This window comes from Polistes dominula, unplaced genomic scaffold, assembly GCF_049000335.1.
Source record: "Polistes dominula isolate Pdom_NZ unplaced genomic scaffold, Pdom_raw_medaka contig_269, whole genome shotgun sequence".
Taxonomy (NCBI): domain Eukaryota; kingdom Metazoa; phylum Arthropoda; class Insecta; order Hymenoptera; family Vespidae; genus Polistes; species Polistes dominula.
The window spans coordinates 494687-566775 of NW_028300869.1; the positions used below are offsets into that span (position 1 = coordinate 494687).

The 72089-nt window shown below is 31.5% G+C and overlaps 3 protein-coding genes and 1 long non-coding RNA gene across 4 annotated transcripts; 3 read left to right on the forward strand and 1 right to left on the reverse strand.

The window, feature by feature from the left end:
- Positions 1-28036: 28036 nt before the first annotated feature.
- On the reverse strand, positions 28037-29406 carry LOC149033718 (uncharacterized). The gene is made up of 2 exons (XR_016176112.1): positions 29276-29406; positions 28037-28106 (listed from the first exon to the last, which is right to left on the reverse strand). It is a non-coding gene; the product is annotated as an uncharacterized LOC149033718 (long non-coding RNA).
- Positions 29407-44926: 15520 nt separating this feature from the next.
- Positions 44927-46087, forward strand: LOC149033719 (uncharacterized). The gene has a single exon (XM_089170975.1). It carries the CDS (start codon positions 44927-44929, stop codon positions 46085-46087), a length of 1161 nt encoding a protein of 386 aa, XP_089027101.1.
- A 6254-nt stretch (positions 46088-52341) lies between these two features.
- Positions 52342-53824, forward strand: LOC149033720 (uncharacterized). Its single transcript, XM_089170753.1, has 3 exons — positions 52342-52474; positions 53147-53318; positions 53418-53824. Exons 1-3 carry the CDS (start codon positions 52406-52408, stop codon positions 53723-53725), a joined length of 549 nt encoding a protein of 182 aa, XP_089026879.1. The 5' UTR covers positions 52342-52405; the 3' UTR covers positions 53726-53824.
- Positions 53825-54170: 346 nt separating this feature from the next.
- Positions 54171-55458, forward strand: LOC149033721 (uncharacterized; the record flags this gene model as incomplete). The annotated part of the gene is given in 2 exon segments (XM_089170979.1): positions 54171-54653; positions 54655-55458. Coding segments are annotated over 2 exon segments (1287 nt in total), but the record flags the coding sequence as incomplete, so codon positions are not given.
- Positions 55459-72089: the final 16631 nt, after the last annotated feature.

The window sequence follows — 72089 nt, forward strand, 5'->3', positions numbered from 1 at the left end:
GACCAAAATGACGACTGTTCACGGACTTTACGAGAGTAATCAACCCTCTAAAAATATTTGCACATCTTGTGTGTTTGCCTGTGTGTGTCTATGTGTGTGTGTTGGAAGATATAATTTTTCTACGAAACGATATAAAACAACTATAAATTTATCAAAAAGAAAAGAAGGATTAGAAATAGGATTCAGGAGATTTGACTAACAAACAAACAAAGTTTTTTTTTTTTGCTATAATTGGAAGAAAAAATTTTACGTGTTCGGTTATAAATATAACTATGACTTTATAATGTCTTATTAGGTTATCTAATATACGTCATATTCGTCATTTGACCAACTAAGATTCATCATACGGATCCATTCTTAAGATTTGAATTTTTTTTTCTTCAACCGATTTAAACCATTACGTGTCAATAGCCTTCTTTGGGACTCATTTTTAAGTTGTTGTTTCTTTTTTAAATAACTGCAACTTCAGAAATAAATTATAAATATTATAACTTATATTATGATATAATATAGTTATATTACATAAATATACCGGCTACTCAAATATTATAAATATATATATATATATTTTACAATAATATTTGAGTGGCCGGCGCTAAGTGCCGTTCCACGTTACGTAAACTCCCCCTAAATATTAAGGGTTCATTCTGGTTTATAATTTTGAAAAAATTAATTTTTTTTTTGCATTTTTCGAAAGTAGACATATGTAGAATTATCATACAAAAATTTTAGAACGATCCGAGCAGTCTAAGTATATTATTTTGCGATCCAAACACAGAGATATTACAGAGAGAGGAGACAAACCAATTACGGTTGTTTAAGTGGAAATGTCTCTGCATATTATTCAGAATGATGTAGGAAAACAAAACTAGTATTCAGTTTTTTTCGCTATATTCTTTTTTTCGGAAAGGTTTTTTGGTATTGATGTGCATGGTATAAATATGTTTTGCAACCTTATGGACCTCGGAAAAGGTTTAAGTATCTCTGCATATTATGGAATCGTTGACTTTATACTAATCGCGGTCAATACTGTTTTTAACGTAGTGTCGCATAAAGCCGTCACCGAAGAGCAACTCGAAAACAAGAAACGAGGAGAACCAGAGGATATTCTGTCTATTTCTGGCGACGGCTCTTGGGCCAAAAGAGGATTCTCTTCGTTGATTGGAATAGTTTCTCTAATTTTAAAATACAGTAGAAAAATTGTCGTCATTTCTATGAGGTCAACTTACTGTAAGCGATGTGAGATGTGGAAAAGAAAAGTGAAGGAAGTAAACTATCTTGCCTGGTACGAACAGCATAAAACGCATTGTACGATAAACCATGAAGGTAGTGCCGGGAAGATGGAGGTTGATGGTATCGTGGAGATGTTTCTTCGATCACTCAAGAAGTTCTCCGTAAAATATGGTTTTTATATCGGCGATGGCGACACGAAAACTTTTCAAATGTTGCTAAATGTTTTTCCCTACGGCGAAGATTTTGTTATCAAAAAATTAGAGTGTGTTTTACATGTTGCCAAACGAGTTTTCAACCGTGCTAATGAAGCACGAAAAGCACTGATTCAAAAGAGAAAAGCTTTGAAACAAGCGGAAGCCAAGAAACCTGCTGCAAAAAAAGGACCGAAGAAAGTTGTAAAAAAGAAAAAAGTTATTAAAAAAAGTGTTACAGTGATTAAAACTCAACGATTGACTATAAAGTTGATGAAGGAATTGTCAACTAACTATGGGTTAGCTGTTCAAAGAAATAAAAATTCAATTGAGAACATGAGAAAGGAAATTTGGGCGGGGTACTATCACAAAATTTCTACTGATGATGACCCGCAATATACATACTGTTCTAGCAACTGGTGTAAGTATCGTAAAGTTGAGGCAGCTAAAACCCTTGATACTTATAAACATCCTCCTCCTCTCGTTAAAGATGTCCAAGAAGTATTAAAGCCAGTGTACGAAGACCTGACAAAACCAGAATTGCTTGAAAGATGTTTAGGTGGCAACACTCAAAATAATAATGAGTGCTTCAACAAATGCGTTTGGGCTATGGTGCCTAAGCATCTATTTAATGGTAAAAAAATTGTGGAAATAGCTTGTCAATTGGCAGCTTGTATATTTAACGAAGGTTTTGATCCAATACTAAAAATAATGCACGTTTTGGAGATAAAACTTGGCCCTATCGCAGTCAATTACGCTAGTCACCGCGACAACACGCGTGTGCGTTCAGCCAATCGTTTGAGCGGAGAATCTTTAAAAAAGGCCAGGATACAACGAAAAAAGGTTAGAGTTGAAGAAAATGAGTATTTTGAAGAAGCAGAAGGCATACTGTATGGTGCAGGCATCGCAGAATAAGGTAGAGTCAGACTTTTTAAGTCTTTCTAACTAAAAGTCAGCCAACTAGTGTGGAAAATATGCCCAAAAACCATAAATACTAGTTTTACTATCGTACAAATTGCTGCATACATAGATACTTGTTTATTCAATGAAGGAACAAATTCATTATTGATCATAATGAATACACTGGGACTTAATTGTGGGCCTAATTCTCATCGCTATGCCAAAAAAACGGATGCTGCACGTGTTAAAGTGGCAGAAAAGCGCGCTAACGATAACACTTGAGAAGTTAGAATGCTACGTAGACAACATCAAATCGATGTTTTGGAAACTTCTACAATGACTGAAGAACTATTACATGGCCCAGGAATAGATGAATCGGAGTAAGTAATTAAATAATTCGTATTACTCTACATAAATCGAGTGTAAAACTTTAAATGCGTTTTTCTCCAAACTATGTTTTTTAAACTGGTGACCTGTTTGGGATTTAATCTGCCCAATCAGAACGCGCAACAGTTGTCGCTCAATGCAGACTCGCCATAACTCATCTCGGCGGTGAAGAAGCGCCGTGACGCCGGCTTCTCAGACAGTCATCTCTTTGTCATCGCATATACCACACGTGTCTTCTCATCATTGTTCTCAACAACTCGTTCCAATCGCACGCGTCTTCTAAACTTTGTTATACGTCTTCTCACAAAGTACAAGTTCGGTGGGATTAATATAATCCTCATCGCCCGGTTCATAACTGATTAATATAATCAGGCCGTCTCTAGTCCACTCATTGTGATATTCTCTGTGTAAAGTTCGGAACGTGGTCCGCTCAACGGCTACTCATTTTGAATCTCAACCGACACGCGGTGTACTCGTACGCATTTTAATAAATCTAACCACTCACAGCAAATGCTCGGCGTTCTTCTCATTTAGACCACTCAATTCCTCAACATGACCACTGTAACTCAGTAGATATCAACAAAATTTATACAGCTTTTGGAAAACATAAAAAACTAATGCCTGATCGAAGGATTTTTTTTTTTAATTTCGATTTTTGAAAAGCAATTAACTGTTGGTTTTTTCCCAAAAATCTGGAAAAAAAATTTCCTGAGGCCACCATTTTGGTAATTTTAAAAACGAAAAAAACTATCAATTTTTATGAAACAAATCAAAATGACGACTATTTTTCGAGAAAAAAAATCGTTGATTTTATTCTTACTTTTTGTACAAAAAATATAGTAAAAATTAATATTTTGACTTGGATATAGCATGCAAGATAGCTATTCATGTTTAGAGTATGTGGTTAAATTTTCAGAAGGATCGGTTGAGTAGTTTCAGAGATATCATGCCTGCCAACCGAAACAACGTTGTTTCGAGAAAAACGCATTTAAAGTTTTTCTAAAAAAATGTTTAAAAAGTCTGATGTTACCTTATTTTGCGATGCCTGCTCCATACAGTGTGCCTTTTGCTTCTCCAAAACACTCATTATCTTCCACTGTAGCCTTTTTTCGTTGTGTCTTGGCCTCTTTTAAAAATTCTCCGCTCAAACAATTGGCTGAGCGCACGCGCGTGTTGCCGCGGTTACTAGCGTAATTGACTGCGATAGGGCCAAGTTTTATCCCCAAAACGTGCATTATTTTCAGTATTGGATCAAAACCTTCGTTGAATATACAAGCTGCCAATTTAAAAGCTATTTCAACAATTTTATTACCATTAAATATGTGTTTAGGCATTATAGCCCAAACGCATTTTTTAAAGCACTCATTATTATTTTGAGTGTGGCCACCTAAGCATCTTTCAAGTAATTCTGTTTTTATCAGGTCAACATCAACCTTTTGTTTTTTGCTGTTATATTCATGCAGAGACATTTCCACTTACACCATCGCAGATGGTTTGTCTCCTTTATCTGTAATATCTTTATGTGTTGGGTCGCAAAATAAAATACTTAGACTGCTCGGATCGTTCTAAAATTGTTGTATGATAATTCTACAAAAGTCTACTTTCGAAAAATGCAAAAAAAAAAATTAATTTTTTCAAAATGATAAACCAGAATGAGCCCTTAATACACGAAGAGTTCTTTTAATGAAACATCTTAATAGTATATTACATACCTAGGGCGGTAAAGTAAGAAATGTCTCAAAGCACATGTAATTGTTGTCCAAGGCAAAAACGAAGTCAACAAACATGTGCTTAGAGGCTTTCTTTTTTCTGCCCATGGTGCGTATACTTTTTTTCTGCTCGACGTAGGCGGAAAGCGACTACTTAGTTTTGTACACCAAGAGAAAATTTGACACTTTCCGACACTTTTTCAAACGAACATCTATCATTTTGTTTATTGCCGTAGTAAAATAAAAAATACACATAGCAAAAAACAAAACAATAATTATTATATAATACGTAAATCAAAATTTATGTGATATATTTTGTGATTCATTTATTTTTTTATCACGAGATTTACTGATTATTTCTTATAATAATTTTATCATTCAAATAAAAAAATTCTAGGTTTATTAGTATGTGTGTGTATTAACTTTTTTATCACATATCGATCGCTAATCATCTTTTAATATATTTTATTGTTTTATTATGTCTTTGATATTTCGTTTATTTACAACTTGTTTTTATCATTTTATTTTCTCCTTTTTCCTATTTTTCTATTTTCAAAGATTATTTATTAAATTTTACATTTTTATATTATTTTTTCTCTTTCAAATTTCCTTTCTCTCTTTCTTACAATAATTTTTTTAGGTAAAAAAAAAACAGTTCATTAAAAATTTTTCACGATAACAATTATGTCAAATGATAACAAAACATATTCTTACTCGTCAATAAAATATTTTAATTCTTTATTTCGATTATTTTTATGTGGTATTTTGTTTTTTCTCTCTTTAATTCATTTTTAATGTCATTTTATTTTTTTTATGTAAATGATATGACATATTATTATAAACACACAATTGTGATTATTTATTCATACTCTTTCTCTTCCTCCTTACTATTTATTTATTTTTTCTTATTTTATTTATTTATTTATATATTTATTTATTTAAACATGCATTGCTACCTGTATATAATAATATTTATGGTTTCTAATTTAAAGCTATTGAATTATATTTAATAAAATTATTAAACGTATGTTACACAAAAACATGTAAGTATATGCTACAAATATAATAATAAACAATAAACTATTATTACAATATTATTCCTTGAGTAATAATATTTCTTTGGCATTACATATTATTTAATCTATTACAATTTCGCTCCGATCAACTTAAAATTTGGACACAGTATTCTTGAAATGTTATAAATTCATTTAAGAAAAAAAAATGCAAAAAAAAATTTAAATACCTTACCCCCCTCCCCCCACCCCCTTTAATAGCAGTTAAACGTGTCAGTCACCGATGTCGGATTGACATGCCGTTAAACGTGTTAAATTATTTCTAGTAATGATATAAATTATGCCTTACTTACAATTAGAGGTTATGTTTTTCGAACGTAGTAGTAATTAACTTTGAGTGCATTGAAGAGTAGAGATAAATCTTATAGCATAATTAACCTACCCTAAAAAAATTGAAAAATTTAAGTAATATATAATAAATTATTTCTATTATATATACAAATATTAAAATCTAATATTAAATAGAAAATATACTAATATAATCTTAATGAAGTAAAATAAAACTGATTAAATAAAGCAAATAAATGATGATATTGTATATTAATAAAATAAAATTTAGGTTAAGAAGAAAATAACACGCTTGTCAAAACAAAATGCCTAATTGTTCTTCAATAGTTTAATTATACATATGTGTAAGATTCGTGAAAAAAAACTGGACTGCTGGACCGACTGGACCGGGACTCGAACCACGGATTTTTTGCTTTCCGGGCGACTGCTCTTTAACCAATTGAGCTATCCAGGGCCCACCGACCAGTTCCGTTCCACGAATGCTTATCAAGTATGGCATGGAGGCGTTCGTCCCACATATATATGTATGTACAGGTAACCCTCCTATAACACGGTAGATTAGTATCAAGAAAATGCCATGTTGTGTTAAACCGTGTTATATGAGACCTAGAAACTAATACAAAAAAGGGTATTCTTTCTTTACAAAATCTGTAATTTTACTTTGCTTGTTGTTTCTTACCAGGTCATTCTGAATTTCTCGGTATGGAGCTAGACAGGTTTGATGCTTTCTTTTGAATTTTCTGCTCCTTTCTGCTTCTTTCTGCATTTAAGATAGATAACTCGAGATTTTCCACTAAACTTAGGCGCTCTTGTAGTTTTATTAATGATAAATTGATAACTGCACAATCTTCATCATTGCTGAAGTCCTCAGGATCGATTTAATTTACAGTTCATAATGCTATTTCCATCTTATCCGCTTCGTCAATTATTTTTTTTAGTATTTAACATTGAACGTTCTCAAGAGCTATATGCAAAAGATCTTCGATTTCGACTGATTCACCAAGTACAGTGTTGAACAAAGGTTTTTGAAAGAAAACCGTTTGATGGGAATCCGTGGTGTAGGAGGGTTCCCGCAATATTTTGAATCGTGTAATAGCGACACCGTGTTGTATTAAGGCTACCTGTACTTACATAGAACAAAGAAATGTAAGTTTTCAATTTAACGATGTTTTTATTCTCATTTTGGCAATTATAAAATTATTGTCAAATAATATAATTTAAATTTTTGGCAATAATAATTGTTTTTCCTTTTTTTTCATTACAAAAGCTGTAATATAATAAACCGTAATTAGAATTGTATTAAATTTATTACATATATATATGTAAACAAAATATATTTTCTTTAACTTATATTTGATAACATAAACATTAAAATCAATATAATCATAATTAGAAGGTTTGAAAATAGAGATTGTTATACCGCGATAACTACATAACATAAATATTATAAGTAGAAGGTTTTGAAAAAAGAGACGGTTATACAGTTATAATTAAAAACAGTTCAGAAAATAAATAGAGAACTGAATGTGATGAATATAAACTTAAATTGTCGTTTCTTTGTTCACAGAAAAATATTCTTTCGTTTATTACTATTACACAAATATAATGAATTTATTATCTTATACATATACGGAACAAATTCCTAAAATTATTTACTATACAAATATATGTTTTTTTTTTATATAATTCTAACCTTTCGATTAGGCCACTTGAACATTTTTTCTTTAAAATTAATCGTTTAATATATATAATAAAGAATTTTCCGTTAAAAAATATTTTTTAATACCTTGGAATTGGCAGGATGCAAAAAATTTACCTTACACTTTATCTATTACCGATGACAGATTCAAAACAGTCGTTAAAGCATAGTCGGTAAATGAAGCTCTCTCCATAGCGACACACGCCTAGCGTACCGGCTTGATACAGTACCTCCTCTTTTCCTTATACGGGAACGAAACCAGTTAAGTTCGAAGTTGAATGTAACGGTCGACAGTATAATGTAACAGTCAAAAGATATAAACATGATACAAAAAAAAGAAGAATTCTGCGAACTGCTGGAAGCGTACCTAGACAACATACTTAGGCCTGACGTGCCTGTGACTCTTAGGGATTTTAACGCAAGGATCGGTAACAAGATTGTTAATGGGATAAAAAATCGTTTTATTGAGGACTTTGAAAATTACAATGGGGACTGGCTGACTAACTTTTTTATTATGAACGAACTACGTATTAACGACACATTTTACCAACATAACCCAAAACATAAATTAACCTACAAAACACAATAATACATAAATCAACAATAGACTACATCATACTAAAAAGAAATATAAATCCCACAAAAATATTAGACGTCAGAATGCTAAGCTCAGCAAATACAGGCTCTAATCACAATCTGGTACAGGCGAAAATAAGAAGAAAACACGCTTATCATACAAAACGAAATAAATGAAAATAATGTGTGCAGATCACACGTGTTAGAAGTGAAACTTTAAAAAATCTAAGTTTTGAGAGAATAACACGAATGCACAGTTTCAAGAGTAAGATAATTGTAGGATTTATTTTTTAAAATATTATTACCATATATAATAAAGGTCACAGGTATGGGCTCTAGGTGGAATAGCTGATAAAAAGTACACTTTTCCAAATTCAAATAATAAAAATGGAATGCTAAACGCGATAGTCATAGATAGCACTGAAATCGTAGAATGTTTATTGAGGGAGATATAATTCGTCGCAAAATAAGTACATATAGAATATCCTTTTTTATGATACTCCGGTATTAAATTTTTTTTTGTTAGTATTTTTTTCTATTTCCCGTTTTCATCTACATTCTTGCGCTATATTACAAACATTTTAGGATAGATGAAATAAAGACATTACGAAAAACATATGGAAAATACTGCTGAACTGAACGAAGGTTCTGGTAAGATGCAATGAAAGATCTAATAAAGATATTCTCTAGAAATGTTTTTTCAACTCTGTAGCCTACCACACTTCGCGAGACCCTTATTATTTATAACATATCTCGTCCTTATTCTTTGAACCACAAACTTATCTTTCTAAATACTTTTGTCTAAATAAAGATCTGAACAACGAAAAATCTAAAAAATGCATTGAATCGTATCGCTCTCTCAGCTTATCGAAATGTGTACATTACAAGTCTCAAATTTCAGCCCCGTTGTAAGCCCCACCGATTCACGCTGGGGTTTCAACATCTTAAAAATGTTTTTATTTTATTGAAACATTAGTATAAGTTTCTTAAATACGCAAATATTACAATTAATAATATAATTTTCTTATATGCGACTTAAAATGTGACAGTACTTGCTTTTGAATGGAATTTGTCAGCTGCTCCATATGTATTCTACAGTGTTCTCTAATTCTTTTTCTCTGATGTATCTGATAATCATTTTTTTTAAATGTTGCAGACAATGCAATTATTATATTCTATATATTAAATAATTGTCAATTATAATATTTGCGACAAAAAATAATTTAATATTAATTTTTCAATACAATAGAAACATTTATAAATAGAAAAGAAATGACACGTTTGGTAAAAAAAAACAGACCTTATTCTTTTGTCGAGTACCTACGTGGTTATCTCTGTTTATTATTCTATCCTTCTATCGCTCCTACCTACAAAACATTTCGAGTATCGAAATAATATGTGCTCACGCTTTGTAGTATGCAGTCGCACACAAACACACACATATACAACCAGGAGCGATAACTTACGAAGCATAGCATAAAGAGGAGACCGATAATAGAAAAACTGTATAGCTATATTTCGTCTCTTTCTCTCGCAGGCTCAATTCGATATGTTTCTCTCTTTTTCTCTCATTATTTAGTATAGCAGCCGTTTCATAGCTGCGTTTCCTGACAAACCGCGTTTATTTATTTTTCAGATCACTCCCATTCTAAAGAAGTTTTCATTTCCGAAAATAAAAATTAAAGCGTCAGAGTAAAGAGTGTAAAGGTGGTTGTGATGTTGGATGGCTAGATAACATTCGGGGGTTGAATGTTGTTAAAAAGGGGGTGGAATGTTAGACGAGCGCCCCTATGCAAAACTTACCCAGGCATTCGTGAGAAGGATTGGTCGGTAAGCCCTGGCTAAGGGAAGTTCAAGTGTCTTTTTTGAAAAATTTCAAAAATGTTTTCTAGAAACCTTTCGCAAAAAATGGTGATAAGATTTTTAAAAATCTTTCAAAAACCTTTTTAGAAATCCTTTGCCAGTTTCTAAACGCGGATTTTTCCACCTTGTAGAAATATTTTTTAGAAATCTTTTTGAAAGACTTAAAGCTTTCCAAGAAATGTTTTAGAAAATTTTTAGAAAGTTTCTATGTTATGTGGGGATGAGTCTCCAAAATTCAAAACAAGCCCGGCTTCAGGTGTTAAGAAAACTGCAAGAAATCAACAACGCATTCAAAGTATGGAACTTTTACAAAATTTTCAAGAAAACCAGAAGGCTAGAGATGAAAAAATGACTAAATATTTCAAAATGAACGAGAAAAAAATAAAGTTAAAAAAAAATCAATCGATGCTCGTGAAACAGAAACGCAAGTTAAAAGAGATGTTGCTAGTGAAAAATTAAAGTTTAATGAAAAGAAGCATAGAGACTGGGTAAATATAGAAAAATTGAAATGTGATCTTCTAAAAAAACTGTTAAAAAATCGTACTGACAGCGAAGAATCTGATTAAACTACAAAAAGTTAATGTTTAAGAGTTCGTTGCACCTAAAAAAATAAAAAATAAAATAAAATTTTTACATGCCAAAACAAATAATTTATATTAAGTTTATGATGGATGATGTTCGCTGTACCTAAAAAGTTTATTTTACATGCCAAAACAAATACTTTATATTAAGTTTATGATTAAGTATATAATTATATTAAGTTTATAATTAATTATCCTCTTCAAAGTTATCAAAATTATCATGTTAATCTCTACAATAATCATGCAAAATACATGCTGCTGTAACAAGCTCCGATACAAATGATACATCTCTGTACTTAGTAAAGAATTTAATTGGTCGAAAACGGCTTTTTTAATAGTCCAAAAGCTTTTTTAAACTAACATTCGTGTAGATGAATGCAAATAATTAAATTCTTTTTGTTGAGGAGTTAAGTGATCATTATCTCGAAATGATGGAACAAGCCATGATAGCGATGGATATGCAGAATCTCAATTAAAAAAGTATTATTTGGAAATACGTTTTCTTTATTATTGTGAGATTCTTCATATAAAGGTGATCTTCGTAAAACTCGAACATCATGTAAAGATCCTGGCTCCCCACAATAAATATTAGTAAACTTCTTACTAGAATCAACTACTGCTTGGAGATTTATAGAGAAATATTTTTTTCGATTACAATAATCTACTGCATCCTCAGAAGGCTTTGCAATCCTTATATGTGTACAATCGATTGCCCCTAAGATATTTAATATATTTTTGTGTCTGTAGAAACCTTCACATGTATTGATTATTACATGATTAGTCTAAAGCCAATTGATAACATCATCTAATTTCGTTAGAATCCAAGTTATGACAAGGCGAATGACTCGGAATATTGATGAAATTGAAACATCAAATTTATTCGATATAGTCCGCAATGGTTCTGTATTTGCCATAAACCTCAAAAATATTAAAAAGCTTATTTTAGCGCATATGGGTATCATCCCGAAGGAATTTTTAGAATAAAAGTCGATGTTTCCAGTTCAACTACAAAAAAAGGTTTCAGTAATATATTTTATAGTATAAATAGTTAAACTCAAAAATATGAATTCTTAAAATACGTACCTATCAGATGATATACAGTGATGATTCGCGATAATCGAAAATTTTCTTTAAACTCAGCATCCGTCCAAGACTTTACTTCATTGAGATAATTTTCTACTCTTTGCTTTCGACAACCTGTTATCAAATATTCTATCAATGGCTTAAATAACTCATCTGTTTCATTATCATAAATATTTTCAATCAATATATCAATTAATAATGAACTAATTGATTGACTTAAACTCGGAGTACTAGATAAATCATCATCATCACTATCATCTGGGTAAGATGACTATATTAAAAAGTATAATATTCTTTTAAAACTCATTTAAAAAAAATACTCAATACATAAAAAAATGTTATTGAAATAATCAAAATCCAAATTACTTAAAATAACCGAAAATTGTTTTCGACCAATTATTATTTTATGCCACTTTATTTATACAATTATGAGGCTGCTAGGTCTATGAATATATTTTTTATTTTTTTTTTACAACAGTAAACTTAGCGCACTCTGCTGGTGCACTTAAAAACTAATTTACGTTCCAATTAAGCATTAGCACAATACGATACTGTGCGTCACTGAGTCGCATTATGCTGTGTAATTGGAAAACTACCATATAATACAATATTTTCAACATAAACTGATAATTGCCAAAACCGGTAATCATATGCATGATCGGCTTCTACGTTAAAGTTAAAATCGCTGTAATTACTTATTCGTTTTTTTGATACTGTTTTGCCTACTGCTAACATGAAAAATGTCGATACCATCGAATAAACAATTTCCATTTTCAAATTCTCTTAATTCGTGTCGTATAAGTAGACGTTTCTATGTACTTCTGAACTGAAAGGCATTCCGATTATTATTGAACCCACCGCAGCTACAAATAACTCTAAAAAATGTCTCTAAGTAATCTTGTGATAGCTTGTAAGTCAATAAATAATCAAAACCTAATTTTTTCAATTGATAAAATAGTGGGAATATATTATTTAGGCATATAATCATACCAATGAAGCCTGTTTTTCGATTAGTTTGTATAATTTTTTTATTATCGACGGTTTGTAAACAATTAATATATTCTTCAAATTTTTTCGCTGCATTTTTTAACTTGTCAATGTTTGCATCATTTAGTGGAACATTCATGGTGTCTTTTTTTACATTCTTTTTTGAATTTATTTTTACAATTTAACATGTCACTCATGTCATTAAATGTTTTATAAAATATAGCAGTTGTCTGAGATTTCGCAAACACTTGTTTTACCTCGTCATTATCGATTTTTTGTAAAAAAAGTAGAGAACAATATACACTGTTACTCAATGTTTGTATCGCCAGTTTTACATTCATTTTGAAATTGTAATAATTGATATATTTATTTGTTAATTTATTGGCCAATCTCAATCCTTCTTTCGTCAGTAATTTCAATAATTTTTTTATATAACGCCAGGCTATTTCTTAACTAACTTGATCATATAGCACAAATCGTAAAATATATAACATGTTTCGTTGGTGAATGGATTAGTAAAATAAGTTTAAAAACTTGGGCCATATATTAAATTAGCACCTAAACAATCACACATATTAATGTTTAAGGCAGCTCCATCGAACGTTATGTAATAAACTGTACAATCAATTTCATGCAATTCTTTCAACGCTAACTTTATTAGATTCGCTCTTTACTTACTATCAAATAAACGAAATAAAAAATACTCTATCGGGACCTTCCAACTATCATTCAATGAAACAGCCATAAAGACTATGCTTTGGTTGAGTAAAAATGCAGAGTCATCGCGAAACTCCGGATCTCAGGAGAAAATTCTCCCTTTAAGTGGTTATACCTAGTGGCGAGGCTCAAAAAAGACGTCTTTTTATGAATTTTTTATAGAAACAGTTTTCAGTTATCTATTACAATTGATGATAATTTAAATAGATCCTTCTTTTAGGAATACAATAGCGCGTCGATCATTAAAAAATATTGATGCGCATCGCTCCTGCAGATGATCTCCCGAACGACCTCCAAAAAAAGGTATTTGACGGTGTGCAGCATTTCAGCGGTTTGGATTACTTGAAATCAAAAAATCTGGTAAATGCTTTTAAAGTATAGATTAATGCAGGTATTAAACGGAAGGAATAATAAAAATTTTGATTTTTGACAAAATGGTGTCTATTTGAAAAAATCTTTCGTCTTTGACTAAAATTTTCGCTCCAAATTGATAAAAAAATAAATAGTAATAAGTTTAAAAAATTTTTTTCTTTCCGCTTATTACCTTAGGAGCTTATCTAAGAAGATTGTGTAAAAATTGGAGACCTATCTGATAAGTCATTTCTGAGAAATCGTGTTCACCGACTTTGAAACAACGTTTTGAAAAAAACGCGTTAAAAGTTTCAGAAGTAGTTTACACATAGTTGAAAATTTTTTTTTTCAATTTACATAGTATCATCTATTGCAGAGCAATAAGAGAGACCTTTCGCCGTATCGGTAGCTTTTAATAAGTCCCGCTGGGGTTGTCATCGAGCAATTTTTCCTTCTCGCGTGCTCCCATGCGCTCTCGCGTCGGAGATCATCACACGCTCTGCGTCCTCTTTTTCGACATAAACATGAGCTGCGGTGACTAATGAAAGTTCTAATGCACTCATAAAGTACAATAATGATTTTGAACCTTTATTAAACATTCCAGCTACAATGTAAGCCGCTATTTCAACAACTTTAGAGTTACATGGGAAAATTTTTGGAGTTATTTTCCATATAAACTGATTATAGCTCTCATTATTGTTTTGTGTAAATCCACCATCACACCTTTCCCATAATTTTACGTTGCTAAGGTCTTCATAAATTGGATATATAGCTTCAGTAACATTAGCTGGTAAAGTTGGATAATCATGGGACAAACAATACATAAAGAGACGTGATATAGAATATCGGAATGTTATTTCTTTTTATGGTATCGTACGTTATTAGATATAAATTAGATTTTTAGTTAGAAAAACTTATCACATTCTGCATTTCAAAAAAAAATTTTTTTTGGTAAATAGACAATATTTTTATATTTTATTATTTTCGGTAAATAAATGATAGGCCCTTTGGAATTTCTTAATATTTAGGGAAACAATACGTTGTGTCTGTTACCTATTGTATTTCATGATATTTTATTTCATTAGCTTATCGTAGGATCTGTTTTAAAGAAATTGAATATTAAAAAAAAAAATAACAAGTTTATTGTCTAAGAAATATTTGGTACTGAACAGAACTGAACGCACGACTTTACACTCTGACGTGGCCTTACAATTTCAGGTATATCACCGAAAATATTTATCGGATTGGCTTCAAATTTTCAGAGAATCAACTTAAATATATGTACATTTCGAAAATGCCACAATATCGATTTTTTATAAATTCTAACTAGGTATAACCCCTTGACTTTAACCGTGGATAAAGCCTCATTGTTACCGGTTATTATAGTCTGTAAAACATAAATATTTCAATTTCAGTTTTATAGTTTTTGTATTGAATATAAGTACAATTACAAAAGTCAAAATAATCTTGCTACCCATAGTTACACTTTAGCATCTCCAGTTCAATTAGTCACCATGTTTTTTCTTTTTAAATGTTCAACGATTTTTTCTAACGAACATATTCGTTTCTGTAACTTGCAATTTTTTTCCCTTAGCGCCTTGATCATTTTTGATTTCTTTTTTATCAGTATTACGAACGAAACTTAAAATTCTTTTAGTTCGTCTCGGTGTTTTAAAGTCAGGTGTTCTGATGTCATAAATATACCGCGGTTCAAAGACTCTTCTCTTCGGCGTAGTTTACCAGCTTACTTTAGCTGCAAAAAGATAATTTTTTTTGAATGAATAAGACATGAAATCAAGAACATTGAATGATCATTACATTGTAATTATTATTACGTCGTTTTTTATTATACTTACATTGTGCAAAGATATAATATATTTTACTGTCTAGTTTAGCATTTGTAATAACCAAACGACGTCGTTTTATAACATCATTAAACAGTTCGGGAGCTAAAAGATTTTATAATATTATAGTCATTTACAAAAAATGCTTTGTGTGCATATGTAGAAATCGTAAGAATATTAATACTCACATTTATTTTCTTCGTTGAATGCATGTAAAGGTAATGATAATTCTTGCACATCTTTTGTTTCAAGTACATCATGAAATGTTCCAACATTAGCAATTGCATCATGAACATTATTCATCACGGTTTCAATTGAATTAACATGAACAATTACATTGCCAGATGTGTTAACATTTACTACTACATTATTTGATTCACTGACATTTTCAATCGCACAGATCATGTTGAATGTATCATTTGGTACTTACGTATTAACACCACCGCAGCAAAAATTCCGCTAATGCGCCAACAAAGAGCAATCTTGTTGTTCGCACACAACAACCTTGTTGTTAGCACACAGTAACCGTTAGGGTTGCGTCAGGGTTTCGTCAGGGTTTCATTTGGGTTATGGCGACAGCATCAGGTAAAAGAAAATAGAGATTGTTTTGAATCTATGTTAAATTTTATATCGGCCCATTTTCCACCGAAACCCGATTGACTATTTTTTATAAATAGAATGTTTTTAATTTTGAAAGTGTTTTGATTTTAAATAGCTTTATATTCTATGATTTGTTTCAACAATATAAGGTGTCTATTGGCGCATTAGCGGAATTTTTCTGCGTACCTATCATTTTTTACAATTTTTTTGCTCTCAATATTTAGAGTATTTTTATTTTGAGCATCCATATTCATATTATTCGTATTTTTCTTATTGTTATACGAAATTGTATTTGGCACACTAATTGATGGGACTGTGTTTGATCTTAAGGTAAATCTTGTTTGAAATTGATTCCCTCTATCTACACCATCAGCATTGAAATGTAATGAGCACATGTAAATATATGTTAGATTATCGGAGGGTGATAAATCACAAGTTGTTATCAACTTATTTCTCAGTATCGGATTTTTTAGAAACCTATTGGAAAATAATACGTAACATTGAATATCTCAATAAGATATATATGTATATATTATTAGTTCATAGGCCAACCATAAGGGCTGTAGTCGAATTAAACTTACTTGTGCAATGAAATTCTATCACCTTTTGATGCTTTACGTCGGCATATATTGCATGTTAAGCCCATTTTTTTAATTTGATGCTGAAGATTACACTCACCGACACTTATTATTCGAATTATATATCAAAGATTTGTATAAACGAATAACGAAATTAGTATGTGGTTAAAAATAAAGTTTTAATAACCTCTTAATAAATACACTTCACGTACACGTGAGCTACATGGGAGTTAAATGATACTCGTAAACACCTAATATTTTCATTCTTACTAATTATTAATGTTTAACGTACAGAATAAAAATTAAATATTTACTTGTAATAAATAAATCAATCAAAATATTGAAAGAAAACTGAAACTTGCAAATAAAACTGACGATATTTCATATGGAAATGACACTATTTTATTTGCAAAGTGACTGCTATTATTTCATCTATGAATTGAAACTCTAACTGGTTGCTTTCCAATTACACAAAAAGCGACACTGTGTAACGCAATGTTCGAAAAAGCGCTTTCCATCAACGACAGTCAAAAACAGATGTACTCTGTTCGACACTCAAAAAAGTCGCGTTTGACAGTGTTTTACCAAGGACTACAAACAAAAAGAGAAGAATTTTTTTCTTTGCCTATGATTTTTAATTATTCAGATTGGTATTAAAAAAACCCAAATAAACTGTTTGAAGAAACAAGTAATAATAACAACATTACTTAACCTCGTAATTTATTTACGGCATATTTTATTAGTATCGTTATTACATAAAAAACATTGGTATTTTACTTATAAAGTGAGTTGAATTGAGATATTCTTATATAATTATTACTTACCAATTTATTATTGGTTCAGTACAGTAAATAAATTAAATTCCTTGGGAGCTTGTGTCTTTAACTGCTAATTATTATTTTATAAATATGTTTAAATGCAAACATTGCAATATTCAAGTGAGCTCGGATAATGCCGCGAAACACGATTGTATTAATAAAGGTGATACAATATTCTCAGATGATAATAACAATTTCTTTTACGACGGTAATAATAAATTTTCTTAATGTAAATGAAGTATTGCAAATTATTTTAAATTCCTATAAAGTTTTTTTTTTTAGTAGATAACGTCTCAAAATATCCAAGAGCTGTTATCGATGAAAGTACAGATTATAAAGATTATGAGATTCTTGAAATAAGTTAGTACAATTAGATCATGTATTTAAAGATAGAAATAATTTCAGCGAAATTAAAGAAAAATTACATATTCACATGAGTCTTAAACAAATAGATGCCTTACAATTAGGAAAAGAAATTTTTTTAGATAATTGTTTATATCTTCACTCGTACACAATTTTTACTTAGTAAGATATAAAAATTGTTTTAATTGTTTATAGGTAATTTAGAAGAAGAATACAAAGAGCGTGATTCTCGTAATTGTACGGAAAGTATAAAAAAATCAAGTACGTATTATAACACTATATAGTATTGAAAAAGGCTATGTTATGTATTTAAAATTCTAAACTTAATATCTATGCATGTGCAGGTGCAGTATGGACCAAACATGCAACTTTATCGCTTTTGACTTTATATGAAGTGAATATTGGCAAACTAGACTGTTATGGCCTAAATTCCTCAATTAAGAGTCCTCTGGCCGTTTCGTATATGCTTTAGGTGGAGAATAAAGGGTTAGGTTTAGGTATAAAATAAAACACGTGATTGAGCTAAACCAAGATGCAATGCTTTATTGGCTCGTCAGGGAAAAGTCTTGCGACATAAAAACCCTGAATGTTTAGATTATAATAATAAGAATCCACCACATGGCGTTACCACGCGGGAAAAATACACGTCAACGTGAATTGAATATAATGGAAAGATCTCACCTTTCGTAACGACTTAAACTCCCTCGTCATAACTACCTCAACTTAGATGTATATTCACAGGTGTCCAGCAAAAGAATAGGAATAATGTCCTTTTTGTACTGGCCCAGCAGGGCGTATGCGCTATGGGTGTGAAAAGTGGGGATGCGAGAGGTGGGGGTAACTATAGGAGCGCTTCGATAGTCGCTGGTAGTTGATCGATACTCGCAATGAGTATCGATCTAGAATCCTAATCGATAGAATCGGACGCTCGCGATTTCTGAATACCGCTAATTACCGTACGATCATTTCGGATCTTACATAGACCATACAAATAAAAAAAAATTAATTATGAAATGCAATTTCTCTTGGTTTAAAATCACTTGATTTACTGGTAACATATTTAATAAAAAACTAAATCTATTCATTACGAATAAATAAAAACATTCATTATTTTTATATTGATTAATTGTTGCAGTATTCTTCAGATCAAGTTAAATGAAAAATGAGCGTTCTTTATTCTAAATATAAATCATGTTTCGACAATAATTCTAGAAGCGGACGTGAATATCAAACCTTTGATTATTATGATGTTATAGATCAGATAATGCAAAAAAAAAAATAAATAAATTAACAGCTACTTCTTCCATTAGATCATCAAATCTGGTAAAATCTATAAAAAATCTCCTAAAACTGATTCTATTAACCTACCTGATGTAGGTAAATCTGTTAAAAAAGAAAGAGTAAATGAAAACGAAGAAAATATATCTGACACACCATGTAGTAACAGTTCAAAAGACAAGGAAAAAGTAATGCCATGAGGAACTAGTTCGAAACTTATCAAGGCAAAAAATAGCTTCAGAAAAAGAATGGCTCAAACATCTTAAAATGAATGAAATGAAAGCAAAAGCAGATGCTGAATTTCGACAAAAATATTTAATTCAGAAAAGTGAAGAAAATCAACCTAAAAAACGATACTTACAGTTACGAACAAAAGAATTGGAACAAAATAGAGAAATAGAGATGAACAAATTAAAAATCAAAACAACGACGTCATGAAGATATTTTAGATATGATTAAATCATTACTTCAGAATAATGCAAAGGGACAAAAAGAAAATGCTTATGATTCTGAATAATAGATTTCTTTCTAATGTAAGCAATACTTTCATATCTTATAGCAAAATTTGAATATTGAATATTTTACAGTTAATTAAGTTATACGTTATAAAATTAATTTCATAAGTCTCTTAATACGAAAAATTTGATTTTTCATAAATCGTTTGCATCCCAAATAATTTAAAAGTTATTTATAACAATAATTATTATTATCATAATAATTATTTAGTAAAACTGTAATATTATCTTATTTAAATAGAAAGTATGTGAGTAATTTTAACAGATTAATCACTGTTCTCTTAATATTAAAGATTTTATGGTAGATTGAGTATGATAAGAACTGTTGACTAATGATATTTTAAAATATTGTTAATTATAAGCATTGAAGTATTTTAAAAATATTTTTTACTTTTTGTATTTATTACAATTTTACAAAAGATGTACAAATTATAATAAAAATATAAGCAAATTACAACAATTGTTATTATGTTTTTATAGCCAAAATTATTGTACATTTTTTAAATTGGTTTTTTATACATTATATTTATTTACAACTGAATAAACCAACATTCTTCCTTTTCTCAAATTGATGAATTTCAGAAAAAATAACTATAAATTATAATAAAATTTTTAACAATTCCACCAAGATTGTATCTTTGTGAATTGTATCATCATACAATTGAATTTTACCATTGTTAATGCCTAACAATTTTTCAGAGAATCCTAACGCTAATGGATCATTTTGATGTTGAACGTGCATATTAAGAGTAATGCATAATTTACTGACACTTAGCCACAGATAAGATTCTTTCATGCATGCGTTTATTTCATCCGCATATGTCGCACGTGGAATGACGGGTAATGTTTGTCTAAAATCACCAGACAGCAGCAGTAAAACACCATCAAAAAGCCCAGTATTATCTTTGATATCTTTCTGAGACCGTTCGAGAGCTTCAAGCCAATGCTTGTCGGCCATTGTACATTCATCCTAGATAATAATTTTGCATTTTCTCAAAACTTTAGCTATGCCTGAATGCTTCTTTATGTTACGCATTGCTTCGGGACTTGTATGAATATTCAAAGATAATTTAAGTGCTGAATGTACAGTCCGTCTACTATTCAGTAAGGTTGCTGCAATGCCGGATGAAGCAATTGCCAATGCAATATGATTTTGTGATCGAATGCACGCAAGTATCAGTGAGATAAGGAATGTTTTACCAGTGCTACCTGGTGCGTCAAAAAAAAGAATCAACCTTGTTGTGCTGCAATTGATACGTTAATTTGATCATATACATTTTGTTGCTCAGCAGTAAGCAATCGTTCATTATTAGCAACACAAGTAGCCAAAGAAGTCATATCGAACTGGTGTTCACGTTGAACATCGCTGTTGATGATATCTGCTGCTAGGCGGTTCGGCGCTGACATGCCGAAATGGATGAGCGGCATTTTCGAAATAAGAATACAAATATCCTCAATCATTATTAATGCCTCGTTATATATTTCTTCGGAGAATTCAATATTGATATTCTGATTAGTAATTCTAATCCGATGCATAATATCCTCACTCATTGAGTCTTTATATTTGTTCCACAGAGCAGAGCGTCCTTCAGACAGAAAACACGATGTCAATATTATTAAAAATAATTGACGAATTTGCTGTGAAGATGAGCTCAGTGCTGCATCTGCAAGTGTGAGGTCTCAATAGTTATCATTCTCCAATAAATGTAACTCACGACACGCATCGAAGAAAGTGGCGTATAAAGTACCATTGATATTTGGCAAATATGGGAAGGATGTCGGTCTAGGAACGTTAACCAATAACAAACGCAGAAAAATTCATTCGCGTTGCTGAGGATGAACTGTATATAATTGGCCTAAAATATTTGTCATAAATATGTCGGCGAATCATGGGTCTGAAATGCCTCGTTTCCGTGGTTCCAAACTTTTTTATTGTTTATTCCATGTAAAAAATTTAAGAACATCAGTATACATTAATGTCTTTGCGAATTGACCAACAACATCTTGTCGATTACAAAGGTGGAAAAATTAGGTAAGTTTTCTTTGGAGCTGTTAAAGATTGTTGTAGTGCAGTATGTTCTGTAAAATAAACACAATGTCAATTTTCAAGATGTACTACCAAATGTACAACTGACGGATCCCTTTCATATAAAGAAAACGTAAAAATGCTCCAAATAGCTTCGTTACTACTTATGTATCGGCCTATTTAGTAATACGTGTTATCTGGTCATTGTCGTTTACATTTTGAACAGCAAATATAGCTTTATCACTGCCCTTATGAACGTACTTACAAATGTACTTGATAGATTTCACCGAACTGCATAACTTACCGTTTATGTGTGCTTTATAGGTCTTGCACAGCAATGGTGAATATAAAACCACCCAGCGATTATCAATGTTTACTCTTACACCGTTTGACAGACGCAATTCATATGATTGACCGCTATTGTCTATGTCTCTACGACGGTAAGCTGGATAACCGTCGATATAGGTGATAGTATCAGTTTGACTTGGTTTTGGAAAATGTTTCGTACATTTTCCATTATCCATGCATAGTGATACCATGTTTAGAAATACCACATGGACCATGGATCATATTAGTAGTAAAAATGTCAAACAATTCTTGATCAACATTCAAATTCACAATTTCCTCTGAAATAATTTTGTCAATTTCTTCTGTGCGTACTTTATCCACTAACCCAATCCAAATATGCGCATGAGGTAAACCTCGTTTTTGCCATTCAACAAAGTAAAGTCAACATCGTGTTTCACCAAATACCGAGTGATGTGTAATCAAATTCATTAAAGATTATAATTTTCGTTTGAACACACGTGCAGTGATATCATGGCGATGCATCGATGTTTGACCTGACAACAGCAAATTTCTAATTTCATCCTAGTTTGGATTAAACGTAAATGTGATAAAAAGATTTAGTCGGCCGTATGCACGTACGTAAGTCATGGCGTCTTGAATATATTCTTGCATATGACGCGGACTACCAATGTATGATGATGGATGAATATATGCGTCACCTGTGTTGTTGATGTCATTCGTTGCATCTAAGTTACCGATTATGGAGTCACGCAAATGAATGTACCCTTCAGAACGAAGTTATGCTTGATTAAATTTTATATATCGTAATCTCTCACTTTTGATTGTCACATACATATCGACAATGTACTGATGAAATAGCCGTCTGCATCGGAGAATGTTATTATCTTCGTTAGCACGATTCATTAACTGGTATGCGTAGAAGTTCATCGCATTAACTTTCTTGATCAGTTCTTTACCTGCAAATAAAAAATATATATAAGATAAACAAAAATTATTGGTTTAAAAAAAAAAAAAAGATTTTTAACATAATCTATAAGTTGTACCTGTAGTTGGATTCCTTTGTTTAATATTTAAATGATATCCATCTTCTCCTTCTCAAAAGGACTAAGGACCCTCATTAGTAAGGTCCTTACATGGTTAAAAAACAAGCAAATTACTAATATGCCCTTAGACACCTTTTAAGAGAGTCTTTATTAGACTACATTACCTCTATATTAGACTATATTATTTCTTTATTAAACTACGTTATCTCTATATTAGAATACATTTTCTCTATAGTCGACAAAATTATCTTTATATAAGACTACATCATCTTTATATAAGACTACATTATCTCTATATTTTACTACAGTATCTCGATATTAGAATACATCATTTCTTTATTAGACTACATTATCTCTATAGTCGACAAAATTATCTTTACATAAGACTACATTTTCACTATCATATAAGACTTATTAACATTATTGATATTAAGACATTATCTTTATATAAGACTACATTATCTCTATATTAGACTACATTATCTCGATATTTGAATACATCATCTCTTCATTAGACTACATTATCTCTATATTAGGCTACAATATCTCTGTAGTCGACAACATTATCTTTGTATAAGACTATGTCATCTCTATATAAGACTACATTTTCTTAATATTAGATTAAATTATCTCTATATTAGACTACATTATTTCTATATTAGACTACGCTGAATTGAATAGACTACATGATTTGAAAAAGAAAGAAAAATATTTAGAAATTTAAGAAGAGTAGAGTCATTATTGTTGGAATATTAGTCAAAAGATAAATTTATGCTTATTGTATCGGGTGTCTGTTGCGTCTATCGGTATTCCGGTGTGCCTTACTCGGATGTACTGGGAATGCTGATGTAATCAGGGTTACTGAGAATGCTGACGGAAATGTGTCAGCGACTTTGTTGTAAGTATGGGATATATAGGCTGCAGGGTGTTAGGCAGCAGCCAGTCGTATGGTATAATGTAACAGAAGTAGATTGCTTATAGTATAGCCGGCGGACAGATAAGAATGTAACCGTAATTATGTAACCATCATAAAGAAAAAGCTCTTTAAAATCATTTTTCCATCTTTTTTTCTCAACAATTATATTTGAGATTCAGATCGTTACTAGTCACATTTTCATAAATTTCTCGGTAAGATATCGGAAATATTTGATTAATGGTTAGCTCATTAACGTGTAGTTTTTATGATTGTATATGATCAAAAAGTACAGTGGTTACTTAGTTGTTCACAACTTTGGAATAATGATTGGTACTTTATAAAAAAATAAAAAATAGTCGATGAGGTGGAAGTAAATCCTCCCTTTCTTTACGATTATTATGCGCATTGACGATAAGAGAATAATTTTCTATGTCTTTGTGAATTGTTACAAAACGTACCATCATTTTATATCAACAAAATATACATACAATATATATATATAGGCCACTATTTGCTGTGGTTTTTTTAAATAAAATGTTGTTTTAATATATTTCTAAATTATTATGTGTAATTAAAATTAAATATATGTCTTAATTATTTTCGATTTTCTATCGATTAAGTATAATTTCGTTCATTTTCTAGAGTTACAGGTCACGATCTTCCCTAGTGAGAATATACATCAGTTTTTTTAGCAGTACTCAATGCCTTTACGAAATCACTGTAGGTAGAATATTCATCATATTGCAAACGTTCCATTAAATCAAACTAAGGCATATATTGTTCAGTATATAATGAATCAACAGATTCTAACAAGTTATAACTGTCAATGTCAAGATCATTGTCTTCGATAGATGGTAGTCTTATGGGATCAATCGGTAATAATGAAAGAAAATATTTTACCATGTACATATCGATTACAATTTGCAGATAGATGCGTTTTATATGCGACAAATTTTATTCAATTCTTTCTCGAGTTAGACGTTTAAACTATAAAACGAAAGTTATTAAATTTTTGTAATAGATATATTAATCGCATAAACAAGTCATATTTTAAATATATTTAACTTACCTCTTGCGTTTACTGTATATATATATATATATGTATATATATATTTGTTTAATGTATCATTTATATATTATATATGTAAATATTGTAAAACGACAAAGTTAAAAAATGATTACTAATTAGTTAATTATGATTAAACTCTTTTTTTAAATAATAAGAAACAACCAATTCTTGTTCCATATTTCAAAAGATTTTCTATCTTAAATAAAACAAGTAATCTACTTAGTTTTATTATTAGTACTAGACTAAAAATTTAAATACATATATAATGTTATATTATATAATAGTAATTTTCGCGCGATGGGTAAATATAAATATCTCTAACGGCTTGATACATACTTATTATTCTAAATTATACTTACACATACATAATATAAACATAATCATTAAATTCTTAAAAGCAGTATAAAAGGAAAATATTGTAATCCGTTATCGTAGTTTGAAATATAATTGTTTATCAACGCGCTTGATTAGTATAATATATTAATTATTGATAAAAATACTATTGTAAATTAAATATATTAAATATTTATTATTATTATATATATGTTGGAGAGTTTTAGGCGTAACAGATGTAGACGAAAAACTAGTATTTAGTCCTTTTCTTTATTTATTATTTTTTGGAAAGGAAAACTCTATTCAGAGACTAAAAGAAAAGATTAGGAAGGCTATAAAACCATAAACAAACCTAAGGATTATCGGGATATATTGGTGCAATAAAAACCCTTTGGGCAGTGTTGGGACCATTTAAGAAATTTCGGATTCTTATATAAACATATGCGATACCATAAAAATAGATAACATTTTGATGTTCCAGATCAAGTTTCTTTATGCATAGTTCCCACTACCGAAAACCATAGGCTGTACCCATCGGTGGACTATGGGGTGGATCCTTATGCTATTAGTCAATAAGATTCGTTAGTTCCTTCTCTCTCCAAAGGGGTATAGGTTGTTTCTGATATAAAATACGTGGAAAAAAATAAGAAGTAAGCAGCAGTAGTCGCGGCAGTAAGTCATCAGTTGTAACAGTCGCAGTTGTATTATAAGTCGTTATCAGTTGTCAGAATACAGTCGCTCAACTAAGTTGTAACCGTAAGATTGTGAAACTAATATTGTACTTTTTCTAATACCTGTTTTAAATAAATCTTATTAGTAGGATTAAACTGGGTGTATGTTCACCTCGCACCTCTCACCCTAAATAATATTCCCTACATATAATACATAATACAGGTTGCTTTCCTACAACACGGAACCTTATAACAGGGTTTCACTATATCACGATTCATAAATTGCGGGAACCCTACCACAACACGGCATCCTAAAACACGGTTTTCTTTCAAAAACATAAAATAAAACACTGTATTTCTACAGCCACGGCGAGGCTTGCCATCTTAAAGATACAGTGTTACGGAAAGAATTTTTTTTACATCTCTGTGGCCTGAAAACAAAAGTCTCATACAACACGGCATTTTCAAGGAATTTATCTACCGTGTTATAGAAGGGTTATCTGTATATACGATTTATATATATATAACAACTCTCTCTACACACATTATATATTATATATAATAAGTAATATATAATAATTACTATATTATAATAAATTTAAGTATAATTGTATAATTAAAAAATAGAAAAAAAAATACACAACAAAATATATTTAAATTTTGTTAATATTTATAATCATGAAAATATTTGCAACATCAAACAAAAAAATTAGTTAGACAAAAAGAAGTGTCAAAAATCGTTAAGTATTACAAACAATATTTGTTGTAGTCAATTTATAATAATTTTGTTTAAGCGTTTCTGAAATTAATTTTTACAAACGTGCCAATATGATTGACGATACAATTATTATTTAAAAACTGTTTATGTTATAAAAAAAGAATAAAAGAAAAATATGCCATCATTACATTCAAGAAGTTGGTTTTTCAATCAATAAATTATACAAAAATTCGGAATAAGTAATAAACAAAATAATTTATATAAAAGTTAGAAAAGTTTGAGTATGGTGATAAAAATTAAAGATATGGAATACAAATATAATAAATTTGTATTGAAAATATTGTATTTTGATCACCAATAATCATACTTTTTATAATTGTTTTCAAAGCATTCGTTTAATATATGCTATAAAAAAGAATCTATTTTTCTACTTGGGACATATGTTAGTTTTAATTTGTTAAGTTTCAAAATAAATTTACTAATTGAAATATACATTTAATTAAATATGATCCGTGTCTAATGAAGGATGAATAAATCTCCATTTTAATTGAAAATATTTTTCAAAAGTTTTTCTCGTAAAAATGCCCCTTTTGTAACGTTTAGATATCGAACAACTATTCATGGCACGAAGTAAAGGCGGTAATTTATTTTTAAATATTTCATAGCAATTACACTTAGTGTTCGTATCATCTTTTTTTTTTTTACAATATAAACAACTGACGATCTTTCTTATCATCGTACCAAAAAAACTGGATGTAAAATTCATATAAAAACCCTCCGCCGGAAATCTTGTGTACTTCGATACAACTTTTGTACATTGAATAGATCGATACATATCCAATGCTCTTTTCCGTGAACATTCCATGTCAAAATCAATATTCAATAGAGTGTTTAAAAAAAGTTGTATATCGTTAAATAAATAATATTCGTCATGAGACAATAATTCCTCGCTAAATGTCCATGGAAAATATCTTCCAAGAGTACAATTATCCATTGATTAATAGGTATGTATATATAATTGTTTAAATATTATAGATATAAATAAAATGAAATAAGATTAAAAAAAGAAGATGACCAAGTACGGAAACTATGAAGAGAGGGAAAGGATTTTCTTAAATGCGATTAATTATTCTTTTTTTTTTTTGTAAAATAGTAAAATAGTAATCTAAGTTCTTGGATTTGTAGATAGACAAAGTTGTGTTGAAAAGATCTTCTGAGAAGTTTGTCCTCACTTTGATTGTCGATTGATCAGATTTCCGTTTTTTTTTCGATGTTCCTTTTTGTTTTTATATTATGTATTATTCTTACGTCTTACGATCTCTGCTAGTTTTATTTGAGTTTTTTTTTCTTCCTTTCCCCTTTCTTTTTCTCGAAGAACTCGCTTTATCTGACATGAAAAAAAAAAACATTTATAATAATAATAAACGATAACTATACAGATACGTGTTCATTTAAAACTTAAAGCTATATCCAATACGAATATCTTCTAATTATTTTTTTTTTTTATCAAATTGCGCAATTTTTCAATAAATCTTTAGAAAATTAATTTCGTAGAAAAGACAGTATTGTCCAAAATAAAATAAATCATTAATTTTCTTATCATTCTTATTTAGATTGAATTTTGAAAATCATAAATAAAACATAACTATACTACTTTATAATATATCGCACAAAATTTTCTTAACCTAACTAACATTACGTTTTTAATTTAGTTGTTATTTATAACGTAAAATATTAAAATAATATTTATATATATAACGTATAATAAATTATAATGTTATATAATTTAAATACTTAGCCCGTTTACTTTATAAGTTGCCTAACTCTATTTGTCCAACATTAATCTCTGATTGCACGTGGTTATTGTAGAACTTTAATTTATGTGTTAATAAAGCATTTGAAGTAGCTTATATTCCAAGTAAGTGTGATAATATTTTATTGTAAATAAAAAAAGATAAGAAGATTTTGTATGAACCAAATTATTAAAAGACGCAATTTTTAAAAGGGCAAAGAATTCTAATGAAGAGTCAATAAACTTGTTAAAAATATGTTGAATTTGTTTTGTTAGAAATGAACGGTATCAAATCTTTTATAAGACATGAATGATTGAGAATGAAAATTTTAATGCCCTAAATTTATTACCACGTTTGGGTAAACCAAGAAAATTCCAAAATATTGTATTGACACCACTATATAAAAATATCAGCAAAATTCAAGGACATAATTGACCACAATTACGATATATATCACCGGAACATCATGATTTCTTCAAATCCATTTTACACATACAAAATTTAGATGAGTAGTAAATTGTTTTGTAGGTTATGTTTGTAATTTTGTACAGCATGTAGTTAAAAATATTTTTATTCGTGTAAATTATGTTTATAAAATGTATTAAATATATGTAAAATATTTGAGTATTGTATTTTTGAATTTGAAGCATCTTAAATTATGTTGAATGGAGTTAGGCCACTTCTAAGTTTTATAACAAATCTGATTGTTAATTTACAAAGTAGCCTTACTCAATTCGTGGTAAAAAAAACACATATTACTTACTTAATAATTGACACTATTTTAAAAGGAACTATAAATTTAACACCTTTAGATACACGTTAGTAATATAACTCGTTAGAATCTTGTATGTATATTTTGAATTACATTTAAACGCAAACCCTTCAATATCTCGATTCGAACATAAATAGACTTATGCCCTTTCTAAATAAATGGCTCATATACTTATATATATATACATGTAAATATTTATTTTGGCGTAAGAAAACATTATTATAAGTAAATGAAAAGAAATTAATAAATATCTACATAGATATAAAATAATATATAGATAAAAAGTTTTAAAAACTTAATAATATAGTATAAAATACATGATGTAGAAGAAGAAGAATTTTCATTCATCGATGACGGATATCTTAGAATTTCGAATATAATCTTCCGATATTTTCTAAATTAGTATCTTCGTGATTGAAAAAAAAATTGTTTACAGAAATGTATTAAACATGGATACAAATAATAATAATCTATAATTATATTGTGATAAATTAATTTCTCTTTATTTTTATCATTATCAATGCTATTATTACCATTAATATTAAGACTTTTATTATTGTTATTATTATTATTATTATTATTATTATTATTATTATTATTATTATTATTATTATTATTATTATTCTTGCTATTATTATTAATGTTTTCACACAAATCATTATCATTTTGGTTTTTCTTTTTCTTTTTAATTTAATATAATTTTATTCAATTTTATATTGTTTTATATATTTTAATTATATATTATTATATATAATTTTTACCATCAAAAAACTAATTAATAATTTAGTGGGCCTTTCAATTTATTATCAGAATGTCAGGAGCCTTAGACCTAAATTACTTGATTTGCAGAAAAATTTGGCTATATGTTCTGTGTGTCCTGATTTAATTGTATTTACAGAAACTTGGTGGTCCGATGATCTTGATGTTATATCATTAAAGCGGGAAGGATACCATGTTTTCAAGACTGATAGGGACTACAGACTATCTAATCGTGCTAGAGGTGGAGGTACCCTTGTAGCTGTTAAACGAGCATTCAACTGTTTCAAACTTCAGGACGTCTGTGAATCAGTAGAACATTTATTTGTAAGAATAATCACTCCGTCATGTTCTCTGAATGTTTCCTCTACGTACATTGCACCTTGGAGCGACCCAAATGTTTATCAAGAGCATGTTGATACATTGGAATCTCTTATAGGTAAATTTCCTTCTGATAAATTTCTTTTATTTGGTGATTATAATTGCCCAAGGATTTCTTGGTCCTCCTTTCCATTGGAGTTTAGTAGCATTGGCTATGTGTCACCTTCAGAGCATCTCAAGGCCTCTATATTGAGAGATGAATTTTCTCATCTTGGTCTCTCACAATTTTTTACGGTCACACGGGCAGACAGTGGATACACCTTAGATCTACTCTTCAGTAATTTTTCTGAGATTGAATATTCTTTGCCGCCAGATAATCTAGTCAAGGTAGATGTTTATCACCCTCCAGGGTTTTTTGCTGTGAATATTTGTGCTGTGAATAGACATCACAGATCACACACTTCCAAGAACTACAAATATGCTGATTATACTGCATTGAAAGATTTTTTAAGTAAGGTTGACTGGAGCATATTGGCAAAACCAATCCTGCTCAAGTGTTGAAGATTGTTTAGACTTTCTCTATTCTAAAATGGATTGTGCGATTGACTTATATGTGTCGACAAGACGTTTTAAAAACAATGATTTCCCACGATGGTTCAGCAAGGATTTGATTGATCAAGTTATTTTGAAAAGGCGTGCTCATCAGCGTTATAAAGAATCTTCTCAACTTCAAGATTATATTGAATTTAAAAGACTGTTTTTTAAAAGACTGCGTTGTATATTAAAGAACGTAACAAATGTTATATGAATCATATTCACTTTGTTGAAAGTTCTTGTGTAAATAATATTAAGTCGATTTGGTCTTTTGTTAAAGATCTAAAATCTAATGAAGGTTTTTCATCTAGCATGTTTCTGGATGACTGTCGTGTTCATGAAAAAGTTGATATTGTGAATTTTTTTGCTAAATACTTTGAGTCATTTTACTGTGCTAAGGATCTTCCTGTTCCTGCCTTGCTAGATCCGGAAAACCTTTGTTTTGATTTTACGGTATCTATTGCTGATGTTATGGAGGCTACTATGGGATTAAATATTCATGCTGGTCCTAGTCCAGACGGAATCCCATCAGAGTTTATTGTTAATTGCTCTTCTATTTTAGCTGAGCCCTTGAGTATTATCTTTTCTAAATCTATATTGGAAGGGTATTTTCCTTCGCGTTTGAAACGGGCTTTCGTGCGTCCTATTTTTTAAGGCGGGGGACTTATCTAATGTACGAAATTATAGACCTATATCAACTAGTAGTGTCTTGTCAAAATTATTTGATAAAATTGTTACATTTAAGTTATATAATAAGCTTTCTACGTATATATCTAGTCTGCAGCACGGATTTGTTAGATGTAGGTCTACTCTGTCTAACTTAGTCGTGTTCACGGATTACATTCACGAGGCTTTTGAAGATAGGTGGCAGGTAGATACTATTTACACTGATTTCTCCAAAGCATTTGACTCAGTCAATCATAGCCTACTCTGTTCCAAGTTGTATAATTTTGGTATCCGTGATCCTTTGCTAAGTTAGATTAAATCCCTTTTAGTCGATAGGTCATTAGTTATTAAAATAGATGGATGTTTCTCTAAACCGTTCTTTGCCAAATCTGGCGTTCCACAGGGTTCGCACCAAGGGCCATTATTGTTCATACTGTTTATCAATGACGTAATAAATAGTATATCTAACTCTAAGATTATCCTGTATGCAGATGATATTAAGATCTTCAAAAAGATTGAGGGACCACGTGACTGTGTTTTGCTTCAAGAGGATCTGATCTCTTTCTATAATTGGTGCTTTTTAAATGGTTTGACCTTGAACGTTGATAAATGTCACATGGTCTCTTTCTCTCGGCTGCTGAATCCTATGCAATTTAATTATCTACTTAACTCAGTTGTACTTTCTAGACTTGATCAGTGTAAAGACTTGGGTGTAATCATTGACTGCAAATTGTGTTTTCAAGCTCACAAGGTCACTTTGATTACATCACCACTAGAGCATTCAAAATGCTTGGCTTTATTGGTAGGGCTACAAGAGACTTTAAAGACTTGAACACCTTAATCTATTTGTATAAATCTCTGGTTCTCTCAATTTTGTGCTACGCATCGGTTTTATAGTCGCCGCATTCTGATAAGTATGTTTATCAGCTTGAAAAGATTCAACATAGGTTTTTAAGACTACTTTGTTTGCGCTCTAAGCGACCTTTAGATCCTTTTGAGCATAATTACTCTCAATCAGCCTTGTCTTTTGGTTTACCTACTCTAGAATCTTCTAGGATTATAGCTGACATTTTATTTGGATTTACAGTATTACGTGGCGAGATTGATTGTAATTATCTCAGGGGTAGAATTGTCGGTAGAGCTTTGCTTTACACTATTCGAAATTCCAGACTTTTTATTGAGCGTACTCATGGCTCCAACTTAGCTTACTTTAGTCTTATTCTTCGGATTATTAGGCTACTTACTTCTTTGCCTGAATCAGTTAATGATGTTAACTCTAAGAATCAGCTGAAAATGCTTCTGCGTGGATACTTCAATAAATATTAATTGTGCTCTAGCTACCTAACCACCTTGCGTCTTCATTTTTGGATTTTTGTATTTTTACATACTCTGTATAGGGATTACTCCCGTATTATTATTTGAAATAAATAAATAAATAAATATAGATATTTATTTGTAAAAATATTTATGTTTGTCCCATAATCTCTTTAAAGAATTCTATTCAAGTCTTATTTTCGCAGTTATCTTCTTTTGGAGCATTTTATTTTATTTTAATTTTAATAATGAGATATACATTGAAAAAAAAAAAAATACTCCGCAACGTTGAATATTAGAATTCATCTTATTAGTATGATGTATATGTGTTTGGGTGTGTGTGTATAAGTGTTTTTTCTTTTCATTTCTTCAAAACGTCGAATTTAAAAGCAATAAAATTTAATCAGGGAAAATCTTTAATTTGTTGTTATAAATTTTCATGACATTGAAAATACATTATCACCAAAACTTTTAATTTTTCCTTCGATAGATCTTTTTTAATGAATTTTCTTTGAAAGATGAAACAAAATATAAAGGTAAAATAAAGTAATAGAAAATAGAAAGAGAGACAGAGAGAGAAAGAGAGTCAGAGAGGGAGAGAAAGATAAAGAGAAAGAAAGTTAAAAAATAAAAAATAAATTTACACGTAGATATTATTATTATTTTTTTGTTAAATTACGAAAAATATATCTATTCTATCTTTTTTTGTAAATGAAATTTTATTCACAAATTTTGTTCTTTTTTTGTCGATGATTCTTTTATCTTATTATAATAATTTAATTTGTAAATAATGTGTAAATATGTGTGTGTGTTTGTGAATTAGTTAGTGAATAAGTGAATAATTATTCGTTAATATAATTGTTAATGTTCATTGAATTAATGAATTAATATATTGATCATATTTGTACGATCTTACCTGTATCAGCATTAATAAGTTATTATGTTCATACTTGAAATGGTCATAGAAGATATGTATAGTAATTTCTTCACGGATGTGAGGATTTTATTTTTTCCAATATGTCTAGATCATCATCATCATCATAAGAATCAAGATAAAAATAGAATTATTTTTGTTGTTTTTATTATTCGTCCTTCGTTTCTTTTCTTTTTTGATTGAATCAACCAATATATTTATTGTTAATAAAAAACATATATTTATGTGCATTATTTATATATTATAATTATTGGATAATATTTATAAAATGTGCAAAGGGTATCCTGAGGTTTACCTAGATCAAACTGCAGATACATATTTCATGAGTAAAAAATAAGAAGAAAAAATGTTATATTAGTAAAATGTTTGGTGTTAATTTATTTAGCTTATCAATAAATAAAAATAAAAATTGAAGTAAAGGATAACACAAATTTAAATAACGTTATTGTTTTGTAACGATAAATCGTTGGACACACTTAGTATAAATAAATATGTTTTGCTTTTTAAATTAGTATTTTGTTTTTTAATTTTATTGTTTTTTATTGTTTTTATTCTTCCCCTTAATAATGTTCATTTGATTTTTTTTTTATTTCATATTGAAACTTCCTCTAGCTGCTTCTCAAATTGTTTGTTTTTCTTTATTTTTCCATTTTCTTTTCTTTCTCTTTTATTCGAATATCTGAAAACAATATTACTAAAAACAATATGAGGGAAAACGTGTTAAATTATTAATTTTAACAAAATTTTGTAAAACCTATTTAAAATATGTAAAAGATGGTAATTACCTTCACGCGTGTAATCATTTCTATTTATACTTCACACTCACACCTGTCGATTATTTTGTCTTATAAACTATTTCGAAAAAAAAGATCACCACAATTAAGTGAGGGAGAATAAATGCTCGGGTAAATAGGATATTTTTCTTTTTTTTATCGTTTTTATCATACTTATAAATTTCGTTTTATATTAAAATTAATTAATGATAAACTTAAATAAAAGTAAGACCCTTTTATACAAATTTAAAATGGAAATATGTTTCGCAAATAATTAAAAAAAAAAAAAAAAAAAAATACTAAAAATAGAAATATTCTCTATTCGACTAAACAATAAAATCCTCAATAATAATATAAGTATAAAGTAATAATAATAATATAATAATAATTTTATCATTAAAACGAATCCATATAAATGTTAGTTTAAATTATTATTGAACGTAATATATTAGTATAATTCAAAAAAAAATAAAAAAAATAAAACAAAATTTTGATTAAATTTTTTTAAAATTTGATTAAATTTTTCGTAAGCTTTCATGTTATTTTTGTAATAAAAACTTTTTTCACAAATTTTTCTTTTCCAAATAAAAACTAACGGGTAAACATTTAAGAATGGTTGAAACCCTACTGCAATTTTTATAGACGTTGCAATAATTCGACATGTGTCGTTTTGAATAATCCGGAAAACGAAAGAATTTTTTATAATACGGTTAAATAAAATTCTTATCGTTTTTACCATAAACTAAACGTTGATGTTTCAATAATAAACATTTCCGTTTGTACTTTTTGCCGCATACGAAGGTGTAAGGAGGCATCGATGATTTCTCATCTGGCCCGTAAATCAAATTTTCATCCACGTTGTTCGATATGATTGGATTTGCAACACGAAAAAAAATTCTAAGAAAAAAAAATGAAAAAAGGAACTCGGAAATAGAAAAGACAAAAGGATCAGTTGGAAATTCTCATTATCAATTTTGATTGGTTTATTTTGCCGGGTTGTGTGTCGGTGTAATAATCTATTTTGTCCCTGTTTTTTTTCTTTCTCAAAGGGAGAAGGATGTAAGTTGTGGAGACACATTGAAAGTTGGTTATACTAATCATTTTGATTAATTATTAGAATATACAGACATGTAATTAGCAAATGATTGATGAAAATTCATTAGTTTACACTTTGACATTATTACGAAATTGTTTCATTACCTTTAACAAAGAGGATGGAGAGATCTTGGATTAACATTGTTCTAAGGGGTTAAACAAAAAAAAATAAACAATAATGAAATTTAATACAATTGTGTTAAACATTCTTGTTTTTCTTTGTTTTATTTTTATTTTTGTTTTTCCTTAATAATAACTCAAATTTCGAATAATTTAGTATTGCAAATGCTCATTAAATATAATTAAATATTTTCATTCACTTTAACTTCATCATCGTCATAGTCATCGCAGGTATATAATTTGATTACTATCTTTGTGTTCCATTTGTTGAAGTTTTTCTTTAATAAACGACGACCATAATGTTCTCACGGACACCAGAAAATTGAAGCAAACGTTCAAGAGTTATATTTATTTCCAAAAGAAAAAGAAAATTTGAAAACAAACAAACAATTGCAACAAGATTCACGTAAAGAAGACGTCGCTCGGCATTATCCTGAAATAAAAAAAAGAAATTAAAAATTAATAGAAACTAATAATTTTATTATCGAAATTAATCAAATCAAATAAATAAATAGTTGTGGTGGAAGAAAATAAAAATAGGATCATTGAAAAAAAAATGATTATCTTAAAAAATGAATATTAAAAAATGATTATATGTTATATTATTATTAATTTTTTTGTGTTTTTTCTTTATATTTTCAAATAGAAGAAAATAATCTTTAACTGTATGAATTTATTTGAATAATCAAATATAATTTTTTATTGATTTATTATATATATATATATATATATATATATATATATTATATCCAGTTATCCTCGTCTAAACACAATTCAATACCCATAGAGAAAGTCAATGGAAAATAATAGCAATCACATAATTTCGAACCCGCATAATAATTACATATTTAAAACGTAAGTTAATATTTTATAATATGCATGTATTGAATATGCTTAATTTAATACGAGGCAGTAGCAAGCGCATGCGTTTTTTATTCCAATTGCAATTATATATCTTCTGTAGGAGATTGGTCATATAGAGGGAAACACTTTTATACACAACAAATAAATTTCATTTATTCAAAAGGTAATATTAGATTATATAATAATTTAGAAAAAGATAGGTGAAACACACACGACGCTTTGTTCGATACCCTTCTTCTCGTCTTCTCGCGATAAAAGTCTCTTATCCGTTTCTCTTACTCTTGTCTATTTTAGATACCTTCAAAGCGTTCGTAAACACGTTAACTCTCATAACGATAACTTGGAAGTATATATTTAGATTTCAAATTCTAAACGTTATCATCTACCGTTTACAAAATGTAAACAGATAACCGTTGAGTGAAAGTATTTCCTAAGAAGGAGAATTTTTAGTTTTATCGTATCGTATTTACAGTTTCTTTTGAAATTTTTTTATGTTATCGCTTCTGCGATGTTGATTTTTATTCGCCATTGCCGCTCCGACCTTTACACTTTTTTTTCTTTCTTTCTTTCTTTTTATAAATATCCTTGTAATTACTATAGGGAAATCAATTATTTTGTATCCGGTCAGGGGTATCTAATTTTTGCTTATATTTCTGTTTATTCTTCTACCCTTATATTGCTCTTAAATGTATACAGATTTAGTATCAAGATGATATGAGCTCACGCCTCGTAGTATGCAGTCGCACACTAAAAAAATACACATATACAACCAGGAGTGGGAACAGCGAAGCAGTGCATAGAGGAGACCGATTATAAGAAAATTTTTTAGCTATATTCTATCTCATTCTCTCGAAGGCTCAATCCTATATGTTTGTCTCTTTTTCTCTTCTTACTTAGTATCGTCGCCGTAACATCGCTCAGCTACATCGCCGCTTTCCTTCGCCCACTACATCTTATCGCTAAATCGCTGCGCTACATGAGTTTCTTTTTTCAAATCACCACTATTCTAAAGAAGTTTTTGCTTCAAAAATACTTTGTACGCTCCCTATCGTAGCATGAATTTTTACCAATATATGTTCTAGTACTTCATACGGGCCATTGCATGAGTGAGATTTGTGTATTGGTAACTAGTAAAAAAAAGGTTATAAAAGTTAATACTTTTAGATAAACAGATAATTATATAATATCATAATGGTAATGTTTTTAGAAGATCCACAAACTCTAGACTATAGTAAAAAGGATCAAGTGGAAAAATTAAAATACGAAAGTATTTTTTGGAAAATTTTGTTGGCTTTTTCCACATATTCAAACACGAAAATAATATTTGGAACGAGATCTGAGGATTTTAATGTTCCGGTTGTACGCGGATTAAGATTTCTTACAATGGTACGGATTATTATGTTACAGACATTGCTTTATTCGAGATATTATTTTGGTAAGTTTATAATGATTATAATTTAATTTAATTTATATTAATATAAAAGATTTTTCATTTAAATTGGATATGATTTCCTTCATCATTTTACTGACAATCTCTAATGTTTATTTAAAGACCATAAACCATTTCTTGTAAGAAGATCAGATGGTTTTTACGAACAAGCGGTAATTTTTTAATGTATTTTGGAATTAATGCATTTTATGTTTTTGTGGTTTACTGGTCACTTACTTGTATTTAAGGGGGTATCCTGATCTAGAAGCATGAATTTTAGGTACCTTTTTATGTGTAATAACAAAAAAACGAATAATATTTTCACTATCTATAATGTTACAAGATATTCATTAATATTTCGAGAATACATGGGGGAAAAAAATAGCAAAAAAATTAAAAATTAAAAAAAATATAGGTTTATGAAGTGGGGAGTCCCAAAAAACGTTTCGTTTAATAAGGGTAGAATATAGGATGCCGCGTCACTAAAACAGCTATATCTCCGAAAAAAATGAATCTTAAAAATTCTCATGAGGACATATTCTTAGAAGGTTTGAAATTATGAAAAAAAAATCGATTTTTTCAGATTTCTAGACCTGCATACCCCCTAAAAGCCAGAAATAGGCATGAGTATACGTCGTAAGCCACGTATAATTATTTAAATATTATTCAATTATATTTTCTCGCTCTCCTGAAGAGATTTATGAGGTAAGAATATTTTTATTTATGATACATTTTTCAAAATATCAGGAATAATTTATGCATAAGTTTTTTAAGTGAAAAAATGATAAAAGAGAAATTTCGTTACATCAATAATAATAATATTTTTGTTAACTTGTATAATAGTTATTCATAAATATGATCTTTTGTTTTGAAGACCCGTATATGAGTGGATAACAACATAAAGAAGTAAAAGAATATTAAAAAAAAAAAAAAAAAGAAATAAAGTATATTTGTTACCGATAATTGCAAAAAATGGCAATTACTGATTATGGTATTAATTTCAATGTTTGACGAGTAGCTTAAAATAGAAGCACGTATTTCCCAGATTATTCTATATCAGTTCTGAAATATTGTAATAAAGATATTAAGATGATATTAGTTCTTGCCTTAATAATATTATTAATCCTGCTATAATAAAATAAAGAGAAAGTTAGAGAGAAAGAGAAAGAAAGAAAAAAGTTTAAATAAAAAAATTTAAGATACAGAATGATAGAACGATAATTTAATAGATAATATTTTAATTGTGCTCCTATAAAAAAACGATATATTAAGCATAGTCTTAAAAAGATATTATTATCTCGCAGTTAAAATTTTTTATTTTTTTTTATAGTAAAATTTATACTGTTATAGAAGGTATCTATGCAATTATATCAATTAACTTGTACAACATAATAATCATTTCATATTTTACCTACTTAAATATCTACGTTTATTAGTTTTATTTTTGTTTATTAAATTATCAAGACTTTCGCTTTTTTATTTTTTCACACAAGAATACGTGATAAACAAATGATATAATATTAATTTCAATAGTAAAATATTCAGTGGAATACAAGTAAAAATGTTTATGATTTAAAAATTAAAATATGCAAATTTTTAAATATTCAGCATTAATCGTGCTATTTGTAATAACAAAAAACTATATAGGTGAAAATACAGTGAAATATATATTTTTTTTTTTGATAGAATATTGTCTAGATAGCACGCTGATAAAATATTATTCCTTCTATGACAGGCGTGTCGAACACGGAAAACGCGGAGACTTTTAAACACTTTTTGAAAATAAATATTTACTTAATTCTTTCAAAGAGAACTTTATATTTATTAATTTTTTTTACAATCAAAAATTAGGAGTTTGTTGATTTCAAATATGAACAATGTATAAAGAACCTTACATATTCATTTTATATGACAAGTCGTCCTTATCAACTTAATCATAAGCTTTAAGATTAAAATCATTTTGTTATGATACTGTTTGATAATACAATGATTGACAACGAATTGGGAGAATTCAGTGACAAAAATTCTGTAAATGTTCTTGAATGAATTTAGGATAGTGGAACAATAGTCCAGTTAGTTATTATCATTTATTGACTCTTACACCATTATGATTAATCATATTTCGAAATAACTCGGTTCGTATCTACATATGATCAAAGTTCGCTTCTTCTAAAACTTCTAAACTATTCCAAAATATCTCTTTATCTAATTCTACCATAATTTTTTTATGGTTCTTGAAATTTTCCACATTGTATTGAAACAGAATAAACTGAAACACATAACTTAATAAATTCATTGAAACTTTCTACGTGTTATAAAGAATTTTGCAAAATACAAATTGCTCGTAACGCATCCAGTAAATTACAATTAATTTATATTTTTTAATTTGCTTTTAGTGTATTAAATCATATTTATATCTAGTTCCAAACATAGCAGGTATATTATTACTCTAAATTTAAAAAATAATAATTTAAAATATATCTCATTTATTTATCGCTACTTCTGATGTTGTAGATTGACACCTACGTTCATGGCATTATTTGGATTACTTCAAATAAATATGACATGGAACAGTAAAACTTTCCTCTTTTCCATAATGTAACGAAACCACGAAAATTGTCGAAAATATTGGTTGAGAAATCTTCTTTATATTCAAATTTTTTTTAGTATAAAAGATATGATATAAAAAATTTCAATTATTTTAGTATAAATTAATTAATTTAGGTATACCATTTCTTATGAATATTTATCTTTGCAGTATTTGAATTGACGATGGTACTTGACAATCGACCTGCAATACTACGTGATTTTAATTTTCCTGTTTTTCTTATCTTTAATGTAAATATCTTTACTTTATATTTAACATACTTGTATATAAAAAAAATTTTTAATTTTAGGCAATCTTCAAAACATCAGTGAACATAGTTTTATTTGAGGTATTTCAGAGTAGCAGCCAGTTTAATGGGTCTGTTGTTTACCTCATCGATAATTGAAACTGGCATTTTAGCATACATTTATTATTATGTTCTAACTTAAATATGTATATTAATGATTATACAGGTAATAACATTGAACACTTTCATTATTAGCGACTTACATATTAGTTGACCACGTAAGAACTCGTATATACAACATGCCGATCAATTAATTATACTATTCAGCAATATTTTTAGTATGTACAAGGCAATTTAATTAGTATCATACTCTTTTCAAAATACTAGAGATCATCTACAGGAGCGATGCACATCAATATTTCCTAATGATCGACGCGCTATTGTATTCCTAAAAGAAGGATCTATTTGAATTACCATCACTTGTAATAGATAACTGAAAACAGTTTCTATAAAAAATTCATAAAAAGACGTCTTTTTTGAGCCTCGCAACTAGGTATAACCACTTAAAGGAGAATTTTCTCCTGAGATCCGGAGTTTCGCGATGACTCTGCATTTTTACTCAACCAAAGCATAGTCTTTATGGCTGTTTTTTTGAATGATAGTTGGAAGGTCCGGATAGAGTATTTTTTATTTCGTTTATTTGATAGTAAGGAAAGAGCAAATCTAATAAAGTTAGCGTTGAAAGAGTTGCATGAAATTGATTATACAGTTTATTCAATAACGTTTGATGAAGCTGCCTTAAACATTAATATGTTTGATTATTTAGGTGCTAATTAATATATGGCCCAAGTTTTCAAACTTATTTTACTAAACCATTCACCAACGAAACATGTTATATGTTTTACGATTTGTGCTATATGATCAAGTTAGTTAAGAAATAGCCTGGCGTTATATAAAAAAATTATTGGAATTAAAGACAAAAGAAGGCTTGAGATTTGCCAATAAATTAACAAATAAATATATCAATTATTACACTTTCAAAATGAATGTAAAACTGGCGATACAAACATTGAGTAACAGTATATATTGTTCTCTACTTTTTTTACAAAAAATCGATAATGACGAGGTACAACAAGTGTTTGCGAAATCTCAGACTACTGCTATATTTTATAAAACATTTAATGACATGAGTGACATGTTAAATTGTAAAAATAAATTCAAAAAAGAATGTAAAAAAAGACACCATGAATGTTCCACTAAATGATGCAAACATTGACAAGTTAAAAAATGCAGCGAAAAAATTTGAAGAATATATTAATTGTTTACAAACCGTCGATAATAAAAAAATTATACAAACTAATCGAAAAACAGGCTTCATTGGTATGATTTTATGCCTAAATAATATATTCCCACTATTTTATTAATTGAAAAAATTAGGTTTTGATTATTTATTGACTTACAAGCTATCACAAGATTACTTAGAGACATTTTTAGAGTTATTCGTAGCTGCGGTGGGTTCAATAATAATCGAAATGCCTTTCAGTTCAGAAGTACATAGAAACGTCTACTTATACGACACGAATTAAGAGAATTTGAAAATGGAAATTGTTTATTCGAGGGTATCGACATTTTTCATGTTAGTAGTAGGCAAAACAGTATCAAAAAAACGAATAAGTAATTACAGCGATTTTAACTTTAACGTAGAAACCGATCATGCATATGATTACCGGTTTTGGCAATTATCAGTTTATGTTGAAAATATTGTATTATATGGTAGTTTTCCAATTACACAGCATAATGCGACTCAGTGACGAACAGTATCGTATTGTGCTAATGCTTAATTGGAACGTAAATTAGTTTTTAAGTGCACCAGCAGAGTGCGCTAAGTTTACTGTTGAATAAAAAATATATTCATAGACCTAGCAGCCTCATAATTCTATAAATAAAGTGGTATAAAATAATAATTGGTCGAAAACAATTTAAGGGTTATTTTAAGTAATTTGGATTTTGATTATTTCAATAACATTTTTTTATGTATTGAGTATTTTTTTTAAATGAGTTTTAAAAGAATATTATACTTTTTAATTGAATCATCTTACCCAGATGATAGTGATGATGATGATTTATCTAGTACTCCGAGTTTAAGTCAATCAATTAGTTCATTATTAATTGATATATTGATTGAAAATATTTATGATAATGAAACAGATGAGTTATTTCGGCCATTGATAGAATATTTGATAACAGGTTGTCGAAAGCAAAGAGTAGAAAATTATCTCAATGAAGTAAAGTCTTGGACGGATGCTGAGTTTAAAGAAAATTTTCGATTATCGCGAATCATCACTGCATATCATCTGATAGGTACGTATTTTAAGAATTCATGTTTTTGAGTTTAATTATTTATACTATAAAATATATTACTGAAACCTTTTTTTGTAGTTGAACTGGAAACATCGACTTTTATTCCCAAAAATTCCTTTGGGATGATACCCATATGCACTGTGTACGATCCGAAAGGATCGTACGGTGATTAGCGGTATTCGAAATTCGCGCGCGTCCACTTCCATCGATTGGGTTTCTAGATCGATACTCATTGCGAGCATCGATCAACTATTAGTAACTATCGAAGCGTTGCTCTAGCTACCCCCACCTCTCGCATCCCCACTTCTCATAGCCCTAATACGTACGTCCTGCTGGGACAGTACAAAGGGGCATTCTTTCTATTCTTCACCGGACGCCTACGACTGCACATCTTGAGGGATTATAGAGGCTTTAAGAATTCACAAAGGACAACGAAGAGAATATCCTAATCTTCAAGACTCGTGAAAGTGAGCCCATTCAACATCACAACCCTTAAGGTTGTGATCGCTATATTTGCGGAGTGCGAGAGGTAAGATCTTTCCAATATATATATATATATTTCACATCGACGGTATTTTTCCTCGTGGTAACACTACGCGGTGCATTCTTATTGTATAATCAAGTAACATCCAGGGTTTTTATGCCGCAAGGCTTTTCCCTGACGAGCCAATAAAAAAGGCATTGTTTCTTTGGTTGGCTCAATCACGTGTTTTGTTTTACACCTTAACCTAACCCTTCATTCTCCACTTCATAGCATAAACAAATTGCCAGAGGACTCTTAGTTGAGGAGTTTCGGCCATAACATTTTGGTGCCTCCTGTGAGGTGCGAATTCCCGACTTAGGATTTACGAAGCAGCGAGTAGACTATCACCATACCGAGCAAACCGATTAGAGAACAACGAAGTCGAGGGAGTCCGCCATCTTGTGAACATCTACACCGTTCAGCGGAGGCAGCATCACGAAAGATCTAGAAGCGAGATAAGTTGTTTTTAAATACCCGTGCGTACGCCTATGCGTACACACCCTCATTTACTAATATATATCTCAAGGGAAATTGCGTCTTCGAACCCCGTAGAAGTTCGCAATTTCTTATATATCTATGTATTACGCTCATTGTTTCTGTAAAATTCACATCTCAATATCGAAAAGACTTATAGAACTTAATTTCTAAATTTAAACGGATACATTATATATAATCGAATGTTATTCTCCATCTCGGAAAACGCTTTATTCTCGTACAAAGAACGATAAGATTTTCGGCGACTTCACCGCCACGCCACCTTCCTTACTTGAACGGTAGACGCCGTGACGTCATCGCCGGACATCCCATCTATCGGCATATAGCTAACGACAACCGTATACCCCCTCCATCGGCCTCTTATACTATACATACGTATACCCCCTCCAACGGCCTCTTATACTATACATAGGTATACCCCCTCCAACGATCTAGCCTCAGGACCGTACCACGCGATCGAGAACCCAACGCGCGGTCATTCATTCATATAAAGGGGATTTTTATATTACCGTAAATTAATTTGAGTGGATTTCGAAAAGTAGAATAATTAATAATGGTTCGTAATGGCATTGCAAAAACAGCTCGAACAGCTCGAACAAAAACGGCTAGTTTTAGAATCGGGTTTAACACACGTCGAAAATCTAATCCAAGAAGGAAATTTAAGTAAACAGGAAGTAAGAAAGCGTTATGAACGACTTACTCAGCTAGTAGAGAAATACGAAACATTGTATGAAAAGTGCGCTACTGCTATCAGCGAAGTAGGAGGAGTCGATAGTTTGAATCCAATCATAGAGAGATATTTCGCGATCGGAGACAAAATTGACTCGGGCGATACGGCCGCGGTTAGTAACGCGAATGGTTCGCATGGAGACGACGGTGCTACAAATACCCGCGATCAGCAAATACGATTACGCCGAATCGAGATCCCGAAATTCGACGGAGACATCGGAAAGTGGATCCAATTCAAGGGAAGTCTCATGACGCTGGTGGACGCGCGTACCGACATGTCGGATTTAGAAAAACATATATACCTCCGCGAGTCTCTTACCGGTAGAGCGCTTCAGACGATCGCGACATATTCATCGACCGGGCAGAATTATAAGAATGCGTGGGAAATGTTGTTGAAAACTTTCGACCTGCAACGCATACTCCTAGCACGGGCCATTGACGCCTTCATAGACACTCCACGGCCGAAAAGCATGTCAATAGAAGAGATGACACGGCTTGCGGGTGACTTGCGGGCCCATTCGGATACTATTACTTCTTTCAATGTACCACACGCACTGATGGTACGCCTTGGCGAACGCATTCTACCTCGCGACCTTAGACAAGAATGGGACAAACAGTTAGATGCGGATAATTATCCGACCATGAATCAGCTTTGCGACTTTGTAAACGAGTACACACTCCGTAGCGTCGCGTCGTCGAATATTCCATCGACATCGGGAAACGAGCCTCACTCAAAACGTAGACATACTGATACGATGACTTTACGGCCACTAAAGCGACAGGAGACACATATAACGCGTACATTTCTTACTCGGACCTTAACTAATTGCATTCTTTGCAAACGAGATAAACATCTTTTATACCAATGCCCCCGGTACCATGACCTGACGAAACGAGACAGACTGGCGATGGTCGAACGTTATGGACTATGTAAAAATTGCTTACGGAAGCATCGAGACCCATGTAAGAGTTCACATTGTCAAATCTGCAGCTGATCCCATCATACGTCGATACATATAGACAATGACGAGCATGAGATCACGAAACAGGAGAGCCACACCCCCGCGAGGACGGAGAACGCGTCGACATCTCAAACGAACTCATCACTACGCGATTAACACCGATCCTTCATGTCAATTCGCAATTAATTCCTTATGAGCGCCAAGTACCGTGTTAGAAAAAACGAAACGGGACCTTCAAACAATTTCGGGTATTCTTAGATACATGCGTCGCCGCACACTTCATTGCCGAAAATGTCACGAGAGAGTTACGCTAACAGATTATACCATATTAGGTTTCCACTCACGCTAGATCAGAACTTGATCGATGATCGTCATCGAGGTAATCATTTAATCGCTAAACAATAAATATAAGCAGAACTTTTCGCTACTCATCGTCTCTAATATAGCGCGATCGAATTCAGTAAACAAATTAGAAGGCGAAATTCATTACGTCTAAAATGCGAGACGATACGAATCGGGAAAATATATGGTGCGCGAGGAAGGACATGATCACAGTCACCTACGTAGTATAGCCTCACGCCGATTCCACAATCTTTCGAAGAAGTTACACGCGAATACCGAACTCCGGAAGGAATATGAACGGATCATACGGTAATATATCGATTTAAGACATATGTCGAATGTTAAAGACGAACTTACGGGAGGTTGTTATCTTCCCCATCACGCGGTCATTAAATCAGTCAGCATGACAACAAAGGTATGGGTCGTATTCGACACTTCCGCGAAAAAATGATCGGATGTATTTCTCAACAACACTTTGTTAGTAGAACCTATCATTCGAGATACTGTAGTAAAACTCTTGTTACGATTCCGAACGTATCAGTACGTATTGAACGCGGATATCGAGAAATGTATCGACATACATGAATTCATCCAGACGATCGCCAATATCAACAGATATTTTAGTGACATAACGAACGGATTCGCGAGTTCGAACTTAACACGGTGACACACGAAATAACCTTAACACCTTTTCTTGCTATACGAACCATAAAAAACTCGCGAAAGATGAAAGCGCGAATTATCCACTCGAAGCCGACATACTAAACCGTGATCTATACGTTGATGACCCGATCGACGGGCAATTACACGGTTTCTGCGACGCGAGTCAATCTGGTTACGGAAGCTGCTTATATGTAAGATCGCGAGATAAATTCGGTAACACACGCGTACGTCTATTTTGCGCTAAAAGTCGCGTGGCCCTTCTTAAGGACACCACCGTACAACGTTTAGAATTATGCAGAGCATTGACACTCGCGCGATTATACAGAGAAGTCCGGACCGCCGACGGATTGAAACCCGACAAGATAATTTTCGGGTCCGATTCAATGATTGTACTTAGGTTAGCTGAAAGGAGACTCCAGTACGTTAAAAATATACACGGCAAATCGCGTGCGCGAAATACAAGAAATCTGGGAAGGTATCACATGGCGGCATGTGCGATCCGAAGACAACCCAGCGGACGCTTTATCGAGGAAAATGCTTCCGCGCGATTTCCTAAAAGAACGATGCATGGAAAGGGAATTTCTCTAATTGCCGGATGTAAAGAGATTATCAGTATTAACGACGTGAATTGAATCAAGAAGCATATTTCAGCGATTCTCTAGTTACACGCGATTATTAAAAATTGTAGCACGATGCCGACGATGGCTTAAAACTAACTCATATCAGGGAGAATTGTCTACCGCAGAAATAACAGAAACGGAACGACGCGTTTTAAAAATCATGCAAGACGAACAATTTCACGCTGAAAGAGAAAGGCTGAAGACAGCGGGGGGAGTCAAGAGCAAAACATTTTAGACGAAACGTGGGCGAACTGCTTTTCGCATACGAAGAAGTAGACCACATTCGTTATCGAAATCGAAGCTTTTTTAAGTTTACGCCCGTTAAGCCTTATTTCGTCAGATTTAAATGACGCAACCATACTAACGCCTGCACATTTCTTTTAGATTAAAGGAACGTTTACGACATTGACGGAGGAAAATTATTACAGTAAGACTCCCACTAATCGATTGTCTTCAAGGAAACATTAAGAATGGATCCCACTCCAGCATAAAATCAAAGGAATACCTCCGTCATGCTCATTGACAAAATTCAACTATACACGAGATGACCGTGAAGACGGTTCACGATGTTGTCAAGCGAAACGCGACAACTATTTGTCCATTGTTAAACCATCATTAATTTTCTTGCGTTGGATCTTTTATAATTAACGTTCGTGCGTTGTATCTCTTATCATTAATTTTCTCGTACGTACAAAACAGATAGATCGACTGGCCAGCGATTCACGGAAAACCTTAAGCAGCTCGTGCTGCGGAGGATAGATCGAAAACGTTAAGCAGCTCGTGCTGCGAAGGATATATCGAAAGGGTTAAACAGCTCGTGCTGCAAGCGATATAATATAGAGATAAAAATTGTGACTCGTGTCAAAAATATTGTAAAATTGATTGTAACAAGCGCACAACACAACACATGTATTATGAATGTCATTGATCGTTACACTCTCAACGGGGGGAGTATGTACGATCCGAAAGGATCGTACGGTGATTAGCGGTATTCGAAATTCGCGCGCGTCCACTTCCATCGATTGGGATTCTAGATCGATACTCATTGCGAGCATCGATCAACTATTAGTAACTATCGAAGCGTTGCTCTAGCTACCCCCACCTCTCGCATCCCCACTTCTCATAGCCCTAATACGTACGTCCTGCTGGGACAGTACAAAGGGGCATTCTTTCTATTCTTCACCGGACGCCTACGACTGCACATCTTGAGGGATTATAGAGGCTTTAAGAATTCACAAAGGACAACGAAGAGAATATCCTAATCTTCAAGACTCGTGAAAGTGAGCCCATTCAACATCACAACCCTTAAGGTTGTGATCGCTATATTTGCGGAGTGCGAGAGGTGAGATCTTTCCAATATATATATATATTTCACATCGACGGTATTTTCCCTCGTGGTAACACCACGCGGTGCATTCTTATTGTATAATCAAGTAACATCCAGGGTTTTTATGCTGCAAGGCTTTTCCCTGACGAGCCAATAAAAAAGGCATTGTTTCTTTGGTTGGCTCAATCACGTGTTTTATTTTACACCTTAACCTAACCCTTCATTCTCCACTTCATAGCATAAACAAATTGCCAGAGGACTCTTAGTTGAGGAATTTCGGCATAACACGTTGAAATAAGCTTTTTAATATTTTTGAGGTTTATGGCAAATACAGAACCATTGCGGACTATATCGAATAAATTTGATGTTTCAATTTCATCAATATTCCGAGTCATTCGCCTTGCCATAACTTGGATTCTAACGAAATTAGATGATGTTATCAATTGGCTTAAGACTAATCATGTAATAATCAATACTTGTGAAGGTTTTTACACACACAAAAATATATTAAATATCTTAGGGGCAATCGATTGTACACATATAAGGATTGCAAAGCCTTCTGAGGATTCAGTAGAATTATTGTAATCGGAAAAAATATTTCTCTATAAATCTCCAAGCAGTAGTTGATTCTAGTATGAAGTTTACTAATATTTATTGTGGTGAGCCAGGATCTTTACATGATGTTCGAGTTTTATGAAGGTCACCTTTATATGAAGAATCTCACAATAATAAAGAAAACGTATTTCCAAATAATACTTTTTTAATTGAGATTCTGCATATCCATCGCTATCATGGCTTGTTCCACCATTTCGAGATAATGATCACTTAACTCCTCAACAAAAAGAATTTAATTATTGGCAATCATCTACACGAATGTTAGTTGAAAATGTTTTTGGACTATTAAAAAGCCGTTTTCGACCAATTAAATTCTATACTAAGTACAGAGATTTATCATTTGTATCGGAGCTTGTTACAGCAGCATGAATTTTGCATAATTATTGCATCGATGAACATGATAATTTTGATAACTTTGAAGAAGATAATATACATGTAGGGATAAATTTAGAGGAACATGGTTAGGAAGAACAATATCAAAATAATAATAATGATAGAGATCGTATAATGGTATTATTCAGAGAATTGTTTCCAGATGCACAAGTTGTATAAGCTCAAAATAAAATATATGTCTACTTTTCTATACTAATTGTAAATTAATTTGTCAAAATGAAATTGTAAATTAAATTGTCAAAATCAATAAAAACGATAAAGAATTGAAATTTATTAAATAAATAATTTACTGTTTATAGCTAAATTTAAAAAATCTTACGTTTATGTAGTTATGATAGTTATTTACAAAATACATAAGTGAAAAGTAAAAAAAATTTAAAAAATGTTATTTTATTTGTATTTGCATGCTATAATAAACTTCTTTACTTTCAACAATAACATTTTAGTCTTTATTATTAAAAATAAGATACGTTAAAACTGTTCACTTAACACTAAGCGTGCAATTTATGGGAAACATAAATAACGGATGAACAAGTAGTAATAGGGCAGCGCCACGATGGTCAAGGGGCGCTCCGGTCGTTTTTTCTAGCTCTCCATTATGGTGGTTCAAGAATCGACAGTAGTGATATTATCTTCGTAATATCGAAGTGCGAGACACGAAGGATAATTGCAAAATTATTCTATCCGATAACATTGAAATCCTAATTTTGATTTTTTAATTTGATTCTTTGTTAGCAGACAATAGAAATAACGATTAGATTTAGATTTTTTGTCTAGTAAAGAATAGGATTACTAATCGTTTCATCGGTTCTTAGAAATGGAGCACAGTCAAAATAAACGAGACTGCTACTTTTTTATGTATTCCACATGCAAAAAGGTAAGTTCACTTTTTCATCTCTTGTAAACTAATAAATATCATATTTTATAGTAATATAGTTAAAAAAATAAGTATTGTCTCGATTGTTTCCCTATATTGCAACCGGCGCCGTATGCATTTCTTTTTATTATGTTGTATAGGTATCTTTGTTTCTAACTTTGTCCATTTAAATTATATGAAGTCTATGCACAGTCTTGATTTTTTATTTTCTTTTTTTTAAATGCTAAATTGACAGGTGCTACAAAAGGGCTGTTTCTTTCACAGTAATTTTGCTATTTGCTGCTCTATCTCTATTTTATCTTCTATTGTACATCTATATGGTCTTTTACTACAATATTTTTCTTCTAATAAATCTATCCTTGCTTTATAATCTTTAACCGTCCCAATGTCATACTTACCTTTTGCGAACATCGTATTATACCTCTGGTATACTTCTTCAATCTTATTTCTTTTTTTTTCTTCAGGTGTTCTAATTTTATATCACATTCTTCTAGTATGACATGTTCGTTAAAATTTACTTTGGCTTCTTTACTATTCTCAGTCTTATATCCTATATCTAGGACTTTATCTATCTTTTTCTTTATTTCTCTTTCTTTTAAATTTGTCTTTTGTGATATTTTTAGTTTTTCATCCAGAGAGAGTCCAAATATTTTTATCATATCTAGTCCTATGATAAAATCGTCAAAATAATCTTTTTCTATTAATACACATCTATTTCTTTTTCCAATTCAAAAATTTGTATCTTAATTGTTATTAAACCTCTTGTTTGTGTCATACCATTGACTGTTTTAAAAAATGTTTTATTCATATCTTTTCCTTTATTTCTAATTTTTATTCATTTTAAATTTATTAAAGAGACTTGTGATCCTAGATCGTAAGTCCCTTCTATTTCTAAAGTATTTTCTATTACCATTTTTTGTTTAATCAAAGGTGTGATTATTAGGTATTTTGTTCTGCGTTTAAATCTACTTCTATTATTGAGTTGTTGTTTTTTGGATACCATTGGATACTTACCCTTTTCTTTTTCACTTTCATTTATCTTGTACCAACATTTGTCTTCGGGATGATATCTGGTGCCATTTTTCATTTTCTCGCATATCTTGCATGGTTTCTTATCCTCATTATTCTTTATCCAATTTCATTTATTTTCCCTATTTCTTGTGTTTGTCCTAATTACCATGCTTTCTAATTTTCGTATTTCTATAAAAAAAAACCAATTCTATCTGTTATTTTCTCTTTCTCTATCCCATCTCTTATATCTTCAAGCAATCCTATTGTTATTAATGTAGTATTTGTTTTCACGTCCATTTCCCTATCTGCATCCAATAATAACAACTTTTCTTTCCGTATATATATATATATATATATATATACGGATTATAAATAAGGGATATACAATATATATTATTATTTAGGAATTATTTAGCTTTTTCATTTATTTCATATTATTTTGTATTTTTCAGGGTGAACTCTGTCCTTTTAGACATGAATCATCTGCTTTGGGTTGCGAAACAATGTGCTCCGATTGGCAGCAGGGAAATTGCCATAACGAACGTTGTAGCTTTAAACATATGGAATTGAATGTAAGCATATATTATTTAAAATTTAAAATTGTTTCATTAACACGTTGACTGCCATGTCAGCCATATATAGCTTATCTCTTCGCTTGAGCATAATTTAAATAATTTGTTCTCGTATTTATGTGCTATATTCGGTATATATTGTATTAATATTGGTCCTCCGCGCCATGAACCATTTAATATGACTTTACATTGATGACAATGTTTTCCCCAGGTGTGCATGTTTCTTGATATTTTTTCTAAAGTTTGTCGACACGTATTGGAAGTATTTTTCTAAATCGATTCTCAGGGACAGTAGACATATTATCATAAAAATTAAAATTATTAAGTAGTAGTTCAAATCTGCTTCATGACATAATATTACGTGCTTAATAAAAATTATACACATTGCTTTTCGACCAATAATTAGATATAGGATTTTCTCTTACAAGTCCCGTACATAAGATAAATCCAAAAAATTTGATAATGCATCCGACGGGAAAATAACTATTGATACAGTATAATTATACACCGGCATTGTTGTGTAGTAGAGTATAGCAACGCGCGTGGGCATGACGAAGATTATCTTGAGAACTATCTAAGCTAAGCAATCAACGTGTTAATCGTACGTAGAAAGTAGTACTTTTATACCCCATATAGAATATTATTAATTTTTTGTTTTTGTTTGATAATTAGAAAAACCGTAAATTAATTCCATGCTATTGGGAGACGCAACCAAGTGGATGCAGGAGAACGCATTGTTCTTTTTTTCACAAGAATGTTCGAACTATACATAATCCGATTAATCCAGTCATAGCAACTGATATTACGACAAAGCACATAAATCAGGATTGTGTAAATCGTCCAGGTGAGTTTAATGTCTTAAAAATATTGATGGTACTTACTATTTTTATAGGTTATTAATGTGGATTAAGTTTATTTTGAAAATATAAATTAACTTTTACAGATGAGACTGAGTCCGTTCGAAACAGAAGAAAAACTGGCAGTACCATAGCTAAACCAGCCATCGCTCCTCTTATCATCAAATTAGGAGAAGGTATGAGTCTTTACATTTATCTTTCAATGTACATTATAATACACCAGCTACCCTCACCCTTCCATCCAGCCTGCAGACTGACAAATTTGAATCTCCTGAATGCATTTAGAAAACGCATCAGCATTTTAAACAATCTACAAATTCTGAACAACGTTTCTAATAGTCTTAGAATTCCTAGTAACATTACTATAAAAAAAAAAAAAAAAAAATTATTCTAAATGTACAAACAAACATCAGTAGAGAACTTGATGCCTTATTTTTGTCATCAAGCGTTAACTTATCGACATCTCATTTTTACATTCTCATTCTTCTGGTAAATCTTTATCCACTTTCTTTTTATAAGGTTATTCTTATTTTTTTTAACTATAATGTTTTTATTATTATAAAGTAATTAATTTAAAAAGTATTTTTTTATTATAAAGTTATTATATATTTATATATTTATTCTTTATTGTATATCTCGTTACGTGACTAACAAACAAATTAGAAACACAAGTTTTTATTTTTATATATTGAAAAAGTAAATAAAATAAATAGAAAAAAAAAGTCATATAAGTCCTACATATTGTAGTGGCTGTTAGGAAAAAAAAGCGAAACAACGCGGTCCATTGTTAACAATTGAATTTGCAAGTACTTTAACATTATTGTTCTTTAATATTCTTTATTTCACACTTGGACAATGAGAGCATACCCTCGCCAGTAAAGACTCAATCAAAGCAAAGGATGAACTACCGCAATACCTACGATATGATCAGGCTGGAGAAGATACAAGCGGAACTTTCGGCTTATTACAATTATGATAAACAAATTCAATATCGATATCGCAAGGTTGCTTATAATAAAACAAAAATAAACAAACGTATTGTACCAACTCGAGATATTGGAAGAAAAACTCGAGCTGATATAACAATCGTCGGAACGGTCAAGATTAAAAATTTACAATATAATAACGTCGAGGAAGACGAATCTATGATGCCACAGAAAAAAAGAATGAAGCCTAATAATAACGATAAAAAGAAAGATAATATAACCGATGAATTGAACTTTGGTATTTTATCATTGGAGGAAATACGTAGACGCAAGAAATTGAAAACAATGAAGAAAGACGTTAAATTGTTAGAAAACGTTAAATCTAATTTGTCCAAATTGTTCGATGAAAAAGACTTCTTCAACTGCTCCAACCAATGATCTCTCGGCAAATTCTACTAAAACAAACAACTTAACTTCGAATATCCTTCGAACATCCAACGTTACGTTAACATCCGTTAACAATCAAGGCGTTAAGGGAGTTTTAGGAACGGATAAAGGAACGACAGAATCTGATGAAAATAAACGTAGGGTTAAAGCTAAATTAAATAACAATAATACCGAAAGTCTGACCAAAGTACCACCTTTAAGATTACGAAGATCAGCAAAGAGAAATCTCAATAATATCGCAACTAACAAATACATCATTTTCAAGGAACAACAGGAAAGTAATATTCCTACAACAATTCCTACGATTATAAACGATAACTATTTGTTGTTAGCGTCTGATCAAACGTCTGTCTTAATTGACAATAAAAAAATGAACGAGATTGGTGCAGACAATGAAAGGATTAAACAAAATTTAACTTCGAGTCTTAACTTTGACTCAAATTTTGACGTCAGACTTAACATGAGAGATGATTCCAATAATAAAACAAAAGAAGTTCAGGTACCTTTATGCGATAGCAGTATGAACGAGAAAAGAATGATAATCGAGGACGAGCTTAAAGCATATAATAATTATGTTAAAAATGAACAAGCAAAATCCATGTTAATAGACACTACTATGAAAGATTCAAAAGATAGCAAATTTTTCTATGATAGTTTGCAAAACATTAACGAAGACGAATTATCCAATATTATTGATATTTCCTCTGATGATATTATCAAGGAAATAGATGCTCTACTCACAGATTATGAATAATTACTTTGATTAATTATTCCGAAGATTATCAGGTGCAATTGGATTAGCTCGGAAGAAAAAATCATTTTTAGTACTTACTACTTATTCTTATTCATCGCGCGTTCATCTTTTTTATCTTCTCATTTTTTATTTTCATCTTCTTTGTTTTATCATTTTTCTCTTACTTTGTATCTTTTTATATTATATATGTACGTAAACTATGTAAATTTTATATTCTTGGATGTATATACATGTAAATATATACGTTAGAGAAAAATTTTCTTTTCTTTTTCTTTTCATTTTGTCAAACTATTTTTTTGGAATATTATCCTTTTAGTAAATCTGAAAGATTTTAAAAAGATTTCACCTGAAGACAAAAAGGTAAGTATCGATTATTTACTAAGGTGATAATAATCGATTAAAAAGAAAGCATGCGTTGATGTTGAACAAAATATATTTCTAGTCTAATAAACACGTAAAAAAAATATACGTATACATATATACATGTAGGAGAGTATTAAGCGGTTTGGCGACGAAAGAATAAAGGAAAAAAAAAACACGGATAGTCGAAATAAAGAAATTCCGATAGTTGAAATAGTGGTCAGTTCTTTGTAAGTTGTGTAACTAAAAATGACAAACTGACAAATAATAACGCAGAGCTATGATAGAAAAATATAATGTAATATTTATTATAAGAAACAGTGAAAAGGAATGTACTGCCCTTCTAGCCCTGAGCTAGATCGGATACAGATAGACCGTAGGCGTACAAGCGCCCTGTACAAAGGGATTTTACAACCCGCAGAAGAAGTAGGGATAAGGAGTAGCGGAAGTTAGAGTGAGAAGGCATAACGTCCTGTATATACGCTATTCTTACGCTATTCTTAACATATATTATATATTATAAAATAATAAATTTAAATCACAGATTCTAGTCATTGAACACAAGCGACACTTTTATAACTGTTTTTTAGCTGCACTGAAAACAAATGGCGCTAATAACAATGCAAAGGGTTAATAATATAATTTAATGAATTCTTATGTTAAAAAAGATATTAAGAAGTATTCAAAAAGTTGAAATATTTTTTGTTCAATTTACAATCAATTAAAAAAAAATTATTTTTATAATCTCATCTTTTTGTTCATAGTAATCGAACATGTATGTTAATAACTGATTAACGGAAAATATCATATTAGTTTCCTAAAAAAGTCAACACGATTAATTTTCATCCTTATGATTCGATTAAATCAAATTTTCTTCTCTAACTAGAATTGTTTCTTTTAATTTCATCGGTGAAAGTATTAAGAGAAAGTGAAAGAGATATACAACAAACTATACAAATATTTATACATTGTATATTACTTTTTGTATTTTTTTTCGTGTATTATGTATTTTATGTATTGTTATGTGTGGTATTATTTTGTGTGTTATTATAATTTCTAAATAACAATTTAGAAATATATTAAAACAACATTTTATAAAAAAAAAAAAAAACCACAGCAAATTTTGGCCTATATATATACTATAATAATATACTTTCTTACATATTATATAATAATTCATATATAATTATATATATATATTATATGTATATTTTTTTTATATAAAATGATGGTACGTTTTGTAATGATTCACAAAGAAATGGAAAATTATTCTCTCATCGTCAATGCGCCTAATAATCGTAAATAAAGGGAGGCTCACTTCCACCTTATCAACTATTTTTTATTTTTTTATTTTTTTATAAAGTACTAATCATTATTCTAATGTTGTGGACAACTAAGTAACCACTGTAGTTTTTGATCATATACAATCATAAAAACTAAACGTTTATGAGCTAACCATTAATCAAATATTTCTTATATCTTACCGAGAAATTTATGAAAGTGTGACTAGTAACGATCTGAATCTTAAATATAATTGTTAAGAAACAAGATGGAATAATGGTTTTAAAGAGCTCTATTCTTTATGATGGTTACATAATTACGGTTACATTCTTATCTGTCCGCCGGCTATACTATAAGCAATCTACTTCTGTTACATTATACCATACGACTGGCTGCTGCCGACACCCTGCAGCCTATATATCCCATACACACAACAAAGTCGCTGACACATTTCCGTCAGGATTCTCAGTAACCCTAATTACATCAGCATTCCCAGTACCGCCGAGTAAGGCACACCGGAATACCGATAGACGCTACAGAAACCCGATACAATAAGCATAAGATTATCTTTTGACTAATATTCCAACACACCTCCTTAAATTTTTGCTTAACAATCACCTAAATAATTCCAAGTTCTTTTCTGAATTTTTCAAACTTATTTCGTGCTAACGCTTTAGTTAAAATATCGGCAATATTTTCTTCCTATTCTTCCTTTACAATTTCTATTATTCCCTGTTCATAACATTCATTTACAAAGTGATAGTTAACCTCTATATATTTCGAATTTTTGGTAAGATTTCTAAATTTTTCTATCGCGATCGTTCCAGAGTTATTCTCGTAAATATTTATCGGGTTTTTAGTATCAACTCTGAAATCTTTTAATAAATTTTTAATAACTTTAATTTAGCTTACAGATTCTAATAATGCTACATATTCAGCAGCTGTTGATGATTTAGTTACACTTCCCTGCTTCTTAGATTTCCAGGATACTACATTTCCATATATTCATATTACATATCCCGTAGTAGATTTTCTATCACTTTTATCTCCTGCCCAGTCAGCATCAACAAAAAAATACGGACCATATTGTGAATAATGACTCTTATTTTTTTGAGTCGGTTACGGTAAAGGACCTAGTAACAGTTAAGGTATGTGATGGAAGAATGTTGAAAGGTACCAAAGTAGAAATTATCTTAACTTATTTTGAAGTTGATGGAGTTAAAAGCCTTCTTGTTCTCAAATGTTTATTATGTGAAGGATACGGACAGAAATCTCTTAAGTTTTGCGAAAATAACAGACAAATTTAAAATTGTTTCTATAGGTTATACAGCAAAGATTTATAACAAACAAGAAAGAGTTGTAGCAATAGCATATAAAGATTGCGAATTATATAAGATGTATAGTTTTATTGAAAAAAGGATGTTATTCTATGAAAAATAGTGAAGTGAATATGACACAAAAGTTATTGTAAAATATTATTAAATAATAAAAATTTATTGTAAAAACTTTGGTCATTGGAAAGCAGATTGTAATAGATTAAAACACATTGAGAATAAACGTATGGTGGGAAACGGGGAGGGGAGGCCGATATCGGACGTGCGTCGGGTTCCCTCTCCGGGTCGGCGTCCTCAATCACCGACGGCAAAACCAGGGCCGTCACAATCAGAAAAATAGTTTATGAACCAATGACTTCGGGCTCCCTTTGTCGCGTGTACCTCAAGACAGCTGTCGGGTACCGTGACGTTATTTATCGACACTGGCGCTAAGGTGAATTTAATAAAAATGGATACATTACAAACAGATGCTAAGATAAATAAGTCGGAAATTTTACATTTGATAGGAATTTCCCCGGAAGGTCATTTGGCCCTTGGTGTTACTAATATTTGTATATTCGGGGGAAAATGTATTATTTCATTTGGTTGAAAAGGATTTTCCTGTCGAGACGGGTGGTATTTTGGGAAATGAATTCTTGAGGTCAAGGTCAGCTCTAGTTGAATATGAGTATAAATGCCTCAGATTTCGAGATCAGGTAATCTCATTTGTAGAAGAAGAGAAAATTAGTATCCCGTCTCGAACATCAAGAATTTGTTGCATTCATGGAAATAATATTGAGGCTACAGAGGGATATGTCCCTCGCTTGAATCTCCAACCCGGAGTGTTTGCAGGGGAAGATTTAGTAAAGAACGTAGACGGAAAAGCATATATTAAAGTAACGAATACGAATTTTGAATCCGTCGACTTAACAATCCCTAAAGTAGAATTATTGGATTATAGTATTGGTACTCTTCCGAATTCAGCATCAAATACCTCTGAACCATTTGGCTTCCTGAAAACTGTCCATACGATATTTGCCTCCACCTCCGCTGATCCAGCTCCTAAATCTGATATTTCGAATTTTTAGTTACCTTCCTCACCCTCCAGGGTTAATTCCGTCAAATCCCTCCTACGCCTCGAACATCTGAATACTGAAGAGGCAAAATCTATTTCGAAATTAATTGAATTAAACGCCGATATCTTCCCTTTGCCAGGTGAACCATTTGGCAGCACCAATGTTTTGAAACATAAAATAACCACAACTGATAACGTTCCGGTGCATACCAAGCAATATAGGTTTCCCCCGGTTCACAAGGAAGAGATTAGGAAACAGACTTCGGAAATGTTAGTTGACGGGATAATTAAACCGTCCATCTCTCCATATAATCCTCCTATATGGATTGTTCCTAAGAAAGCGGATTCAAAAGGTAACAAACAATGGCGGATGGTGATCGATTACAGAAACCTTAATGAAAAAACAGTAGGTGATGCATATTCTTTGCCTAACATCACCGAAATTTTGGATCAACTCGACGCGGCAAAATATTTTTCGACATTTGATTTGAAATCCGGATTTCACCACATTAGAATGCATCCGGATGATCGCGAAAAGACAGCGTTCTCGACCCCGTATGGTCATTTCGAATTTTGTAGAATGCCTTTTGGCTTGAAAAACGCACCAGCAACCTTTCAAAGGTTGATGGATCATGTCTTGACCGGTTTACAAGGCGAGGAAATATTTGTTTACTGGGACGATGTCGTTCTTTATGCAAGTTCACTTAGCGAGCATGAGATAAAATTTGGTAAACTCGCTCGCACACTTCGTCAAGCCAATTTGAAATTACAGCCCGACAAATGCGAATTCTTAAACAGGAGGTAATTTATTTAGGACATATCATTGGGGAAGACGGTGTAAAACCAGACCCAAAGAAATCAGAGGCAGTTCGGGAATTTCCGCGTCCGAGAAATGCAAAATCAGTTCGTCAGTTTTTAGGACTCGCCGGTTATTATAGAAGGTTTATTCCTGCCTTCTCTAAAGTTGCTAAACCACTAACGAATTTATTGAAAAAGGATGTTTTGTTTTGCTGGAGGAATGCCCAGGAGGACGCTTTTTGCTCGTTACGTGATTCTTTGTGTCATATCTGTCTTTTCCCTTTTTTGGGATAAAGACTATTTTGTCCTCCCGCCATGGCTTAGGTACGTATCTCAAAGCGAGACACGCTCTAAAGACACGGATCAGATCCTTGACTAGCCCATTCCCTCCATTTTGAAGAAGAGCGGGGAAGAGCCCGTCAACCCCCGGGCTCTTGTACCCGTCGAACGAGTCCAGAGCCCAGCGAATCCTGTCATACGTTACCACTGCAGCAGCAGTGGTCCAGTCACCGGGTCTCGTGGCGCGGAGCTCCCCCTGAGTCAAGGGGTTTTCTCGACCTGGCCGGATCCCGGGAAGTGTACCTCGAATAGGTGGGCAAGGATGTCCTCGTGTTTCTCAAGCTGCTCCCCGTTCGGGAGAGAGAGTCTACCGAGGCTTGGTTGTGGGCCATTGGCGAGGACTCTTCGAAGTTTGGCTACTAGAGGAAGGGCCTCAACATCGGAGCAGAATTTTCCCCAGGCCTCGCATATGGATTTCTTGATGAGCTTCTTATAGGCCCTCTGCTCGTTCCTATAATTAGCCCAATCTTCAGAGCTATTTGATTTTAAGGCTCTATTTAGGAGGCGGCGAGAACTCGAGCGCAGTGAGCTCAACTCCTTGCTCCACCATGCCACTCTTGTCCTGCCCCCCCCCGTGTCCTGAGAGGGCAAGCAGCTTCGAAGGCCTGAGTGATGGAAGAGAAGAGTAGGCTCACCCGTTCCTCAATCAGACCCTCAGTTCTTAGCCCTCCGCTTATACCCCCGAGCCTGCCTTCTAGGTCCCTCTTGTAGAGAGCCCAGTCAGTGGCCCTTAGGTCTCGGTAGGTCCTGAGAACGGGCTGTTCCGTCTCAGTCCTGAGCTTGAAGAGGATGCGGCGGTGATCCGAGAGTTAATCCTCATCGTCCACTCGCCACTCCTCCAGCCACCGAGCCACCCTGGGGGTGCCCAGTGTTGAGTCAATCACCTCTTGTCTCCTCGAGGTGACGAAGGTTGGTCTGGATCCCCTGTTGAGGATCTCCAGATTCGACGACGAGAGGTATTCCAGCAAAGCCGTCCCTCTCATATTTGTATTTGAGCTGTCCCATGCGACGTGGTGCTAGTTAGCGTCGCACCCGATCACAAGGTCCCGCCCTTCTCTACGGCAGTGTTCCACTACGGCCCTCAGTTCCTCTGTAGGCGGTTGTTCGGCCGAGTTGAAGGAGAAGTATGCTGAGCAAACGATAAGGTCAGTCAGCCCACCTCCCAACCTTAACCTAACCGAGGCCACCGCAAGGTCCCTGCTGTAGAATCTGCTTAGCTTCAGGGCGTGGTGCCTTTTGGAAACAAAGACACACGCCCTTGGGCCGGGTACGCATGGGTCATAAACCAATGTTCCCATGCTGCGATCGATCCCTTTAACAAGTCCCCCATAGATCCAGGGTTCCTGTATAAGGGATATGTCTGTCTGCTTCACTGCTAGGTTCTGGCTGAGAACACCCGAGGCCGCTATGCAGTGTTGCAGATTGATTTAAGAGAGTTTGAAGCACTCTAGCCCCTTAGGTGATGGCGTGTGCGCCCTTCTCCCTCTGTTCTGGTTTAGGGAGTAGGGAAGAGGAGGGGGAAGGAAAGTAAGAGAAGAAGAGGATAGGTACTGGAGGGGGTGTGGAATAGGGAAGAGGACAACAGGTCACGCTACCATCCATCGTTTTTAATCCCCTGTCTCCCAACTGCCTTCGGGGCCTCTATGGTCCCCTGGGGCGTTGTGAACGGCCCCGTTAGGGACCCAGCGTTAGTGTCCGTTGGACACTACGCCGGGTCTCCTCACAGGTGGTCTTGACCAAGGCGATGACCTTAGGTGGTCTACCTCTGGCCCTCGCCCCGCCCTCCGTATTTCCGTCGGACTGAGCCCTTGCCCCCGCATCTTTTGCGTCAGTAGGCGCTTGTGACGCGTTGGTAGGTTCCCGCTCCTTCGGAGTCAGCCTGGGGACGGCTTCCTGCGTAGCGGAGGTCCCCTCTGCGCGCCCGCTCCTGCATCACTCTGGGTTTCCCCAGGAGAAGGTGATCGTCCTCCCGCCTTTGCTCCGACCGGGGTTTCGTAAAAACGGGCCCTGCCCATACCGAAGCGAGGGGCGAGCTTCCGCTTCTTCAATTGGTCTAATGAGGCCGCATCCACACCTAATACCGCGTGGACCTTGTCCTGGACAGCCCTTCGGCCCCACACCCTCCACAAGGAGGCTGAGAGTCCCGCGTTCTGCCTCTGGAGTCTCTTGAAGATGGTCGGCATGTCTTCGTCCGTGTCGGGGAACACCGCCGTCATCCTCTTCAGCCTCGGGAGGTATTTCCTCTCCAGCACCTGGTGCTGAGCTCCCTCCCTTGGTTTAAGGCCCGGGAATTTAGCTTTAAGCCATGCCTTCGCCTTGTCGTCCGAGTAGGTTATCCAAAGAACTCCCTGCTCGTAACGGGTCCTCTCGAAGCACAGGACTACCTGATCTGTTGGGATCGAGTCCAGCGCCCTGATGAGTGCCCGCACTAGTAGTACACCCTGCTCCTGGCCGAGTGTCACTTCGGGGAAATCAACCCGCGCAATTGCCAGCCTCATATCACCAGCCACATCATCTGCGTAGTTGGTAGGACTTGTGGTGATCCTACTCTTCTTGTTTACCGCAGACCTTTCCGGCGGGGTGCTGTCCGAATGTCTGGGCCTTTTGGTAGGGCCCTGACCGTCAGCTTCCCCCTTCTCCTCATCCTCGCGGTGCGGCTTGGGGGTTTGGCCCAGTAAAGCCAATCTGGCCTTGCGTGCCTTTTTCTTTGCAGCCCCGCTCCTGTGTTTCTTCTTCTTTGTTGTATTGGGCGATGAGTCCGTGGGTCCGGCTTTCGCCGATTCCTCATCCCCAGCGCTCGAGATCAAATTTATGGCGACTGGAGTGGGTTCCTCTTGCGAAGTCCCCACGCCAGCTTGTGTTTCTGTTTGAGTATTTTTGTCGGAATCCATAAGAGTCCCACGAGTAATCAGGAAATAAGCGGACCGTCACCACAGAGCCTGTTGCGGTGATAAGGCAAGATTCAATGGGGGGTTGCCCGGTACCCCAAGGGCATCGTTTGCGATACTTAACCCAAGTGCCATCCAGCCATCGGCACGATTGCTTCCACCTTAACTTGGGGAGGGGTCCGCGGCGTGGCCTTCGGTCCCCTAGGCCGATTTTTACGTCAGCTTAGTCCCCTATAGCCTGCGCTATCCCGAGGTTCTTTTTGCCCTCGTGCTCGGGGTCGGAGTCGCCAATGACGCTCCGTTCCCCGCCACGAGAAACCATTTTCCCCCTGGACATCCTTCTATCTACCACCTGAAGACGCGCCCGGTTGGCCTCACCCATGCCCCCGGACCTCTACATGAGGCCCGGTGAGCCCGGGTTTTATGCACATTAAAATTATAATTTTTAAACAATCATTCCACTATAACGTCAACCGATAAGTCAGTACTTGAAGAACGCAATGTCGGTATTACTGACATTTACATATCGACTAACCTAGTTACCGACCGATACTGTCGGAAATGCAGATTCCTCTATGAACGACAATGGATTCCTAATGCTCTACGTTACCCACTCTACAATATGCAACTTATCGATGGTCGTTCATAGGAAATACAGAATTATCTTCACAACAAAAATAATTATAATAATGAAAAGAAAAGAATAATTACAAAATATTTAAGTATATAATAGGAAAATAAAGCAAAGTACATTAACGTGGACGAAGTTATCGATTATAATTGACTTAATAACTAATGTACGTACAAAGTATCAATTTTTATACTAAAAACAAACAGTAGGAGATATATACATATATATATATATATATATATATAAATTTATCTCTCAAGAATTGACATAGTACTTATAGAAACTATTTTCACGCAAAATTATACGGACTAAAGTTTAACAAATTACTTTTACGCAAAAATAAAAAAATTGATAATATTCAATTATGGCAAATGTTACAAAATCTCAAATTTCTTTATGTGGTGCATGAAATTCGAAAATAGACGTCACTAGACGTGACACCTCCTCCCTTAAAAAGAAGAACCAGGGGAATTATTCCCGTGGTCTTCTTGACGAACGAAACTCCCGAAGGATTGCGTCATCCACGTGAAACTGAACTCGCTTACCAGGCATGTTGTCCGTCTGGCAGTTTCTCGAATCCAATGTTGGTTGGGTGGCACTGGAAACGCCGCCTGAAGATTCTGCCGATTCCGTGTGCACCGTCTGGAGTTCAGCTCCACCATCCAAATCTTCAGTGGGGCGAGTGTTCTCTATCTTGTAAATAATATAATTTTATTATATAATTCTAAGATAAAATCACCTTTCTGGAAGTGTTTATACCACACACAACATGCACTTAAGAATATAATATCCTATGTATATATATATATATATATATATATATATATATATATATATATATATATACATATATTACCAGGAGGTATAGAACTTTGGTCCTGCTCTGTTTCTTTAAAATTGATTTTAAATTCCTGACTGCTTAAGATTTTTATAACTGTTTGTCGACTTATTCCAACTTTTGCTGCCATCTGTGCCTGAGAAATAAACGGGTTTTCAAATCTTAAACGCACTAAGTCTTCAATTACCCGTTCTTTATTTAGTTATTTGATAGTAGGTCTGTTTAAGTTAAAATCACCGCTCCTGAAGCGCCTAAAGTTTTCTTTACAAGTACTTTTACATATAATATCCTCGCCATAAGCGTGTACGAGCATTCGATGAGCCTCAGCAAGGTATAAATTACTATTAAAATAGTAAAGTAACAGCTTCCGCAAATGACGCATTGTTGGCTTATTAACTGACATTTCTAATTTGAAATAACTATACGGTGTAACCACAAGTAAACAACTGATACTACCAAGTTATCTTCACAAAATGTGAAAGAGTATTCCAAGCTGTCTTATTTATATGTATTTGACGTCTACTTGTCGCTAATGCCATCTACAGAAAAGCTATATATATGTCTACACAAAATATATTATTACTATATTTAATATAGAGTTCACGTAAAGTCTAACAGCACCTAGCGTCGGCCACTCATATATGGACCGTTTCTTTTGAAAGATGTGTAAGTCGACTTTCTCTTGTTACAAGAAAATTAAAATTTAGTATATCTGTTCATTAAAAAATTTAGGCAAATTATATGAAGCCTGCCAATATTTCTACAAATTTATCAATATTTCATTTAATTATATAAATTTGTTTTAGATGAATTTTACTAAACGAAAGTATATTTATGGGCTGCAAATAAACTTAAAAAACTTTGTAAATGAAACACTTGTAAATATTGTTTAATTTTAATATTGAAAAATCAAATATTACATTTAAAATATGTTTTATATTAATCCTTTACAAATAATGACAAGTTATAAAATAGAAATATTACTTTTTATTTTAGACGTTATATACATTGTTAAAATTGCAACATATTGGTAGTATCTACTTATGCTCTATATATGAGAGTTTTTTGAAATATTTATGATACACAGAAGGTATTTAAGTTAATAACTACTTGATATCTATATATTTTTCATAACTAATAGGTCTGATATCATGGTACATAGACGCGAGAACTATGTTTTCAAATTTTATCGATTTTTCAAGACGAATTTGTAATTTATAGTTTTTATTTCTTTGTCTTTCATCGATGTTTTATATAAAATAGTGTACGGTGCACTTTTAAGAAACCTTATCCAACAAACTTGACATCAATTAATCATTTCTTCAATAATGTTTCTTCTTATCTGTTTTTTGATTGCGTTTTGAAAATTTTTTTTGAAATGAAATTTTCTCGTTATATTTCATGTTAAATGAATTTATTATGTTTTTTATATTGTTTTATTAAATCATAATAATCCTGTGATTTATATAGGAAATCCTTTTTCTCTTTTTTTTCTTATTTTACTATAAAAATGGGACTAAGACTTCTTCTAAAATAAACTGTCCATATCTTAAAAAATAATAATCAAAAACGGATAAAATGTGTTGTAAAGGATGATAGGATCCAGTTTATCAGTGACGCTCACGACAACATCAGGAGCGGTCGAATTCTGTTTTCAGCAGGAAAGCACTGCATCGTCTAAGATTCGGGTAGGTTTTACAGCTACATTTCTGTGCTTTAGTCAATGTGATACTTATTCATTTATAAGAAGCCCCATTATAATACGTTATATATGGATTGTTCGTTTATTTTCAAAATAGATTTTGTATATATCACGAATTTTCGATATTATCATGTCTCCTAGTACGAAACAGAAATAGTCCCTTAACGATTTTCAGTGAGACCTACATTAAAATTAGCAACAGAAAAAAAAAAGACAAATATTTTTGTATACACAGTGAGCCACAGAATTATTCTATATATCATTGTTTATAAACAATAATTGATTTACAATGTTTTCAAATTCATATCATCTCATTACACAGAAAGTTTATTTTAGGATTATTTATTAATTTAATGAATAGATAAAGATCAATTTTATTACTTTCAATGAAAAAAATATTTCATTCTAAAAGAAATATATTATTTTAGATAAATTATTTCAAAAAATAAATCCCGTATATTATATCATTTGTAATCAGTAAATCAAATATAAAATGAATTCTTTGAAACGAATATTCTTAAATCAATATTATTAGTAATACCTAGTAACTGCTTATATAATATTATATACAGAAGGAATAAATCATAAATATGCTTTGACAAAGATCTTAAAAGTTTCAAAAAATGTTTCAAACAAACAAAAAAATAAATCTTTTATATAAATTTTTCTCATTTTAAATTGACCGTTGCTCTAAAGTTTAAAAAAAAAATAACATTTACATTATATAAATATGTACATATATATATAATGTAAGTGTTCTTTTTCCAATCGTTAAACCTAATTTCCTAAATTTTACAATTTTTCCACAATAATAAATAAAAGAAAAAATTATAAATAAATAGATATATATACATGTATTACTTTTAGGTAAAGAACGTTGCTCCTCCCTTTTTTTTTTAATTTTTTTTCTATTCCGAATAGCTTCCCATGCTTACAACTTCAGATATGCTCATTCCATGTTCATTTGCTCTCTTGTCTGGAGTTATAGGCGGGATTTCATCTAAAATGTTCAGTGATTCTTCCTCTTTCAATTCTTTACTTGGTGTTCTTGAAATACGTCTTTCTAAATTAGAATTATCTTTCTTGAAGCGTTTACACCACACACAACATGTAATTAAGGATATAATATCTATTCTATGTATATATATATATATATATATATATAAATTAAATATCATTTTTCTAATCTTTTAATTTCATTTTTTGATTTTTAAAATTAAAAAAAAAAAGAAGAGAAATTAAAATATATATATATATATATATACATTATATAAATGTAATATTCAATATATTATATTACTTTTAGGCATAGAACTTGACTCAAGCCCTTTTTCATTTAATTTGTTTTGTTTTTCCACACTGTTTATGGGTCCTTCAGCTTCAGATATTCCATGTTCCTTGCCTATTTTATGTTCACTTGCTCTCTCGTCTAGAGTTATAGGCGGGATTTCATCCAGAGTGTTCAGTGATTCTTCCTCTTCCAATTCTCTATGTTGTCTTTTTAAAGAAGTTCTTTCTAAGTTAAAATAAACCGACTTATAGCTTTTATATTATCTAGAAAAATTACATAAGGATTTCATATCCTATATATATATATATATATATATATATATATATATATATATATATATATATATATATATATATATATATATTAGGGTGGGTCAAAAAAAAATTAATGATTTTTTTTTCTACAAGACACACTGAAAAATTGGTTTCTGAAAATCGGATGACGAATATTTTTTAAGCGCTTAACTTAATCGCCAAAAAATAATAAACCATTTTTATAGAGCAGTTAATTTCCTACAAAAATTTTTATTGCGCTTTATATAATACTCATTTATTGTCGAGATACAAAACTCATAAACAAAAATGAAATTTGTCTTATTATAATTAAACCTAAATCTTCAATATCATTCAAATGGTGAGATTTACGGAAAAATAATAAGATATTTTTTTTTGTACAGCATTAAATTTCCTACAAGATTCCTTTAAAACATTTTTCTGTACAATTAATTAATGATGAGGTATAAATTTTAATCTATTGATAGATTAATGAGAAAAAAATAAAAGTCTGCGATGCAGAGGACCTTCCTATTAAAATTAAGAGCTCATATGTGGTGAGAAATTTTTTAAGGTTTCTAGGAACTAATTTTTCAGTGTGTCTTGTAAAAAAAAAATAATTGATTTTTTTGACAAACCCTAATTTATATATATAAATATATATAAAAAAATAATAATATAAAATAAATTTAATTTCTTTAATTTTACAATTTTTTCCGAAAAATAAATAGAAGACAAAATATATATATTGTATTTTATTAAAATTTTATATATTACCAGGGGGTATAGAACTTCGGTCCTGCTGTAGTTTTTTTAACTCGTTTTTATATTCCTGACTTCTTAAGTATCTTGAAACTTCAGATCGGCTTATTCCCACTTTTGCTGCCATCTCAGCTTGAGACATACCCGGGTCTTCAAGTCTCAAACGTACTAATTCTTTAGTCATCAGTTCTCTAATAAATCTCCGTCTTGATATAGTAGATTCTAAGATAAAATCACCTTTCTTGAAGCGTTTATACCACACACAACATCTACTTAAGGATATAATATACTATGTATATGCATAAATATATTATATTCAATATCATTTTCCAATCGTAAAATATCATTTCTTAAATTTTACAATCTTTTCCGAAAAATAAATAGAAGACAAAATATATATATATTGTATTTTATTAAAATTTTATATATTACCAGGAGGTATAGGATTTTGGTCCTGCTGTAGTTTTTTAACTCATTTTGATATTCCTGACTTCTTAAGCATTTTGAAACTACAGATTGGCTTATTCCCACTTTTGCTGCCATCTCTGCTTGAGTCATATTCGGGACTTCAAGTCTCAAACGCACTAATTCTTCAATTTCCCGTTCTTTATTTATTTTTTTCTTTATAGGTCTGTCTAAGCTGAAATCACCGCTCCTGAAGCGCCTAAAGTTTTTTTCACATGTAGATAGGCATATAATATCCATGCCATAAGCGTGTACGAGCATTTGGTGAGCCTGAGACGGGTATACATTACTATTAAAATAGTAAAGTAGCACCTCCCGCAAATGACGCATTGTTGGTTTATAAACTGACATTTAAAATTTGAAATAACTTTATGATATAAACACCAATAACCTACTGATACTACCAGCTTATCTTCACAAAATGTTAAAGAGTATTTCAAGCTGGCTTATATATACATGTATTCGACGTCTACTTGTCGCTAACGCCATCTACAGAAAAGCTATATGTCCACCGTTTATTTTGAGAGTGGTTTAAGTTTAGTTTCTTTTGTTTGGAGAAAATTAAAGATTTGCATATCAAAGACTACTCATTTTTTTTCACTGACCACATTTATATTGTACAAAACATATGGCCTTTATATTAAATTAAATATTAACTACTAATATATAAAAAGTTGGCATTAAAATAAGTTATGTTATATCTCTTTTTTTTTTAATGGACATACACAACTTTCTAAAGAAACCGTCCATATATATGTGTATACACAATATATATTACTACTATATTTATATAATATATAGGTGTGTTCACAAAACGTTGAAGAGCACCAAACTACGGCTAATCGTATATTTAAAAAAATAATAATACAAAACGGCTAATGGTGGTGCAGGGTCATACGATCCAAATAATCCAGTAAAACTTAAGAAAGCATCAGGAGCGGTCGATTTCTGTTTTCAGCAGGAAAACACTGCATCGTTTAAGATTTAGATAAGTGTTAAAGCCACATTTCTGTGCTTAGGTCAATATGGTATTTGTTCATCTACAAAAGGCTCAATTATTATTTGTTGTATATTAATTTTTCTGCTAATTTAGAAAACGGATTAGGTATTGATCACGTAATGATTTTATTATCCTGTCCCATGGTACAAAACAGAAATAGTCCTTTACGCTGTACAGTCAAATCTACATTTAACATAGAAAAAGAAAAAAAAATAAGAGAAATATATATATACACAATGAGTAACAGAATTATTCTGTATATCATTACTGATAAAGTTTATAAACAATAATCGATACCCAATGTTTTCAAATTCAAATTAATTTCAAATTTATATCATTTTAATAAACGGAAAATCTATTCTAAATTTATTTATTCTTTAATAAATAAATTAAGATCAGTTTAATTACTATCAAAAGAAAATTTATTCTAGAAGAAAAAAATTATTTCAGATAAATGATAAAAAAAAAGTATTTATGTATAATATATCATTTGTATATAGCACGTAAAATTAAAAATGAATTCTATGAAACGAATATTCGTAAATAAATATTATTTGTTATACCTAGTATAACGGTTTATGAAATATTATATACTGAAGAAATAAATCATAAATAATCTTTGATAATGATCATAAAAGTTTAAAAATATGTTTCAATCAGACATACAAAAAAACGAGAAAATAATAAAATTTTTTTTATATTCCACCGATTTCAAAAACAAAGTAATATTTTTATTATATATATTACTATAAGATATAGAACTTTGCTTACGTTTTTTTACTTTTTATTTGTTTAATTTTTTCATACAGCTTATGAACGTTTGAGATATAGATATGCTTATTTCACTTTCTTCTGCTAACTCGTCTCGAGTAAGATGCGGGAATTCATCCATATTATTCACTAATTCTTTATCTTCCGACTCTGTGCCTGGTGTTCTTGAAATACGTCTTTCTAAGTTAAAATCACATCTCCTAAAGCTTTTATTCCATACACAACATGTACTTAAGGATATAATATCCTGTATATATATATCAATAATATATTTTTTTTTCAATCGTTAAATTAAATTTTATGAATTTTACAATTTTTTCAAAAAAGAAAAACATAGAAGGAAAAAAATATACATATATATATATACATTATATTATAGTAAATATATAATAATAATATATATATAATATATATATATATATTACTTTTAGGTATAGAACTTGGCTCCAGCCCTTTTTCTTTTATTTCGTTTTGTATTTCCTGAGTATTTATGCCTTTTAAAGCTGTAGGTAGGCTCATTTCCAATTGCTTTGCTAACTCATCTTGACTCATACATGGGTTTTCAGGTATCAAACGAACCAACTTTTCATCTTCCAAATCTCTATGTTGTCTTTTTAAAGCAGTTTTTTCTGAGTAAAAATGACCCGACTTGTAGCGTTTATACCATGCTCAACATATACTTAAAGATATAATATCTATTCAATATATATTTAAATTAAATATATTTTTTCCGATCGTAAAATTTCATTTCTTGAATTTTACAATTTTTTCCGAAAAATAAATCGAAGTAAAAATATACATATATTATATTGTATTAATATTTAAGATATACATATATATTACCA

Coding starts and splice junctions, on each gene's coding strand:
- LOC149033719 (XM_089170975.1), top strand. CDS start 44,927: ATGGCATTGCAAAAACAGCTCGAACAGCTCGAACAAAAACGGCTAGTT.
- LOC149033720 (XM_089170753.1), top strand. CDS start 52,406: ATGTGCTCCGATTGGCAGCAGGGAAATTGCCATAACGAACGTTGTAGC. Junction 52,475..53,146: donor TTAAACATATGGAATTGAAT/GTAAGCATATAT, acceptor TTTGATAATTAG/AAAAACCGTAAATTAATTCC. Junction 53,319..53,417: donor GGATTGTGTAAATCGTCCAG/GTGAGTTTAATG, acceptor TAACTTTTACAG/ATGAGACTGAGTCCGTTCGA.